Raw genomic sequence first — 72089 nt, forward strand, 5'->3', positions numbered from 1 at the left:
CTAACCTTCACCCCTTTATCTATCTATCTATCTATCTATCTATCTATCTATCTATCTATCTATCTATCTATCTATCTATCTATCTATCTATCTATCTATCTATCTATCTATCTATCTATCTATCTATCTATCTATCTATCTATCTATCTATCTATCTATCTATCTATCTATCTATCTATCTATCTATCTATCTATCTATCTATCTATCTATCTATCTATCTATCTATCTATCTATCTATCTATCTATCTATCCTTCATTATTATTTAACCCTTATTTTACCAGGTAAGTTGACTGAGAACATTACACATACGCAAAGTCAATCAAACCCAAAGAATATTTATAATTGGTTCAATCTTGCGTCATTATTGAAAATCCCCGGTCGGTCCTGTTTAGTGAATTAGCTTCATTACTCAATGAGTATCTCCGACTCTGAAATGGTAACATCCAGTCTTCTTTATCCCTGCTCTTCGTCTTCTCGGTTTACAGTACATTGTGCTTCATCCTCCTCAGGAAATTCTGTAGTTTGAGCCTCAGGCCACAATGCCTTGATGGAGACCTGGAGGACAGGAGAGTAGGGGGAAAGAAACAGAGTAGGCAGAGAGAGAAAGAGAGAGAGAGAGAGAGAGAGAGAGAGAGAGAGAGAGAGAGAGAGAGAGAAAGAGAGAGAGAGAAAGAGAGAGAGAGAGAGAGAGAGAGAGAGAGAGAGAGAGAGAATTACAGTTTAGTAATTGAACAGACTTCTGAACCTAAAAAGGAAGCTGTACAAGCTGCATAATACAATCATAATACGATCAAAGTAAAGAAACTGTCACCTAAAGTAAAACCATCACAGTACAACAATACAACTGATGAAGAGAGAAATCAAGACCAATAGATGTAGTGATACAGAAAGGGAGAGAGCAAAGAGAGAGAAAGGGAGAGATACGAGAGAGAGACAGAGAGAACAAGAGAGATACAGAGAGAGAGAGAGAGAGAGAGAGAGAGAACAAGAGATACGAGAGAAACAGCGAGAGAGAGAAAGAAAAAAAGCAGAGCGCTGCAAAGTGGAGAGTGATATCAGAGAGTGATAGCAGAGAGTGATAGCAGAGAGTGATTGCAGAGAGTGATAGCAGAGAGTGATAGCAGAGAGTGATAGCAGAGAGTGATAGCAGAGATTGATATCAGAGAGTGATAGCAGAGAGTGATAGCAGAGAGTGATAGCAGAGAGTGATAGCAGAGAGTGATAGCAGAGAGTGATATCAGAGAGTGATATCAGAGAGTGATATCAGAGAGTGATAGCAGAGAGTGATAGCAGAGAGTGATAGCAGAGAGTGATATCAGAGAGTGATAGCAGAGAGTGATATCAGAGAGTGATAGCAGAGAGTGATAGCAGAGAGTGATATCAGAGAGTGATAGCAGAGAGTGATAGCAGAGAGTGATAGCAGAGAGAGATATCAGAGAGTGATAGCAGAGAGAGATCGCAAAAGAGACAGAACAAAATGAGAGGAAGAACAGAGAGCAGAGGAAGATTTCTCCAGGTTTCTAAATCAGTCTATCAATCCATCCACCTTTGCCTGGGGTACTCACCATGTGTACGGTGTAGTGGTCTGTGTCTGTCTGTTAGCTTCCTTCCACTGTTCTTCCTCTTCCTCCTCCTCCTCTTCCTGTTGTGTGTCTAGTATCTGGTCCCAGATCTCAGTGTTAACCCACAGCGACCCCGGCAGGGTGAGGCTGGGCTCGGTGCAGGTGATCCAACGGCACAGTGGGCAGCAGACTGTCAGTAGGCCGCTCTGGTGCCTGGACATCGCCTGCAAGCACAGCCCACAGACTGTGTGCTTACAGTGGAGCATCCGAGGGATCTTCTCCCTACGAGAGTAGGATTGGAGGCAGACGCAGCACTCCATGTCCTCACTCATCAGACCCATGGCTGGATGGCTGGGGTGTGGATGGATGGATGGATGGATGGATATACGGCTGGAGCACGGAGGAACTCTAGACAGAGTCAGTGTCTGGGCAGGAAGACGTGGGGTTTAAACGCTGGTCTGAGGTCAGTGTTCCCCTTGTGGTTTATTAAGGTCCTGGTTTGGATTTGATGAGGATGAGCTGATCCTAAATCTGTGCTTTGGAGCGTAGGTCAGGAATCTGCAAAAGACATTAAGATGTTAAAATAAATTAAATTAGACTCAGTGACTTCATCACTGGCACTATGTTAACATATATAATGTAATAACATATCTTAAATCAACAGGCTGTCATGTTTTTCTGAAAAGACATGAAGAAAAAATATCTTTAAAATTATCACACACATTTATAACATCCATAGTTATCAGATATAGATAAACCTTTTCACTTTTATCATTATCAATGAGAGGCAATATTTTACTTACAGGTTCTGGAAGATTGTCAGCACAGCGACCAACTATCTAACGACAAAACTTTGTGTGTGAGAGAGAAGAGTGTGTGCTCTTATTTTAAGATTTGAGGGAGGAAACAAAATGCAGTTATTTTCCCAGAAAGGGCGGTTTCTCACCTCCTCTACTCTCAGGTGAGGCAGGAAAGTTCCATGGAAAGAGTTAAACACTTCCAGGTCACTTCTATACCATAGTAGGTCACGTCAGGAGAATTGCCAGGGCCGTGTATTGACATTTTGAGGGGGAGCATTTGTAGAACACTTTCTGTGGACTTGTAGAACCCTCTCTGTGGACTTGAAGAACCCTCTCTGTGGACTTGTAGAACCCTCTCTGTGTACTTGTAGAACCCTCTCTGTGGACTTGAAGAACCCTCTCTGTGGACTTGAAGAACCCTCTCTGTGGACTTGTAGAACCCTCTCTGTGGACTTGTAGAACCCTCTCTGTGGACTTGTAGAACCCTCTCTGTGGACTTGAAGAACCCTCTCTGTGGACTTGAAGAACCCTCTCTGTGGACTTGTAGAACCCTCTCTGTGGACTTGTAGAACCCTCTCTGTGGACTTGTAGAACCCTCTCTGTGGACTTGTAGAACCCTCTCTGTGGACTTGTAGAACCCTCTCTGTGGACTTGTAGAACCCTCTCTGTGTACGTGCCTGGTTATTGTAGTGTTTATGTACAGAATCAGTTCAATGGAAGCAGTTTCTCTTCTAGATAATAGTCACAGTTCAGTGGAAGAAGTTGTTGATCTTCTCCTATGACCCTTTAATGACTCACTTATCTTACAGTATATGGTATACCTGTATATTGTGGATGACGTTTATTATAGTTTATATGGATCCCAGGACTCCATGGAAATGTCAGGTGTTAATGAGTGAGTGGGCTGTCCAGTTGTTTTACCATAAAAATCTGATGAATTGATGGATGAATGAAACCCAAATCAGGAGAGTTTCAGGCTGCTGTGTTGTTATTGTTTTAAAGTCACGTGTTTCTACTAAAATCAGGTCACATGTTCAGTGGAAACCTTGTAAACAACCACTCTAAACGGTCAAATAGAAAACAGTCTCCCTGCTGAAACTTGTAAATAAACAGGCTTGACTTGTAATTGACAAATGATGACGGCTCTTCTTTAGGTTCACCTGGAAATTCCAGGTGATTCACGCCTGTCTATTCACAATGTCAGCTAAGTGCCAACCACTAACGCATAACAGACACAAACAAACAAATGTATTCCATGGACAAAACATACAATTTCACGTCGCATATTTAAGCATGGAATGTGTGTGTATCTCACTAATGAATTCCTATCATTAAAGGGCCAGAACAAGAGACTGAAAGAGCTTTGTCAAAGTCTTCTGCTAGCTTCTAATTGTTATTTTTCTGCTTTCTGAAGTAATGACTAAGCTGCACACTAAAACAACGTGAGCTAAATGACAGTAAATGATGAGTAATTCTGCTAGCCAGGGACGGTAACCAGCTCTACCATCAGCCCTGTTTTGTAACACAGGGACTTTGTCCCAAATGGAACCATATTCCCTATATAGTGCACTACTTTAAAGGCAAAGGCTCTGGTCAAAAGTAGTGCACTACATATGGAACAGGGTAGCATTTGGGACACAGCCAGGGACAATAGAGCTGCCTACTTCTCTGACAGACACCTCAAGGCTACAATTATCAAGAAAGGTTAAGAACAATAAACCAAAAAGGAGCCATAAAATATACATATCAAACACAAAGTTTATATATATACATATAGACTGTTGTCTCCTCATTATGGTCTATATAGACTGTTGTCTCCTCATTAGGGTCTATATAGACTGTTGTCCGCTCATTAGGGTCTATATAGACTGTTGTCCGCTCATTAGGGTCTATATAGACTGTTGTCTCCTCATTAGGGTCTATATAGACTGTTGTCTCCTCATTGGGGTCTATATAGACTGTTGTCCGCTCATTAGGGTCTATATAGACTGTTGTCTCCTCATTATGGTCTATATAGACTGTTGTCTCCTCATTGGGGTCTATATAGACTGTTGTCCGCTCATTAGGGTCTATATAGACTGTTTTCTCCTCATTAGGGTCTATATAGACTGTTGTCTCCTCATTAGGGTCTATATAGACTGTTGTCTCCTCATTAGGGTCTATATAGACTGTTGTCTCCTCATTAGGGTCAAAATAGACCATTACTCTCCTCATTAGGGTCTATATAGACTGTTGTCTCCTCATTAGTGTCTATATAGACTGTTTTCTCCTCATTAGGGTCTATATAGACTGTTGTCTCCTCATTAGGGTCAAAATAGACCATTACTTCCTCATTAAGGTCTATACAGACTGTTGTCCGCTCATTAGGGTCTATATAGACTGTTGTCTCCTCATTAGGGTCAAAATAGACCATTACTTCCTCATTAAGGTCTATATAGACTGTTGTCTCCTCATTAGGGTCTATATAGACTGTTGTCTCCTCATTAGGGTCTATGTAGACTGTTGTCTCCTCATTAGGGTCTATATAGACTGTTTTCTCCTCATTAGGGTCAAAATAGACTGTTGCGTTGTTGCTACACTAGTCAGCTAAGTCCATTGGAGATTTAAACATATTGGTCTCTAAATCCGTGTCTCAGCACAGTTAGGGAGACTCACGGAGCCGGCCTGAACTGCTTGGCTCATGGGTTGACTGACAACAAACACTACCCAAGACGCATCAACTCATATCGTCATCTGTCTGAAATGGCATGCTATTCCCTGTACAGTATTCTCTACTAGCCGGACCCTAGTCAAAAGTAGTATACTATATACTGTACTAGTCAGGCCCTGGTCAAAAGTAGTATACTATATACCGTACTAGCCGGTCCCTGGTCAAAAGTAGTATACTATATACTGTACTAGCTGGGCCCTGGTCAAAAGTAGTATACTATATACTGCACTAGCCGGTCCCTGGTCAAAAGTAGTATACAGTCGTGGCCAAAAGTTTTGAGAAAGACACAAATATTAATTTCTACAAAGTTTGCTGCTTCAGTGTTTTTAGATATTTTTGTCAGATGTTACTATGGAATGCTGAAGTATAATTACAAGCATTTCATAAGTGTCAAAGGCTTTTACTGACAATTACATGAAGTTGATGCAAAGAGTCAATATTTACAGTGTTGACCCTTCTTTTTCAAGACCTCTGCAATCCGCCCTGGCATGCTGTGAATTAACTTCTGGGCCACATCCTGACTGATGGCAGCCCATTCTTGCATAATCAATGCTTGGAGTTTGTCAGAGTTTGCGGGTTTTTGTTTGTCCACCTGCCTCTTGAGGATTGACCACAAATTCTCAATGGGATTAAGGTCTGGGGAGTTTCCTGGCCATGGACCCAAAATATCGATGTTTTGTTCCCGAGCCACTTAGTTATCACTTTTGCCTTATGGCTAGGTGCTCCATCATGCTGGAAAAGGCATTGTTCGTCACCAAACTGTTCCTGGATGGTTGGCAGAAGTTGCTCTCGGAGGATGTGTTGGTACTGTCATGACGTTGCCCTCTTTGGGTTTTCTATGCACCATTCCCCTACCTCTGTCTCCCACACCCAGGCTGCTGTGGTCAGAAGAGGTCGTAAATTCCTATGAGAAGATCCTGTCTCATGGCCCCAGTATAGAGAGAGAGTGATTTTTCATAGACCAAACAAAGGAATTCTTCTACCTCACAGAACTTGACAACCAAACAATATTCAGGTTCTGGAGAATGTATAAAAGATCGGAGAAGAATCCAGCAACGGACTGGTCCGTTTGGTGCAATTTTGTAAAACTCATGAGAGACAATACGGCCACATTACCATAATCATGTTTATAGAAGTCTCAGGTATGAGTTTTACATCTAAATGGTTGTATAAAATGAATGAATAAGGATGGAACTGTTTGTGAAATTGTGTAATGTGATTTTGGACTGTTTAATGAAGGAAACTCCAATTCCCTTTGGAGTCTTAACTAAATTCGAGGACCGCCCATGAGCACAGTTATGGTCTGGCGTCATGGGACAGGCCCTTCTCTGCTCTTCCGAATAAAACCCCCACCTTGGTTTTCTATCCCCAGACCGAGCTTACCTCAATTACGAGATGGCTAAAGGTTGGAGACCAGCTTACCTCGATAACGAGAGGGCCAAGGTTTGACCATGCATTTCTCTGGCTGAACTTTTAACCATACCACGTGGTTAAACTCTTAGACTATCGATACCGACAGAATAAGGACAAGTCTTTGATATTAACCTGTTAGGGCTAGGGGGCAGCATTGACACGGCTGGATAAAAAACATACCCGATTTAATCTGGTTACCACTCCTACTCAGTAACTAGAATATGCATATACTTATTACATATGGATAGAAAACACCCTAAATTTTCTAAAACTGTTTGAATGGTGTCTGTGAGTATAACAGAACTCAAATGGCAGGTCAAAACCTGAGAGATTCCTTTACAGGAAGTGGCCTGTCTGACCATTTGTTGAACTTCTTTTCCATCTCTATCATTTACTAAGGATCTCTGCTCTAACGTGACACTTCCCACGTCGTCCATAGGCGCTCAGAGCCCGGGAAAAAACAGAATGTCGTCATTCCAGCCCCAGGCTGAAACACATTATCGCCTTTCTCAAGTGGCCGATCAAGAGACACTAGCTTATGCGCGTGACCCCGACCGCCCCCGCCTTTGGGATTTTTTCCTCTGTTTGCCGAAAAGGAGATTCCCTGTCGGAATATTATCGCTTTTCTACGAGAAAAATGTCGTAAAAATTGATTTTAAACAGCGGTTGACATGCTTCGAAGTACGGTAATGGAATACTTAGAATTTTATTGTCACGAATTGCGCCAAGCGCGTGACACTTCTTTACTATTTCGGATAGTGTCTGGAACGCACGAACAAAACGCCGCTATTCGGATATAACGATGGATTATTTTGGACCAAACCAACATTTGTTATTGAAGTAGCTGTCCTGGGTGTGTATTCTGACGAAGACAACAAAAGGTAATGACATTTTTATAATAGTAAATATGATTATGGTGAGTGCTAAACTTGCCGGGTGTCTAAATAGCGAGCCCGTGATGCCTGGGCTATGTACTTAGAATATTGCAAAATGTGCTTTCACCAAAAAGCTATTTTAAAATCGGACATATCGAGTGCATAGAGGAGGTCTGTATCTATAATTCTTAAAATAATTGTTATGCTTTTTGTGAACGTTTATCGTGAGTAATTTAGTAAAATGTTAGCAAATTCCCCGGAAGTTTGCGGGGGGTATGCTAGTTCTGAACGTCACATGCTAATGTAAAAAGCTGGTTTTTGATATAAATATGAACTTGATTGAACAAAACATGCATGTATTGTATAACATAATGTCCTAGGGTTGTCATCTGATGAAGATCATCAAAGGTGAGTGCTGCATTTAGCTGTCTTCTGGGTTTTATATGCTGGCTTGAAAAATGTGTGTCTGATTATTTCTGGCTTGGTACTCTGCTGACATAATCTAATGTTTTGCTTTCGTTGTAAAGCCTTTTTGAAATCGGACAGTGTGGTTAGATTAAAGAGAGTCTTATCTTTAAATGGCTGTAAAATAGTCATATGTTTGAGAAATTGAAGTAATAGGATTTTTAAGGTTTTGAAAATCGCGCCACAGGATAGGCTGTTACGTAGGTGGGACGAATTCGTCCCACCTAGCCTAGAGAGGTTAATTACTAGTCTGCAGCTAGGAATACGTTATCATTGAACGCGAAGACCGACAACCGCCGAAAACAGCTATTCTATAATGACATGAATGTATGTCACTCTGAACTATCCATTCTAACCACGACAGAGAGAGAGAGAGGGCAGACAGACTCTCCAACAGAAACAAACTTTTCAACAGAGATCCAGACGACACACTGAGCATAAATATATATATTGATTGCAGTTTTTCCCGAATGAGTGAGCGTTCATGTGCAAAGATTTAGCATTTCAATTGTTATAATTATCAACTCTGTAGTGCCTTCTCAGTTGACCCCCCTTTTGCCTAACAAGCCGCCATGCCGGTTTAGCCCACTAGGGCACATTCCTCTATCATTTCTTGTAACGATATCTACTGTTTGTTATGCATTTCTGTGAATTACTTAGTTAGTAAATAAATGATTTTAAGACAAATGATGTATGGATGACTCATAGTGAAGACTGGGTTCATGCAGATAACCAACAATTTACGATGTTTGGAATGAGACTGATGTGAGGTAACTAATTCGTCATTAATCAGAAGACTAATAGATCAGATATTATAATATCTGAAAGTTGTATTAGGAAAATTATAACTTTTTAATCTGAATATTTTCCTTGGTGTCCCTACCTCCTAGTTAATTACAGTTACACAATTAATCAGTTTAATCGAGGAATAATAATTACAGAGTTATTTGTGTGACGTCCTGACCAGTAAAGGGGTCATTTGTAATTATAGTATGGTCAGGGCGTGGCAGGGGGTGTTTGTTTTGTGTATTTTGGGGTATTTTGGTTCTAGGGGATTTTGGTTCTAGTTTTCTATTTCTATGTTTCTTTTTCTATGTGTGGCCAAGTATGGCTTCCAATCAGAGGCAGGTGTCTTTCGTTGTCTCTGATTGGAAGCCATACTTAGGCAGCCTGTTTTTCCTGTGTTTTTGTGGGTGGTTGTTTTTCATATAGTCGTAGTACCTTACGCAACTGTCGTTTTGTCGTTTGTTAGTATTTTTGTTTAAGTGTTCACTTTAATCAAAATAAAGAAAGAAGATGAGCACTATACCCACTGCGCCTTGGTCTGTCCCTTACGACGTATGTGACAATTTGATAAATATGTCTTCACTTTTATTGATGCCAAAGACACGACAGTACCATTCTTTATTCATGGTTGTGTTGTTAGACAAAATTGTGAGTGAGCCCACTCCCTTGGCTGAGAAGCTACCCCACACATGAATGGTCTCAGGATGCTTTACTGTTAGCATGACACAGGACTGATGGTAGCGCTCACCTTGTCTTCTCCGGACAAGCTTTTTTCCAGATGCCCCAAACAATCGGAAAGGGGATTCATCAGAGAAAATGACTTTACTCCAGTCCTCAGCAGTCCAATCCCTGTACCTTTTGCAGAATATCTGTCTGTCCCTGATGTTTTTCCTGGAGAGAAGTGGCTTCTTTGCTGCCCTTCTTGACACCAGGCCATCCTCCAAAAGTCTTCACCTCACTGTGCGTGCAGATTCACTCACACCTGCCTGCTGCCATTCCTGAGCAAGCGCTGTACTGGAGGTGCCCCGATCCCACAGCTGAATCAACTTTAGGAGACGGTCCGCACTTGCTGGACTTTCTTGGGCGCCTTGAAGCCTTCTTCACAACAATTGAACCGCTCTCCTTGAAGTTCTTGATGATCCAATAAATGGTTGATTTTGGTGCAATCTTGTTGGCAGCAATTTCCTTGCCTGTGAAGACTTTTTTGTGCAAAGCAATGATGACGACACGTGTTTCCTTGCAGGTAACCATGATTGACAGAGGAAGAACAATGATTCCAAGCACCACCCTCCTTTTGATGCTTCCAGTCTGTTATTCAAACTCAATCAGCATGACAGACCGATCTCCAGCATCGTCCTCGTGGCAGGGCTGAAATGCAGTGGAAATGTTTTTTGGGGGATTCAGTTCATTTGAATGGCAAAGAGGGACTTTGCAATTCATCTGATCACTCTTCATAACATTCTGGAGTATATGGAAATTGCCATCATACAAATTGAAGCAGCAGAATTTGTGAAAATTAATATTTGTGTCATTCTCAAAGCTTTTGGCCACGATTGTACTATATACTGCACTAGCCGGGCCCTGGTCAAAAGTAGTATACTATTTACTGCACTAACCGGGCCCTGGTCAAAAGTAGTATACTATATACTGCACTAGCTGGACCCTGTTCAAAAGTAGTATACTATATACTGCACTAGCCGGGCCCTGGTCAAAAGTAGTATACTATATATTGCACTAGCCGGGCCCTGGTCAAAAGTAGTATACTATATACTGCACTAGCTGGGTCCTGGTCAAAAGTAGTATACTATATACTGCACTAGCCGGGTCCTGGTCAAAAGTAGTATACTATATACTGTACTAGACGGGAATTAACACCTCCAACTCTTTTAGGGGTCCATAAATAGTTGGATATCGGACAGTTACTTTCCTAATGTAATGATAATAATAAGCAATTTCACACTCTTAGACAGGGTTATTTTAAAGTAGATGTATTTATTTACCAATAAATATAATCCCAATATAAAAAAACATGCTCTTTAAACAGAACAGATAAATAAAACATGTAAAATGAGGATAAACAAATCCACCTTCCCTTATATGGGGGATTGGAAATGATGCAGACAATTACATTGATAAAAGCAACAATCAATCTGCAATATTAAAGCTGTTATAAAATGATGTAATAATAAATACTAAACATCCACTTCCCTTCACGCAGTAATACACCTTTTATCAAATGATTAAACATCTATTATAAACATTGTTCACAGTATATTGTATTGTACACAGCACACAGTCTCTAACCTTCACCCCTTTATCTATCTATCTATCTATCTATCTATCTATCTATCTATCTATCTATCTATCTATCTATCTATCTATCTATCTATCTATCTATCTATCTATCTATCTATCTATCTATCTATCTATCTATCTATCTATCTATCTATCTATCTATCTATCTATCTATCTATCTATCTATCTATCTATCTATCTATCTATCTATCTATCTATCTATCTATCTATCTATCTATCTATCTATCTATCCTTCATTATTATTTAACCCTTATTTTACCAGGTAAGTTGACTGAGAACATTACACATACCCAAAGTCAATCAAACCCAAAGAATATTAATAATTTGTTCAATCTTGCGTCATTATTGAAAATCCCCGGTCGGTCCTGTTTAGTGAATTAGCTTCATTACTCAATGAGTATCTCCTACTCTGAAATGGTAACATCCAGTCTTCTTTATCTCTGCTCTTCGTCTTCTCGGTTTACAGTACATTGTGCTTCATCCTCCTCAGGAAATTCTGTAGTTTGAGCCTCAGGCCACAATGCCTTGATGGAGACCTGGAGGACAGGAGAGTAGGGGGAAAGAAACAGAGTAGGCAGAGAGAGAAGAGAGAGAGAGAGAGAGAGAGAGAGAGAGAGAGAGAGAGAGAGAGAGAGAGAGAGAGAGAGAATTACAGTTTAGTAATTGAACAGACTTCTGAACCTAAAAAGGAAGCTGTACAAGCTGCATAATACAATCATAATACGATCAAAGTAAAGAAACTGTCACCTAAAGTAAAACCATCACAGTACAACAATACAACTGATGAAGAGAGAAATCAAGACCAATAGATGTAGTGATACAGAAAGGGAGAGAGCAAAGAGAGAGAAAGGGAGAGATACGAGAGAGAGACAGAGAGAACAAGAGAGATACGAGAGAGAGAGAGAGAGAGCGAGAGAGAGAGAACAAGAGATACGAGAGAAACAGCGAGAGAGAGAAAGAAAAAAAGCAGAGCGCTGCAAAGTGGAGAGTGATATCAGAGAGTGATAGCAGAGAGTGATTGCAGAGAGTGATAGCAGAGAGTGATATCAGAGAGTGATAGCAGAGAGTGATAGCAGAGAGTGATATCAGAGAGTGATATCAGAGAGTGATAGCAGAGAGTGATAGCAGAGAGTGATAGCAGAGAGTGATAGCAGAGAGTGATATCAGAGAGTGATATCAGAGAGTGATATCAGAGAGTGATAGCAGAGAGTGATAGCAGAAGTGATAGCAGAGAGTGATATCAGAGAGTGATAGCAGAGAGTGATATCAGAGAGTGATAGCAGAGAGTGATAGCAGAGAGTGATATCAGAGAGTGATAGCAGAGAGTGATAGCAGAGAGTGATAGCAGAGAGAGATATCAGAGAGTGATAGCAGAGAGAGATCGCAAAAGAGACAGAACAAAATGAGAGGAAGAACAGAGAGCAGAGGAAGATTTCTCCAGGTTTCTAAATCAGTCTATCAATCCATCCACCTTTGCCTGGGGTACTCACCATGTGTACGGTGTAGTGGTCTGTGTCTGTCTGTTAGCTTCCTTCCACTGTTCTTCCTCTTCCTCCTCCTCCTCTTCCTGTTGTGTGTCTAGTATCTGGTCCCAGATCTCAGTGTTAACCCACAGCGACCCCGGCAGGGTGAGGCTGGGCTCGGTGCAGGTGATCCAACGGCACAGTGGGCAGCAGACTGTCAGTAGGCCGCTCTGGTGCCTGGACATCGCCTGCAAGCACAGCCCACAGACTGTGTGCTTACAGTGGAGCATCCGAGGGATCTTCTCCCTACGAGAGTAGGATTGGAGGCAGACGCAGCACTCCATGTCCTCACTCATCAGACCCATGGCTGGATGGCTGGGGTGTGGATGGATGGATGGATGGATGGATATACGGCTGGAGCACAGAGGAACTCTAGACAGAGAGTCAGTGTCTGGGCAGGAAGACGTGGGGTTTAAACGCTGGTCTGAGGTCAGTGTTCCCCTTGTGGTTTATTAAGGTCCTGGTTTGGATTTGATGAGGATGAGCTGATCCTAAATCTGTGCTTTGGAGCGTAGGTCAGGAATCTGCAAAAGACATTAAGATGTTAAAATAAATTAAATTAGACTCAGTGACTTCATCACTGGCACTATGTTAACATATATAATGTAATAACATATCTTAAATCAACAGGCTGTCATGTTTTTCTGAAAAGACATGAAGAAAAAATATCTTTAAAAATATCACACACATTTATAACATCCATAGTTATCAGATATAGATAAACCTTTTCACTTTTATCATTATCAATGAGAGGCAATATTTTACTTACAGGTTCTGGAAGATTGTCAGCACAGCGAACCAACTATCTAACGACAAAACTTTGTGTGTGAGAGAGAAGAGTGTGTGCTCTTATTTTAAGCCTTGAGGGAGGAAACAAAATGCAGTTATTTTCCCAGAAAGGGCGGTTTCTCACCTCCTCTACTCTCAGGTGAGGCAGGAAAGTTCCATGGAAAGAGTTAAACACTTCCAGGTCACTTCTATACCATAGTAGGTCACGTCAGGAGAATTGCCAGGGCCGTGTATTGACATTTTGAGGGGGAGCATTTGTAGAACACTTTCTGTGGACTTGTAGAACCCTCTCTGTGGACTTGAAGAACCCTCTCTGTGGACTTGTAGAACCCTCTCTGTGGACTTGTAGAACCCTCTCTGTGGACTTGTAGAACCATCTCTGTGTACGTGCCTGGTTATTGTAGTGTTTATGTACAGAATCAGTTCAATGGAAGCAGTTTCTCTTCTAGATAAGAGAAAATTGTTTTAAAGTCACGTGTTTCTAATAAAATCAAGTCACAAGTTCAGTGGAAACCTTGTAAACAACCACTCTAAACGGTCAATTAGAAATCAGTCTCCCTGTTGAAACTTGTAAATAAACAGGATTGATTTTGAATTGATCATTTACTACGGCTCTACTTTTTGTTCACCTGGAAATTCCACGTAGTAATACATGCCTGTCTGTTGACAATGTCTATGTGTCAACCACGCACGCACAACAGACACACAAACAAATACATTTATTCCATGAACAAAACATACAATTTCACGTCACATATTTAAGCATGGAATGTGGGTGTATCTCACTAATGAATTCCTATCATTAAAGGGCCAGAACAAGAGACTGAAAGAGCTTTGTCAAAGTCTTCTGCTAGCTTCTAATTGTTATTTTTCTGCTTTCTGAAGTAATGACTAAGCTGCACACTAAAACAACGTGAGCTAAATGACAGTAAATGATGAGTAATTCTGCTAGCCAGGGACGGTAACCAGCTCTACCATCAGCCCTGTTTCGTAACACAGGGACTTTGTCCCAAATGGAACCCTATTCCCTATATAGTGCACTACTTTAAAGGCAAAGGCTCTGGTCAAAAGTAGTGCACTACATATGGAACAGGGTAGCATTTGGGACACAGCCAGGGACAATAGAGCTGCCTACTTCTCTGACAGACACCTCAAGGCTACAATTATCAAGAAAGGTTAAGAACAATAAACCAAAAAGGAGCCATAAAATATACATATCAAACACAAAGTCTATATATATACATATAGACTGTTGTCTCCTCATTATGGTCTATATAGACTGTTGTCTCCTCATTAGGGTCTATATAGACTGTTGTCTCCTCATTAGGGTCTATATAGACTGTTGTCTCCTCATTAGGGTCTATATAGACTGTTGTCTCCTCATTAGGGTCTATATAGACTGTTGTCTCCTCATTAGGGTCTATATAGACTGTTGTCTCCTCATTAGGGTCTATATAGACTGTTGTCTCCTCATTAGGGTCTATATAGACTGTTGTCTCCTCATTAGGGTCTATATAGACTGTTGTCTCCTCATTAGGGTCTATATAGACTGTTGTCTCCTCATTAGGGTCTATATAGACTGTTGTCTCCTCATTAGGGTCTATATAGACTGTTGTCTCCTCATTATGGTCTATATAGACTGTTGTCTCCTCATTGGGGTCTATATAGACTGTTGTCCGCTCATTAGGGTCTATATAGACTGTTGTCTCCTCATTAGGGTCTATATAGACTGTTGTCTCCTCATTAGGGTCTATATAGACTGTTTTCTCCTCATTAGGGTCTATATAGACTGTTGTCTCCTCATTAGGGTCTATATAGACTGTTGTCTCCTCATTAGGGTCTATATAGACTGTTGTCTCCTCATTAGGGTCTATATAGACTGTTGTCTCGCTCATTAGGGTCTATATAGACTGTTGTCTCCTCATTAGGGTCTATATAGACTGTTTTCTCCTCATTAGGGTCAAAATAGACTGTTGCGTTGTTGCTATACTAGTCAGCTAAGTCCATTGGAGATTTAAACATATTGGTCTCTAAATCCGTGTCTCAGCACAGTTAGGGAGACTCACGGAGCCGGCCTGAACTGCTTGGCTCATGGGTTGACTGACAACAAACACTACCCAAGACGCATCAACTCATATCGTCATCTGTCTGAAATGGCATTCTATTCCCTGTACAGTATTCTCTACTAGCCGGACCCTAGTCAAAAGTAGTATACTATATACTGTACTAGTCAGGCCCTGGTCAAAAGTAGTATACTATATACCGTACTAGCCGGTCCCTGGTCAAAAGTAGTATACTATATACTGTACTAGCTGGGCCCTGGTCAAAAGTAGTATACTATATACTGCACTAGCCGGTCCCTGGTCAAAAGTAGTATACAGTCGTGGCCAAAAGTTTTGAGAAAGACACAAATATTAATTTCTACAAAGTTTGCTGCTTCAGTGTTTTTAGATATTTTTGTCAGATGTTACTATGGAATGCTGAAGTATAATTACAAGCATTTCATAAGTGTCAAAGGCTTTTACTGACAATTACATGAAGTTGATGCAAAGAGTCAATATTTACAGTGTTGACCCTTCTTTTTCAAGACCTCTGCAATCCGCCCTGCCATGCTGTGAATTAACTTCTGGGCCACATCCTGACTGATGGCAGCCCATTCTTGCATAATCAATGCTTGGAGTTTGTCAGAGTTTGCGGGGTTTTGTTTGTCCACCTGCCTCTTGAGGATTGACCACAAATTCTCAATGGGATTAAGGTCTGGGGAGTTTCCTGGCCATGGACCCAAAATATCGATGTTTTGTTCCCGAGCCACTTAGTTATCACTTTTGCCTTATGGCTAGGTGCTCCATCATGCTGGAAAAGGCATTGTTCGTCACCAAACTGTTCCTGGATGGTTGGCAGAAGTTGCTCTCGGAGGATGTGTTGGTACTGTCATGACGTTGCCCTCTTTGGGTTTTCTATGCACCATTCCCCTACCTCTGTCTCCCACACCCAGGCTGCTGTGGTCAGAAGAGGTCGTAAATTCCTATGAGAAGATCCTGCCTCATAGCCCCAGTATAGAGAGAGAGTGAGTTTTCATAGACCAAACAAAGGAATTCTTCTACCTCACAGAACTTGACAACCAAACAATATTCAGGTTCTGGAGAATGTATAAAAGATCGGAGAAGAATCCAGCAACGGACTGGTCCGTTTGGTGCAATTTTGTAAAACTCATGAGAGACAATACGGCCACATTACCATAATCATGTTTATAGAAGTCTCAGGTATGAGTTTTACATCTAAATGGTTGTATAAAATGAATGAATAAGGATGGAACTGTTTGTGAAATTGTGTAATGTGATTTTGGACTGTTTAATGAAGGAAACTCCAATTCCCTTTGGAGTCTTAACCTGTTAGGGCTAGGGGGCAGTATTGACACGGCTGGATAAAAAAACATACCCGATTCAATCTGGTTACCACTCCTACCCAGTAACTAGAATATGCATATACTTATTACATATGGATAGAAAACACCCTACATTTTCTAAAACTGTTTGAATGGTGTCTGTGAGTATAACAGAACTCATTTGGCAGGCAAAACCCTGAGACATTTTCTGACAGGAAGTGGATACCTGATGTGTTGTATTGCCTTTAAACCTATCCCATTGAAAAACACAGGGGCTGAGGAATATTTTGGCACTTCCTATTGCTTCCACTAGATGTCACCAGCCTTTACAAAGTGTTTTGAGTCTTCTGGAGGGAGATCTGACCGAACAAGAGCCATGGAACGATGATGTCCCATTAGACACCTGGCGCGCGAGTTCATGTTGGGTACCCTCGTTCCAATACGTTATAAAAGAGTATGCATTCGTCCACCTTGAATATTATTCATGTTCTGGTTAAAAAAGGCCCTAATGATTTATGCTATACAACGTTTGACATGTTTGAACGAACGTAAATATATTTTTTCCCCTCGTTCATGACGAGAAGTCCGGCTGGCTTAGATCATGTGCTAACAAGACAGAGATTTTTGGACATAAATGATGAGCTTTTTTGAACAAAACTACATTCGTTATGGACCTGTGATACCTGGAAGTGACATCTGATGAAGAGAATCAAAGGTAATGGATTATTTACATAGTATTTTCGATTTTAGATCTCCCCAACATGACGTCTAGTCTGTATCGCAACGCGTATTTTTCTGGGCGCAGTGCTCAGATTATTGCAAAGTGTGATTTCCCAGTAAGGTTATTTTTAAATCTGGCAAGTTGATTGCGTTCAAGAGATGTAAATCTATAATTCTTTAAATGACAATGTAATATTTTACCAATGTTTTCTAATTTTAATTATTTAATTTGTGACGCTGACTTGACTGCCGGTTATTGGAGGGAAACGATTTCCTCAACATCAATGCCATAGTAAAACGCTGTTTTTGGATATAAATATGAACTTGATAGAACTAAAAATGCATGCATTGTCTAACATAATGTCCTAGGAGTGTCATCTGATGGAGATTGTAAAAGGTTAGTGCATCATTTTAGCTGGTTTTATGGTTTTGGTGACCCTGTCTTTCAATTGACAAAACATTACACACAACTCTTGTAAATGTACTGTCCTAACATACTCTAAATTTATGCTTTCGCCGTAAAACCTTTTTGAAATCGTAAAACGTGGTTAGATTAAGGAGATGTTTATCTTTCAAAGGGTGTAAAATAGTTGTATGTTTGAAAAATTTGAATTTTGACATTTATTTGGATTCAAATTTGCCGCTCTTGAAATGCACATGCTGTTGATGGAGTGCACCACGGGTGGCACGCTAGCGTCCCACCTAGCCCATAGAGGTTAACTAAATTCGAGGACCGCCCATGAGCACAGTTATGGTCTGGCGTCATGGGACAGGCCCTTCTCTGCTCTTCCGAATAAAACCCCCACCTTGGTTTTCTATCCCCAGACCGAGCTTACCTCAATTACGAGATGGCTAAAGGTTGGAGACCAGCTTACCTCGATAACGAGAGGGCCAAGGTTTGACCATGCATTTCTCTGGCTGAACTTTTAACCATACCACGTGGTTAAACTCTTAGACTATCGATACCGACAGAATAAGGACAAGTCTTTGATATTAATTACTAGTCTGCAGCTAGGAATTCGGTATCATTGAACGCGAAGACCGACAACCGCCGAAAACAGCTATTCTATAATGACATGAATGTATGTCACTCTGAACTATCCATTCTAACCACGACAGAGAGAGAGAGAGAGGGCAGACAGACTCTCCAACAGAAACAAACTTTTCAACAGAGATCCAGACGACACACTGAGCATAAATATATATATTGATTGCAGTTTTTCCCGAATGAGTGAGCGTTCATGTGCAAAGATTTAGCATTTCAATTGTTATAATTATCAACTCTGTAGTGCCTTCTCAGTTGACCCCCCTTTTGCCTAACAAGCCGCCATGCCGGTTTAGCCCACTAGGGCACATTCCTCTATCATTTCTTGTAACGATATCTACTGTTTGTTATGCATTTCTGTGAATTACTTAGTTAGTAAATAAATGATTTTAAGACAAATGATGTATGGATGACTCATAGTGAAGACTGGGTTCATGCAGATAACCAACAATTTACGATGTTTGGAATGAGACTGATGTGAGGTAACTAATTCGTCATTAATCAGAAGACTAATAGATCAGATATTATAATATCTGAAAGTTATATTAGGAAAATTATAACTTTTTAATCTGAATATTTTCCTTGGTGTCCCTACCTCCTAGTTAATTACAGTTACACAATTAATCAGTTTAATCGAGGAATAATAATTACAGAGTTATTTGTGTGACGTCCTGACCAGTAAAGGGGTCATTTGTAATTATAGTATGGTCAGGGCGTGGCAGGGGGTGTTTGTTTTGTGTATTTTGGGGTATTTTGGTTCTAGGGGATTTTGGTTCTAGTTTTCTATTTCTATGTTTCTTTTTCTATGTGTGGCCAAGTATGGCTTCCAATCAGAGGCAGGTGTCTTTCGTTGTCTCTGATTGGAAGCCATACTTAGGCAGCCTGTTTTTCCTGTGTTTTTGTGGGTGGTTGTTTTTCATATAGTCGTAGTACCTTACGCAACTGTCGTTTTGTCGTTTGTTAGTATTTTTGTTTAAGTGTTCACTTTAATCAAAATAAATAAAGAAGATGAGCACTATACCCACTGCGCCTTGGTCTGTCCCTTACGACGTATGTGACAATTTGATAAATATGTCTTCACTTTTATTGATGCCAAAGACACGACAGTACCATTCTTTATTCATGGTTGTGTTGTTCGACAAAATTGTGAGTGAGCCCACTCCCTTGGCTGAGAAGCTACCCCACACATGAATGGTCTCAGGATGCTTTACTGTTAGCATGACACAGGACTGATGGTAGCGCTCACCTTGTCTTCTCCGGACAAGCTTTTTTCCAGATGCCCCAAACAATCGGAAAGGGGATTCATCAGAGAAAATGACTTTACTCCAGTCCTCAGCAGTCCAATCCCTGTACCTTTTGCAGAATATCTGTCTGTCCCTGATGTTTTTCCTGGAGAGAAGTGGCTTCTTTGCTGCCCTTCTTGACACCAGGCCATCCTCCAAAAGTCTTCACCTCACTGTGCGTGCAGATTCACTCACACCTGCCTGCTGCCATTCCTGAGCAAGCGCTGTACTGGAGGTGCCCCGATCCCACAGCTGAATCAACTTTAGGAGACGGTCCGCACTTGCTGGACTTTCTTGGGCGCCTTGAAGCCTTCTTCACAACAATTGAACCGCTCTCCTGAAGTTCTTGATGATCCAATAAATGGTTGATTTAGGTGCAATCTTACTGGCAGCAATTTCCTTGCCTGTGAAGCCTTTTTTTGTGCAAAGCAATGATGACGACACGTGTTTCCTTGCAGGTAACCATGGTTGACAGAGGAAGAACAATGATTCCAAGCACCACCCTCCTTTTGATGCTTCCAGTCTGTTATTCAAACTCAATCAGCATGACAGACCGATCTCCAGCATCGTCCTCGTGGCAGGGCTGAAATGCAGTGGAAATGTTTTTTGGGGGATTCAGTTCATTTGAATGGCAAAGAGGGACTTTGCAATTCATCTGATCACTCTTCATAACATTCTGGAGTATATGGAAATTGCCATCATACAAATTGAGGCAGCAGAATTTGTGAAAATTAATATTTGTGTCATTCTCAAAACTTTTGGCCACGATTGTACTATATACTGCACTAGCCGGGCCCTGGTCAAAAGTAGTATACTATATATTGCACTAGCCGGGCCCTGGTCAAAAGTAGTATACTATATACTGCACTAGCTGGGTCCTGGTCAAAAGTAGTATACTATATACTGCACTAGCCGGGTCCTGGTCAAAAGTAGTATACTATATACTGTACTAGACGGGAATTAACACCTCCAACTCTTTTAGGGGTCCATAAATAGTTGGATATCGGACAGTTACTTTCCTAATGTAATGATAATAATAAGCAATTTCACACTCTTAGACAGGGTTATTTTAAAGTAGATGTATTTATTTACCAATAAATATAATCCCAATATAAAAAAACATGGTCTTTAAACAGAACAGATAAATAAAACATGTAAAATGAGGATAAACAAATCCACCTTCCTTTATATGGGGGATTGGAAATGATGCAGACAATTACATTGATAAAAGCAACAATCAATCTGCAATATTAAAGCAGTTATAAAATGATGTAATAATAAATACTAAACATCCACTTCCCTTCACGCAGTAATACACCTTTTATCAAATGATTAAACATCTATTATAAACATTGTTCACAGTATATTGTATTGTACACAGCACACAGTCTCTAACCTTCACCCCTTTATCTATCTATCTATCTATCTATCTATCTATCTATCTATCTATCTATCTATCTATCTATCTATCTATCTATCTATCTATCTATCTATCTATCTATCTATCTATCTATCTATCTATCTATCTATCTATCTATCTATCTATCTATCTATCTATCTATCTATCTATCTATCTATCTATCTATCTATCTATCTATCTATCTATCTATCTATCTATCCCCTATCCATCCTTCATTATTATTTAACCCTTATTTTACCAGGTAAGTTGACTGAGAACATTACACATACCCAAAGTCAATCAAACCCAAAGAATATTAATAATTTGTTCAATCTTGCGTCATTATTGAAAATCCCCGGTCGGTCCTGTTTAGTGAATTAGCTTCATTACTCAATGAGTATCTCCTACTCTGAAATGGTAACATCCAGTCTTCTTTATCTCTGCTCTTCGTCTTCTCGGTTTACAGTACATTGTGCTTCATCCTCCTCAGGAAATTCTGTAGTTTGAGCCTCAGGCCACAATGCCTTGATGGAGAACTGGAGGACAGGAGAGTAGGGGGAAAGAAACAGAGTAGGCAGAGAGAGAAAGAGAGAGAGAGAGAGAGAGAGAGAGAGAGAGAATTACAGTTTAGTAATTGAACAGACTTCTGAACCTAAAAAGGAAGCTGTACAAGCTGCATAATACAATCATAATACGATCAAAGTAAAGAAACTGTCACCTAAAGTAAAACCATCACAGTACAACAATACAACTGATGAAGAGAGAAATCAAGACCAATAGATGTAGTGATACAGAAAGGGAGAGAGCAAAGAGAGAGAAAGGGAGAGATACGAGAGAGAGACAGAGAGAACAAGAGAGATACAAGAGAGAGAGAGAGAGAGAGCGAGAGAGAGAGAACAAGAGATACGAGAGAAACAGCGAGAGAGAGAAAGAAAAAAAGCAGAGCGCTGCAAAGTGGAGAGTGATATCAGAGAGTGATAGCAGAGAGTGATAGCAGAGAGTGATAGCAGAGAGTGATAGCAGAGAGTGATATCAGAGAGTGATAGCAGAGAGTGATAGCAGAGAGTGATAGCAGAGAGTGATAGCAGAGAGTGATATCAGAGAGTGATATCAGAGAGTGATAGCAGAGAGTGATAGCAGAGAGTGATATCAGAGAGTGATAGCAGAGAGTGATAGCAGAGAGTGATATCAGAGAGTGATATCAGAGAGTGATAGCAGAGAGTGATAGCAGAGAGTGATAGCAGAGAGTGATAGCAGAGAGAGATCGCAGAGAGAGATAGCAGAGAGTGATATCAGAGAGTGATATCAGAGAGTGATAGCAGAGAGATGATAGCAGAGAGTGATAGCAGAGAGTGATAGCAGAGAGTGATAGCAGAGAGTGATAGCAGAGAGTGATAGCAGAGAGTGATATCAGAGAGTGATAGCAGAGAGTGATAGCAGAGAGTGATATCAGAGAGTGATAGCAGAGAGTGATAGCAGAGAGAGATCGCAAAAGAGACAGAACAAAATGAGAGGAAGAACAGAGAGCAGAGGAAGATTTCTCCAGGTTTCTAAATCAGTCTATCAATCCATCCACCTTTGCCTGGGGTACTCACCATGTGTACGGTGTAGTGGTCTGTGTCTGTCTGTTAGATTCCTTCCACTCTTCCTCCTCTTCCTCCTCCTCCTCTTCCTGTTGTGTGTCTAGTATCTGGTCCCAGATCTCAGTGTTAACCCACAGCGACCCCGGCAGGGTGAGGCTGGGCTCGGTGCAGGTGATCCAACGGCACAGTGGGCAGCAGACTGTCAGTAGGCCGCTCTGGTGCCTGCACATCGCCTGCAAGCACAGCCCACAGACTGTGTGCTTACAGTGGAGCATCCGAGGGATCTTCTCCCTACGAGAGTAGGATTGGAGGCAGACGCAGCACTCCATGTCCTCACTCATCAGACCCATGGCTGGATGGCTGGGGTGTGGATGGATGGATGGATGGATATACGGCTGGAGCACAGAGGAACTCTAGACAGAGAGTCAGTGTCTGGGCAGGAAGACGTGGGGTTTAAACGCTGGTCTGAGGTCAGTGTTCCCCTTGTGGTTTATTAAGGTCCTGGTTTGGATTTGATGAGGATGAGCTGATCCTAAATCTGTGCTTTGGAGCGTAGGTCAGGAATCTGCAAAAGACATTAAGATGTTAAAATAAATTAAATTAGACTCAGTGACTTCATCACTGGCACTATGTTAACATATATAATGTAATAACATATCTTAAATCAACAGGCTGTCATGTTTTTCTGAAAAGACATGAAGAAAAAATATCTTTAAAAATATCACACACATTTATAACATCCATAGTTATCAGATATAGATAAACCTTTTCACTTTTATCATTATCAATGAGAGGCAATATTTTACTTACAGGTTCTGGAAGATTGTCAGCACAGCGACCAACTATCTAACGACAAAACTTTGTGTGTGAGAGAGAATAGTGTGTGCTCTTATTTTAAGCCTTGAGGGAGGAAACAAAATGCAGTTATTTTCCCAGAAAGGGCGGTCTCTCACCTCCTCTACTCTCAGGTGAGGCAGGAAAGTTCCATGGAAAGAGTTAAACACTTCCAAGTCACTTCTATACCATAGTAGGTCACGTCAGGAGAATTGCCAGGGCCGTGTATTGACATTTTGAGGGGGAGCATTTGTAGAACCCTCTCTGTGGACTTGAAGAACCCTCTCTGTGGACTTGTAGAACCCTCTCTGTGGACTTGTAGAACCCTCTCTGTGGACTTGTAGAACCCTCTCTGTGGACTTGTAGAACCCTCTCTGTGTACGTGCCTGGTTATTGTAGTGTTTATGTACAGAATCAGTTCAATGGAAGCAGTTCCTCTTCTAGATAAGAGAAAATTGTTTTAAAGTCACGTGTTTCTAATAAAATCAAGTCACAAGTTCAGTGGAAACCTTGTAAACAACCACTCTAAACGGTCAATTAGAAATCAGTCTCCCTGTTGAAACTTGTAAATAAACAGGATTGATTTTGAATTGATCATTTACTACGGCTCTACTTTTTGTTCACCTGGAAATTCCACGTAGTAATACATGCCTGTCTGTTGACAATGTCTATGTGTCAACCACGCACGCACAACAGACACACAAACAAATACATTTATTCCATGGACAAAACATACAATTTCACATCGCATAATTAAGCATGGAATGTGGGTGTATCTCACTAATGAATTCCTATCATTAAAGGGCCAGAACAAGAGACTGAAAGAGCTTTGTCAAAGTCTTCTGCTAGCTTCTAATTGCTATTTTTCTGCTTTCTGAAGTAATGACTAAGCTGCACACTAAAACAACGTGAGCTAAATGACAGTAAATGATGAGTAATTCTGCTAGCCAGGGACGGTAACCAGCTCTACCATCAGCCCTGTTTTGTAACACAGGGACTTTGTCCCAAATGGAACCATATTCCCTATATAGTGCACTACTTTAAAGGCAAAGGCTCTGGTCAAAAGTAGTGCACTACATATGGAACAGGGTAGCATTTGGGACACAGCCAGGGACAATAGAGCTGCCTACTTCTCTGACAGACACCTCAAGGCTACAATTATCAAGAAAGGTTAAGAACAATAAACCAAAAAGAAGCCATAAAATATACATATCAAACACAAAGTCTATATATATACATATAGACTGTTGTCTCCTCATTATGGTCTATATAGACTGTTGTCCGCTCATTAGGGTCTATATAGACTGTTGTCTCCTCATTATGGTCTATATAGACTGTTGTCTCCTCATTATGGTCTATATAGACTGTTGTCCGCTCATTAGGGTCTATATAGACTGTTGTCTCCTCATTATGGTCTATATAGACTGTTGTCTCCTCATTAGGGTCTATATAGACTGTTGTCTCCTCATTGGGGTCTATATAGACTGTTGTCCGCTCATTAGGGTCTATATAGACTGTTGTCTCCTCATTATGGTCTATATAGACTGTTGTCTCCTCATTGGGGTCTATATAGACTGTTGTCCGCTCATTAGGGTCTATATAGACTGTTTTCTCCTCATTAGGGTCTATATAGACTGTTGTCTCCTCATTAGGGTCTATATAGACTGTTGTCTCCTCATTAGGGTCTATATAGACTGTTGTCTCCTCATTAGGGTCAAAATAGACCATTACTTCCTCATTAGGGTCTATATAGACTGTTGTCTCCTCATTAGGGTCTATATAGACTGTTTTCTCCTCATTAGGGTCTATATAGACTGTTGTCTCCTCATTAGGGTCAAAATAGACCATTACTTCCTCATTAAGGTCTATACAGACTGTTGTCCGCTCATTAGGGTCTATATAGACTGTTGTCTCCTCATTAGGGTCAAAATAGACCATTACTTCCTCATTAAGGTCTATATAGACTGTTGTCTCCTCATTAGGGTCTATATAGACTGTTGTCTCCTCATTAGGGTCTATGTAGACTGTTGTCTCCTCATTAGGGTCTATATAGACTGTTTTCTCCTCATTAGGGTCAAAATAGACTGTTGCGTTGTTGCTACACTAGTCAGCTAAGTCCATTGGAGATTTAAACATATTGGTCTCTAAATCCGTGTCTCAGCACAGTTAGGGAGACTCACGGAGCCGGCCTGAACTGCTTGGCTCATGGGTTGACTGACAACAAACACTACCCAAGACGCATCAACTCATATCGTCATCTGTCTGAAATGGCATGCTATTCCCTGTACAGTATTCTCTACTAGCCGGACCCTAGTCAAAAGTAGTATACTATATACTGTACTAGTCAGGCCCTGGTCAAAAGTAGTATACTATATACCGTACTAGCCGGTCCCTGGTCAAAAGTAGTATACTATATACTGTACTAGCTGGGCCCTGGTCAAAAGTAGTATACTATATACTGCACTAGCCGGTCCCTGGTCAAAAGTAGTATACAGTCGTGGCCAAAAGTTTTGAGAAAGACACAAATATTAATTTCTACAAAGTTTGCTGCTTCAGTGTTTTTAGATATTTTTGTCAGATGTTACTATGGAATGCTGAAGTATAATTACAAGCATTTCATAAGTGTCAAAGGCTTTTACTGACAATTACATGAAGTTGATGCAAAGAGTCAATATTTACAGTGTTGACCCTTCTTTTTCAAGACCTCTGCAATCCGCCCTGGCATGCTGTGAATTAACTTCTGGGCCACATCCTGACTGATGGCAGCCCATTCTTGCATAATCAATGCTTGGAGTTTGTCAGAGTTTGCGGGTTTTTGTTTGTCCACCTGCCTCTTGAGGATTGACCACAAATTCTCAATGGGATTAAGGTCTGGGGAGTTTCCTGGCCATGGACCCAAAATATCGATGTTTTGTTCCCGAGCCACTTAGTTATCACTTTTGCCTTATGGCTAGGTGCTCCATCATGCTGGAAAAGGCATTGTTCGTCACCAAACTGTTCCTGGATGGTTGGCAGAAGTTGCTCTCGGAGGATGTGTTGGTACTGTCATGACGTTGCCCTCTTTGGGTTTTCTATGCACCATTCCCCTACCTCTGTCTCCCACACCCAGGCTGCTGTGGTCAGAAGAGGTCGTAAATTCCTATGAGAAGATCCTGTCTCATGGCCCCAGTATAGAGAGAGAGTGATTTTTCATAGACCAAACAAAGGAATTCTTCTACCTCACAGAACTTGACAACCAAACAATATTCAGGTTCTGGAGAATGTATAAAAGATCGGAGAAGAATCCAGCAACGGACTGGTCCGTTTGGTGCAATTTTGTAAAACTCATGAGAGACAATACGGCCACATTACCATAATCATGTTTATAGAAGTCTCAGGTATGAGTTTTACATCTAAATGGTTGTATAAAATGAATGAATAAGGATGGAACTGTTTGTGAAATTGTGTAATGTGATTTTGGACTGTTTAATGAAGGAAACTCCAATTCCCTTTGGAGTCTTAACTAAATTCGAGGACCGCCCATGAGCACAGTTATGGTCTGGCGTCATGGGACAGGCCCTTCTCTGCTCTTCCGAATAAAACCCCCACCTTGGTTTTCTATCCCCAGACCGAGCTTACCTCAATTACGAGATGGCTAAAGGTTGGAGACCAGCTTACCTCGATAACGAGAGGGCCAAGGTTTGACCATGCATTTCTCTGGCTGAACTTTTAACCATACCACGTGGTTAAACTCTTAGACTATCGATACCGACAGAATAAGGACAAGTCTTTGATATTAACCTGTTAGGGCTAGGGGGCAGCATTGACACGGCTGGATAAAAAACATACCCGATTTAATCTGGTTACCACTCCTACTCAGTAACTAGAATATGCATATACTTATTACATATGGATAGAAAACACCCTAAATTTTCTAAAACTGTTTGAATGGTGTCTGTGAGTATAACAGAACTCAAATGGCAGGTCAAAACCTGAGAGATTCCTTTACAGGAAGTGGCCTGTCTGACCATTTGTTGAACTTCTTTTCCATCTCTATCATTTACTAAGGATCTCTGCTCTAACGTGACACTTCCCACGTCGTCCATAGGCGCTCAGAGCCCGGGAAAAAACAGAATGTCGTCATTCCAGCCCCAGGCTGAAACACATTATCGCCTTTCTCAAGTGGCCGATCAAGAGACACTAGCTTATGCGCGTGACCCCGACCGCCCCCGCCTTTGGGATTTTTTCCTCTGTTTGCCGAAAAGGAGATTCCCTGTCGGAATATTATCGCTTTTCTACGAGAAAAATGTCGTAAAAATTGATTTTAAACAGCGGTTGACATGCTTCGAAGTACGGTAATGGAATACTTAGAATTTTATTGTCACGAATTGCGCCAAGCGCGTGACACTTCTTTACTATTTCGGATAGTGTCTGGAACGCACGAACAAAACGCCGCTATTCGGATATAACGATGGATTATTTTGGACCAAACCAACATTTGTTATTGAAGTAGCTGTCCTGGGTGTGTATTCTGACGAAGACAACAAAAGGTAATGACATTTTTATAATAGTAAATATGATTATGGTGAGTGCTAAACTTGCCGGGTGTCTAAATAGCGAGCCCGTGATGCCTGGGCTATGTACTTAGAATATTGCAAAATGTGCTTTCACCAAAAAGCTATTTTAAAATCGGACATATCGAGTGCATAGAGGAGGTCTGTATCTATAATTCTTAAAATAATTGTTATGCTTTTTGTGAACGTTTATCGTGAGTAATTTAGTAAAATGTTAGCAAATTCCCCGGAAGTTTGCGGGGGGTATGCTAGTTCTGAACGTCACATGCTAATGTAAAAAGCTGGTTTTTGATATAAATATGAACTTGATTGAACAAAACATGCATGTATTGTATAACATAATGTCCTAGGGTTGTCATCTGATGAAGATCATCAAAGGTGAGTGCTGCATTTAGCTGTCTTCTGGGTTTTATATGCTGGCTTGAAAAATGTGTGTCTGATTATTTCTGGCTTGGTACTCTGCTGACATAATCTAATGTTTTGCTTTCGTTGTAAAGCCTTTTTGAAATCGGACAGTGTGGTTAGATTAAAGAGAGTCTTATCTTTAAATGGCTGTAAAATAGTCATATGTTTGAGAAATTGAAGTAATAGGATTTTTAAGGTTTTGAAAATCGCGCCACAGGATAGGCTGTTACGTAGGTGGGACGAATTCGTCCCACCTAGCCTAGAGAGGTTAATTACTAGTCTGCAGCTAGGAATACGTTATCATTGAACGCGAAGACCGACAACCGCCGAAAACAGCTATTCTATAATGACATGAATGTATGTCACTCTGAACTATCCATTCTAACCACGACAGAGAGAGAGAGAGGGCAGACAGACTCTCCAACAGAAACAAACTTTTCAACAGAGATCCAGACGACACACTGAGCATAAATATATATATTGATTGCAGTTTTTCCCGAATGAGTGAGCGTTCATGTGCAAAGATTTAGCATTTCAATTGTTATAATTATCAACTCTGTAGTGCCTTCTCAGTTGACCCCCCTTTTGCCTAACAAGCCGCCATGCCGGTTTAGCCCACTAGGGCACATTCCTCTATCATTTCTTGTAACGATATCTACTGTTTGTTATGCATTTCTGTGAATTACTTAGTTAGTAAATAAATGATTTTAAGACAAATGATGTATGGATGACTCATAGTGAAGACTGGGTTCATGCAGATAACCAACAATTTACGATGTTTGGAATGAGACTGATGTGAGGTAACTAATTCGTCATTAATCAGAAGACTAATAGATCAGATATTATAATATCTGAAAGTTGTATTAGGAAAATTATAACTTTTTAATCTGAATATTTTCCTTGGTGTCCCTACCTCCTAGTTAATTACAGTTACACAATTAATCAGTTTAATCGAGGAATAATAATTACAGAGTTATTTGTGTGACGTCCTGACCAGTAAAGGGGTCATTTGTAATTATAGTATGGTCAGGGCGTGGCAGGGGGTGTTTGTTTTGTGTATTTTGGGGTATTTTGGTTCTAGGGGATTTTGGTTCTAGTTTTCTATTTCTATGTTTCTTTTTCTATGTGTGGCCAAGTATGGCTTCCAATCAGAGGCAGGTGTCTTTCGTTGTCTCTGATTGGAAGCCATACTTAGGCAGCCTGTTTTTCCTGTGTTTTTGTGGGTGGTTGTTTTTCATATAGTCGTAGTACCTTACGCAAATGTCGTTTTGTCGCTGGTTAGTATTTTTGTTTAAGTGTTCACTTTAATCAAAATAAAGAAAGAAGATGAGCACTATACCCACTGCGCCTTGGTCTGTCCCTTACGACGTATGTGACAATTTGATAAATATGTCTTCACTTTTATTGATGCCAAAGACACGACAGTACCATTCTTTATTCATGGATGTGTTGTTAGACAAAATTGTGAGTGAGCCCACTCCCTTGGCTGAGAAGCTACCCCACACATGAATGGTCTCAGGATGCTTTACTGTTAGCATGACACAGGACTGATGGTAGCGCTCACCTTGTCTTCTCCGGACAAGCTTTTTTCCAGATGCCCCAAACAATCGGAAAGGGGATTCATCAGAGAAAATGACTTTACCCCAGTCCTCAGCAGTCCAATCCCTGTACCTTTTGCAGAATATCTGTCTGTCCCTGATGTTTTTCCTGGAGAGAAGTGGCTTCTTTGCTGCCCTTCTTGACACCAGGCCATCCTCCAAAAGTCTTCACCTCACTGTGCGTGCAGATTCACTCACACCTGCCTGCTGCCATTCCTGAGCAAGCGCTGTACTGGAGGTGCGATCCCACAGCTGAATCAACTTTAGGAGACGGTCCGCACTTGCTGGACTTTCTTGGGCGCCTTGAAGCCTTCTTCACAACAATTGAACCGCTCTCCTTGAAGTTCTTGATGATCCAATAAATGGTTGATTTTGGTGCAATCTTGTTGGCAGCAATTTCCTTGCCTGTGAAGACTTTTTTGTGCAAAGCAATGATGACGACACGTGTTTCCTTGCAGGTAACCATGATTGACAGAGGAAGAACAATGATTCCAAGCACCACCCTCCTTTTGATGCTTCCAGTCTGTTATTCAAACTCAATCAGCATGACAGACCGATCTCCAGCATCGTCCTCGTGGCAGGGCTGAAATGCAGTGGAAATGTTTTTTGGGGGATTCAGTTCATTTGAATGGCAAAGAGGGACTTTGCAATTCATCTGATCACTCTTCATAACATTCTGGAGTATATGGAAATTGCCATCATACAAATTGAAGCAGCAGAATTTGTGAAAATTAATATTTGTGTCATTCTCAAAGCTTTTGGCCACGATTGTACTATATACTGCACTAGCCGGGCCCTGGTCAAAAGTAGTATACTATTTACTGCACTAACCGGGCCCTGGTCAAAAGTAGTATACTATATACTGCACTAGCTGGACCCTGTTCAAAAGTAGTATACTATATACTGCACTAGCCGGGCCCTGGTCAAAAGTAGTATACTATATATTGCACTAGCCGGGCCCTGGTCAAAAGTAGTATACTATATACTGCACTAGCTGGGTCCTGGTCAAAAGTAGTATACTATATACTGCACTAGCCGGGTCCTGGTCAAAAGTAGTATACTATATACTGTACTAGACGGGAATTAACACCTCCAACTCTTTTAGGGGTCCATAAATAGTTGGATATCGGACAGTTACTTTCCTAATGTAATGATAATAATAAGCAATTTCACACTCTTAGACAGGGTTATTTTAAAGTAGATGTATTTATTTACCAATAAATATAATCCCAATATAAAAAAACATGCTCTTTAAACAGAACAGATAAATAAAACATGTAAAATGAGGATAAACAAATCCACCTTCCCTTATATGGGGGATTGGAAATGATGCAGACAATTACATTGATAAAAGCAACAATCAATCTGCAATATTAAAGCTGTTATAAAATGATGTAATAATAAATACTAAACATCCACTTCCCTTCACGCAGTAATACACCTTTTATCAAATGATTAAACATCTATTATAAACATTGTTCACAGTATATTGTATTGTACACAGCACACAGTCTCTAACCTTCACCCCTTTATCTATCTATCTATCTATCTATCTATCTATCTATCTATCTATCTATCTATCTATCTATCTATCTATCTATCTATCTATCTATCTATCTATCTATCTATCTATCCTTCATTATTATTTAACCCTTATTTTACCAGGTAAGTTGACTGAGAACATTACACATACGCAAAGTCAATCAAACCCAAAGAATATTTATAATTGGTTCAATCTTGCGTCATTATTGAAAATCCCCGGTCGGTCCTGTTTAGTGAATTAGCTTCATTACTCAATGAGTATCTCCGACTCTGAAATGGTAACATCCAGTCTTCTTTATCCCTGCTCTTCGTCTTCTCGGTTTACAGTACATTGTGCTTCATCCTCCTCAGGAAATTCTGTAGTTTGAGCCTCAGGCCACAATGCCTTGATGGAGACCTGGAGGACAGGAGAGTAGGGGGAAAGAAACAGAGTAGGCAGAGAGAGAAAGAGAGAGAGAGAGAGAGAGAGAGAGAGAGAGAGAGAGAGAGAGAGAGAGAGAGAGAGAGAGAGAGAGAAGAGAGAGAGAGAAAGAGAGAGAGAGAGAGAGAGAGAGAGAGAGAGAATTACAGTTTAGTAATTGAACAGACTTCTGAACCTAAAAAGGAAGCTGTACAAGCTGCATAATACAATCATAATACGATCAAAGTAAAGAAACTGTCACCTAAAGTAAAACCATCACAGTACAACAATACAACTGATGAAGAGAGAAATCAAGACCAATAGATGTAGTGATACAGAAAGGGAGAGAGCAAAGAGAGAGAAAGGGAGAGATACGAGAGAGAGACAGAGAGAACAAGAGAGATACAAGAGAAGAGGAGAGAGAGAGAGAGAGAGAACAAGAGATACGAGAGAAACAGCGAGAGAGAGAAAGAAAAAAAGCAGAGCGCTGCAAAGTGGAGAGTGATATCAGAGAGTGATAGCAGAGAGTGATTGCAGAGAGTGATAGCAGAGAGTGATAGCAGAGAGTGATAGCAGAGAGTGATAGCAGAGAGTGATATCAGAGAGTGATAGCAGAGAGTGATAGCAGAGAGTGATATCAGAGAGTGATATCAGAGAGTGATATCAGAGAGTGATAGCAGAGAGTGATAGCAGAGAGTGATATCAGAGAGTGATAGCAGAGAGTGATATCAGAGAGTGATAGCAGAGAGTGATAGCAGAGAGTGATAGCAGAGAGTGATAGCAGAGAGAGATATCAGAGAGTGATAGCAGAGAGAGATCGCAAAAGAGACAGAACAAAATGAGAGGAAGAACAGAGAGCAGAGGAAGATTTCTCCAGGTTTCTAAATCAGTCTATCAATCCATCCACCTTTGCCTGGGGTACTCACCATGTGTACGGTGTAGTGGTCTGTGTCTGTCTGTTAGCTTCCTTCCACTGTTCTTCCTCTTCCTCCTCCTCCTCTTCCTGTTGTGTGTCTAGTATCTGGTCCCAGATCTCAGTGTTAACCCACAGCGACCCCGGCAGGGTGAGGCTGGGCTCGGTGCAGGTGATCCAACGGCACAGTGGGCAGCAGACTGTCAGTAGGCCGCTCTGGTGCCTGGACATCGCCTGCAAGCACAGCCCACAGACTGTGTGCTTACAGTGGAGCATCCGAGGGATCTTCTCCCTACGAGAGTAGGATTGGAGGCAGACGCAGCACTCCATGTCCTCACTCATCAGACCCATGGCTGGATGGCTGGGGTGTGGATGGATGGATGGATGGATGGATATACGGCTGGAGCACGGAGGAACTCTAGACAGAGTCAGTGTCTGGGCAGGAAGACGTGGGGTTTAAACGCTGGTCTGAGGTCAGTGTTCCCCTTGTGGTTTATTAAGGTCCTGGTTTGGATTTGATGAGGATGAGCTGATCCTAAATCTGTGCTTTGGAGCGTAGGTCAGGAATCTGCAAAAGACATTAAGATGTTAAAATAAATTAAATTAGACTCAGTGACTTCATCACTGGCACTATGTTAACATATATAATGTAATAACATATCTTAAATCAACAGGCTGTCATGTTTTTCTGAAAAGACATGAAGAAAAAATATCTTTAAAATTATCACACACATTTATAACATCCATAGTTATCAGATATAGATAAACCTTTTCACTTTTATCATTATCAATGAGAGGCAATATTTTACTTACAGGTTCTGGAAGATTGTCAGCACAGCGACCAACTATCTAACGACAAAACTTTGTGTGTGAGAGAGAAGAGTGTGTGCTCTTATTTTAAGCCTTGAGGGAGGAAACAAAATGCAGTTATTTTCCCAGAAAGGGCGGTTTCTCACCTCCTCTACTCTCAGGTGAGGCAGGAAAGTTCCATGGAAAGAGTTAAACACTTCCAGGTCACTTCTATACCATAGTAGGTCACGTCAGGAGAATTGCCAGGGCCGTGTATTGACATTTTGAGGGGGAGCATTTGTAGAACACTTTCTGTGGACTTGTAGAACCCTCTCTGTGGACTTGTAGAACCCTCTCTGTGGACTTGAAGAACCCTCTCTGTGGAATTGTAGAACCCTCTCTGTGGACTTGAAGAACCCTCTCTGTGGACTTGAAGAACCCTCTCTGTGGACTTGAAGAACCCTCTCTGTGGACTTGTAGAACCCTCTCTGTGGACTTGTAGAACCCTCTCTGTGGACTTGTAGAACCCTCTCTGTGGACTTGAAGAACCCTCTCTGTGGACTTGTAGAACCCTCTCTGTGGACTTGAAGAACCCTCTCTGTGGACTTGTAGAACCCTCTCTGTGGACTTGTAGAACCCTCTCTGTGGACTTGTAGAACCCTCTCTGTGTACGTGCCTGGTTATTGTAGTGTTTATGTACAGAATCAGTTCAATGGAAGCAGTTTCTCTTCTAGATAATAGTCACAGTTCAGTGGAAGAAGTTGTTGATCTTCTCCTATGACCCTTTAATGACTCACTTATCTTACAGTATATGGTATACCTGTATATTGTGGATGACGTTTATTATAGTTTATATGGATCCCAGGACTCCATGGAAATGTCAGGTGTTAATGAGTGAGTGGGCTGTCCAGTTGTTTTACCATAAAAATCTGATGAATTGATGGATGAATGAAACCCAAATCAGGAGAGTTTCAGGCTGCTGTGTTGTTATTGTTTTAAAGTCACGTGTTTCTACTAAAATCAGGTCACATGTTCAGTGGAAACCTTGTAAACAACCACTCTAAACGGTCAAATAGAAAACAGTCTCCCTGCTGAAACTTGTAAATAAACAGGCTTGACTTGTAATTGACAAATGATGACGGCTCTTCTTTAGGTTCACCTGGAAATTCCAGGTGATTCACGCCTGTCTATTCACAATGTCAGCTAAGTGCCAACCACTAACGCATAACAGACACAAACAAACAAATGTATTCCATGGACAAAACATACAATTTCACGTCGCATATTTAAGCATGGAATGTGTGTGTATCTCACTAATGAATTCCTATCATTAAAGGGCCAGAACAAGAGACTGAAAGAGCTTTGTCAAAGTCTTCTGCTAGCTTCTAATTGTTATTTTTCTGCTTTCTGAAGTAATGACTAAGCTGCACACTAAAACAACGTGAGCTAAATGACAGTAAATGATGAGTAATTCTGCTAGCCAGGGACGGTAACCAGCTCTACCATCAGCCCTGTTTTGTAACACAGGGACTTTGTCCCAAATGGCAACCATATTCCCTATATAGTGCACTACTTTAAAGGAAAAGACTCTGGTCAAAAGTAGTGCACTACATATGGAACAGGGTAGCATTTGGGACACACCCAGGGACAATAGAGCTGCCTACTTCTCTGACAGACACCTCAAGGCTACAATTATCAAGAAAGGTTAAGAACAATAAACCAAAAAGGAGCCATAAAATATACATATCAAACACAAAGTTTATATATATACATATAGACTGTTGTCTCCTCATTATGGTCTATATAGACTGTTGTCTCCTCATTAGGGTCTATATAGACTGTTGTCTCCTCATTATGGTCTATATAGACTGTTGTCTCCTCATTAGGGTCTATATAGACTGTTGTCCGCTCATTAGGGTCTATATAGACTGTTGTCTCCTCATTAGGGTCTATATAGACTGTTGTCTCCTCATTAGGGTCAAAATAGACTGTTGTCTCCTCATTAGGGTCTATATAGACTGTTGTCTCCTCATTAGTGTCTATATAGACTGTTGTCTCCTCATTAGAGTCTATATAGACTGTTGTCTCCTCATTAGGGTCTATATAGACTGTTGTCTCCTCATTATGGTCTATATAGACTGTTGTCTCCTCATTAGGGTCTATATAGACTGTTGTCTCCTCATTAGGGTCAAAATAGACTGTTGTCTCCTCATTAGGGTCTATATAGACTGTTGTCTCCTCATTAGGGTCTATATAGACTGTTGTCTCCTCATTAGGGTCTATATAGACTGTTGTCTCCTCATTAGAGTCTATATAGACTGTTGTCTCCTCATTAGGGTCTATATAGACTGTTGTCTCCTCATTATGGTCTATATAGACTGTTGTCTCCTCATTAGGGTCTATATAGACTGTTGTCTCCTCATTAGGGTCAAAATAGACTGTTGTCTCCTCATTAGGGTCTATATAGACTGTTGTCTCCTCATTAGGGTCTATATAGACTGTTGTCTCCTCATTAGGGTCTATATAGACTGTTGTCTCCTCATTAGGGTCAATATAGACTTGTCTCCTCATTAGGGTCTATATAGACTGTTGTCCGCTCATTAGGGTCTATATAGACTGTTGTCTCCTCATTAGGGTCAATATAGACTGTTGTCTCCTCATTAGGGTCTATATAGACTGTTGTCTCCTCATTAGGGTCTATACAGACTGTTGTCTCCTCATTAGGGTCTATACAGACTGTTGTCTCCTCATTAGGGTCTATATAGACTGTTGTCTCCTCATTATGGTCTATATAGACTGTTGTCTCCTCATTAGGGTCTATATAGACTGTTTTCTCCTCATTAGGGTCTATATAGACTGTTGTCTCCTCATTAGGGTCTATATAGACTGTTGTCTCCTCATTAGGGTCTATATAGACTGTTGTCTCCTCATTAGGGTCTATATGATCCTCATTCACCAACCTACCCACTATGTCTACTAGGTCCATATTTCTCTATTTAAAATAATGTTTGAGTGGGTCAGTAGCATTGTAATGACAGGCAGACAGAGACAGGCAGACAGACAGACAGACAGACAGAGAAACAGGCAGATAGACACGGAGACAGACAGACAGCATGTCCTAAGGGTTAGTGTCTCAGTTCTTTGGGTCTTCCATTTGTATGCAACATTTCCTGTAATTGAATGAGTCATCATACAAACGGTCATACCAAAGCGTAATTTATTTGTTAACCTACAGCTCCCCTCCTCTTTTCCAACTATGCTGCAATACATTATTTTCCAACTAAGAGAGGAAATAAACACTAATGATTCATTAACGGGAGATATGTAGAAAGAGGAACTAAAACATTGTGAAACCGGTGTGTCAGGTGTGACTGGGGGTCAGGCTAGATAGGGTGGATGGCAGGGTGGATGGAGCACAGCCCTGATCAAATGTACTATATACTGTAGTATACTATATAAGGAATGGTATGTATGGAGGTCAGGCTAGATAGGGTGGATGGCAGGGTGGATGGAGCACAGCCCTGATCAAATGTAGTATTTACTGTAGTATACTATATAAGGAATGGTATGTATGGGGGTCAGGCTAGATAGGGTGGATGGAGCACAGCCCTGATCAAATGTACTATATACTGTAGTATACTATATAAGGAATGGTATGTATGGGGGTTAGGCTAGATAACAGGGTGGATGGAGCACAGCCCTGGTCAAATGTACTATTTACTGTAGTATACTATATAAGGAATGGTATGTATGGGGGTCAGGCTAGATAGGGTGGATGGCAGGGTGGATGGAGCACAGCCCTGATCAAATGTAGTATTTACTGCACTAGCCGGGCCCTGATAAAATGTACTATTTACTGTAGTATACTATATAAGGAATGGTATGTATGGGGGTTAGGCTAGATAACAGGGTGGATGGCAGGGTGGATGGAGCACAGCCCTGGTCAAATGTACTATATACTGTAGTATACTATATAAGGAATGGTATGTATGGGGGTTAGGCTAGATAACAGGGTGGATGGAGCACAGTCCTGATCAAATGTACTATATACTGCACTAGCCGGGCCCTGATAAAATGTACTATTTACTGTAGTATACTATATAAGGAATGGTATGTATGGGGGTTAGGCTAGATAGGGTGGATGGAGCACAGTCCTGATCAAATGTACTATATACTGTAGTATACTATATAAGGAATGGTATGTATGGGGGTTAGGCTAGATAACAGGGTGGATGGAGCACAGTCCTGATCAAATGTAGTATTTACTGCACTAGCCGGGCCCTGATAAAATGTAGTATACTATATACTGCACTAGCCAGGCCCTGGTCAAAAGTAGTATACTATTTACTGCACTAGCCGGGCCCTGATAAAATGTAGTATACTATATACTGCACTAGCCGGGCCCTGGTCAAAAGTAGTATACTATATACTGCACTAGCCGGGCCCTGATAAAATGTAGTATACTATATACTGCACTAGCCAGGCCCTGGTCAAAAGTAGTATACTATTTACTGCACTAGCCGGGCCCTGGTCAAAAGTACTATACTATATACTGCACTAGCCGGGCCCTGGTCAAAAGTAGTATACTATATACTGCACTAGCCGGGCCCTGGTCAAAAGTAGTATACTATATACTGCACTAGCCGGGCCCTGGTCAAAAGTAGTATACTATATACTGCACTAGCCGGGCCCTGGTCAAAAGTACTATACTATATACTGCACTAGCCGGGCCCTGGTCAAAAGTAGTATACTATTTACTGCACTAGCCGGGCCCTGGTCAAAAGTAGTATACTATATACTGCACTAGCCACGCCCTGGTCAAAAGTAGTATACTATATACTGCACTAGCCGGGCCCTGGTCAAAAGTAGTATACTATTTACTGCACTAGCCGGGCCCTGGTCAAAAGTAGTATACTATTACTGCACTAGCCGGGCCCTGGTCAAAAGTAGTATACTATTTACTGCACTAGCCGGGCCCTGGTCAAAAGTACTATACTATATACTGCACTAGCCGGGCCCTGGTCAAAAGTAGTATACTATATACTGCACTAGCCGGGCCCTGGTCAAAAGTAGTATACTATATAAGGAATGGTATGTATGGGGGTTAGGCTAGATAACAGGGTGGATGGAGCACAGCCCTGATCAAATGTACTATTTACTGTAGTATACTATATAAGGAATGGTATGTATGGGGGTTAGGCTAGATAACAGGGTGGATGGAGCATGGCAATGCTATCCTAAATGTGTTCTGAAACAGAAGAAGACACCCGGAAAAGAGCCGTCAGCCATTTTGGTAAGGGCCCTGGGGGGGGGGGGGTGACTACAACAGGTTTTATCGTGTTGTTATTGATAATACTCATATTGATGAGCCTAATTAAAATAAATAAATACAAAATGCCATATGAGTTTCAGTTGAACATTGGTTTGAGACTCAGAACAGCCAGCTGTCCCTGGGGACAGCAGACCGTCCCTGGGGACAGCAGACCGTCCCTGGCCGTCCCTGGGGACAGCAGACCGTCCCTGGGGACAGCAGACCGTCCCTGGGGACAGCAGACCGTCCCTGGGGACAGCAGACCGTCCCTGGCCGTCCCTGGGGACAGCAGACCGTCCTTGGGGGACACCTGGAGAGAGGATATCTTGGGGGTGGAGTCTGTTTGTCTTACAGGTGACACAGAAGGGGAACACTTAATCTTGTTCTCCCCGGCAACAGAGAGCTATCCATCTCCTCCTACATAAAACTGGAACAGGCAGAACAGAAACATGGTTCCAAATTCCACATGATTCTTTACAGGGATCAACCAACATGGCGGCACAACAGATAGAATTGATCTAGCACACAGACACCACGGCGGATTCAGAGAAATGATGTGGAGAAGAACAATGAATTAAGCCTACGGTCAACATGGCTGTCAAGCCACATTGCTATACAATGTTAACGTTGCTTTTCACAGAGAATCACCAATCTACCTTAACTTAAATGTCTATGCTTCCCTATACGACCCACGAGTCAAGCACTTCCACCTGGTCTCTGGGTCATAAGCACAGAGAGGATCATAAACCAACCCCGTTCCATTCATCCCCCCCCCCCCCCCGCATGTTTAAATCCTCTAATAGTCCTGTAACTGGCCCGAGGGTTAACTGTCCCCTTTTCTTCAGCTCTCTCCTCTCTCACTCCTGGGCGATGCTCCGCAGCACGTACTTCACCGTGTAGGCAAATGCAGCGAACCCCACAATCACAAACAGGTTAGCCAAGGCCCCGCCAAGCAGTCCGTGATTCCGATTGGGCTGCTGTAGGTCTGGGGCGAGCATTGCAGGGCCCAAGGGGGCATGGCCTCCGTTGAGGGCGGGGATTTCGTAGTTGCCGTGGTGAAAGTCGCCGTCGGGAACCACGTCTGGGAGGGGGAGGGGCTGTGGGCGGGTGCTCAACTCCTCCTGGGCCTTCTGCTTCTGCTTGATCTCCTGGAGAGAGGGAGTGAGGGGAGAGGGAGAGGGAGGGAAGAGAGAGAGAAGAGAGAGGGAGGGAGGGAAAAGAGAGGTGAGGGTTGGAAGAGAGAAATGGAGGGAGGGAGGGAAGAGAGGTAGGGAAGGAGGGAGGGAGGGAGGGAGGGAGGGAGGGAGGGAAGAGAGAGCGGAGAGGAGAAGAGAGAGAGGGAAGAGAGAGAGAGAGGGAAGAGAGAGAGGGAGAGGGAGGGAAGAGAGAGAGGGAGGGAAAATAGAGGTGAGGGTTGGAAGAGAGAAATGGAGGGAAGAGAGAGCGGAGAGGAGAAGGATAGGAGTCAGTCAGTAGATGAAGTAATGCTACTCACTAGTTTGTTTTGACATAGCATCTGTGTTTAGTAAATTATTTCAAGTCAGACTCACATCGACTGCATCAGGAAACAGTTCACAGAACACCTTGTCCTTCAGGTTGAAAGTCAAACTCTGGGCCGACAGCTGTCTTTTCTGGAGGAAATAAACAAAACAATAAAATAGCCAAAGGAGCAACAATCATTCAGAAAATAAGGCAAACCATGCCAACAACACAGTCATTTATCCTAACTACTATATGACTGACATTACATTCACATCTGCATTAGAACCTGATAAAATGTCAATAAACAGGATTCCAAGACCATGACCTTTGACCTTCCAACAAGACAACATCTCAGATCTCTCCAGAGACGTTCGATCAGGGTTCAGGTCCCGGGCTCTGACTTGTCCCGAAGCCACTCTTGCGTTGTCTTGGCTGTCTGCTTAGGGTCGTTGTCGTTGTTTTGAAGGTGAACCGTCGCCCCCAGTCTGAGGTCCGGAGCAGGTTTTCATCAAGGATCTCTCTGTACTTTGCTCGGGTCATCTTTCCTTTGATTCTGACTAGTCTCCCAGTCCCTGCTGCTGAAAACATCACCACAGCATGATGCTGCCACCACCATGCTTCACCGTAGGGATGGTGCCTGGTTTCCTCCAGACGTGACACTTGGTATTCAGGCCAAAGAGTTCAATCTTGATTTCATCAGACCAGAGAATCTTGTTTCTCATGGTCTGAGAGTCCTTTAGGTGCCTTTTGGCAAACTCCAAGCGGGCTGTCATGTGCCTTTTACTGAGGAGTGGCTTCCCTCTGGCCACTCTACCATAAAGGCCTGATTGGTGGAGTGCTGCAGAGATGGTTGTCCTTCAGGAAGGTTCTTCCATCTCCACAGAGGAACTCTGGAGCTCTGTCAGAGTGACCATCGGGTTCATGGTCACCTCCATGACCAAGGCCATTCTCTCTCGACTGCTCAGTTTGGCTAGGAAGAGTCTTGGTGGTTCAATCCCATTTAACAATGATGGAGGCCACTGTGTTTTTGGGGACCTTCAATGCTGCAGACATTTTTTGGTACCCTTCCCCAGATCTGTGCCTCGACACAATCCTGTCTCAGAGATCTATGGACAATTCCTTAGACTTCATGGCTTGGTTTTTGCTCTGACGTGCACTGTCAACTGTGGGACCTTTATATAGACAGGTGTGTGCCTTTCCAAATCATGTCCAATGAATTGAATTTACCACAGGTGGTCTCCAATCAAGTTGTAGAAACATCTCAAGGATGATCAATGGAAACAGGATGCACCTGAGCTAAATTTAGATTCTCATAGCAATACGTATGTAAATACAGTATTTCATTTTTTGTTAATAAATGTCCAAAAATGTCCAAAAATCTGTTTTCGCTTTGTCATGATGAGGTATTGTGTGTAGATTGATGAGGATGAGGATGAAGTCAATCATACTAAAGGTCAGTAATACCAACTCACAGTGTAGTCGGAGGTCTCGATACTGCCCAGAGTGGGGCCTTTCTCCACCATGAAGCTGAGCAGGCCTGTCAGGATGGTGGAGACGGACCAGGCTGGGTTCCACGTGTCCGGGTGGAAATCAGTGATGGACAGACATAACCTGGGGGAAGAGACAAATCGTCCTTTACACACTCAGCCAGGAGGGGGAAGGAAGAGACAGATCGTCCTTTACACACTCAGCCAGGAGGGGGAAGAGACAGACCGTCCTTTACACACTCAGCCAGGAGGGGGAAGGAAGAGACAGACCGTCCTTTACACACTCAGCCAGGAGGGGGAAGAGACAGACCGTCCTTTACACACTCAGCCAGGAGGGGGAAGAGACAAATCGTCCTTTACACACTCAGCCAGGAGGGGGAAGGAAGAGACAGATCGTCCTTTACACACTCAGCCAGGAGGGGGAAGGAAGAGACAAATCGTCCTTTACACACTCAGCCAGGAGGGGAAAGGAAGAGACAGATCGTCCTTTACACACTCAGCCAGGAGGGGAAAGGAAGAGACAGATCGTCCTTTACACACTCAGCCAGGAGGGGGAAGGAAGAGACAGATCGTCCTTTACACACTCAGCCAGGAGGGGGAAGAGACAGACCGTCCTTTACACACTCAGCCAGGAGGGGGAAGGAAGAGACAGACCGTCCTTTACACACTCAGCCAGGAGGGGGAAGAGACAGACCGTCCTTTACACACTCAGCCAGGAGGGGGAAGAGACAGACCGTCCTTTACACACTCAGCCAGGAGGGGGAAGGAAGAGACAGACCGTCCTTTACACACTCAGCCAGGAGGGGGAAGGAAGAGACAGACCGTCCTTTACACACTCAGCCAGGAGGGGGAAGGAAGAGACAGACCGTCCTTTACACACTCAGCCAGGAGGGGGAAGGAAGAGACAGACCGTCCTTTACACACTCAGCCAGGAGGGGGAAGAGACAGACCGTGACACACTCCGTCAGGAGGGGGAAGAGACATATCGTGACACACTCAGGAAAAGACAGCAGGAAATGGATGAAATGATTTAACAGAAGACAGTTCCATAGTTTGAACCCTGAGACTAAAATACACCCATTTATGATATGTACTTAGATCCATGGTGAAGTTTTAACGTCACGAGCACAAGTACAGTGAAATGCCTTTCTTTCAGCTCAAAACCCAACAATGGAGTAATGATTTAGAACTAAAAACAACAAGGTAGAAAAAAAAGTTTAAAAAAAGAAAAGAAGAACACAATAGAGTAATTACGTTACACTATATATACACACACAAAAGTATGTGGACACGACTTCAAATTAGTGGATTTGGCTACTTCAGTCACACCCGTTACTGACAGGTGTATAAAATTAAGCAAATTTCTGCCCTGCTAGAGTTGCCACCGGTCAACTGTAAGTGCTGTTAACGCCAAGGAGCAACAACGGCTCAGCAACGAAGTGGTAGGCCACACAAGCTCACAGAACGGGACCGCAGAGTGCTGAAGCTCGTAAAAAATGGTCTGTCCTCTGTTTCAACACTCCACTACCGAAGTTCCAAACTGCCTCTGGAAGCAACGTCAGCACAATAACTTTTCCTCGGGAGCTTCAAGAAATGTGTTTCCATGGCTGAGCAGCCGCACACAAGCCTAAGAACACCATGCTCAATGCCAAGCGTCTCCTGGAGTGGTGTAAAGCTCGGTGGCATTGGACTTTGGAGCAGTGGAAACGGGTTCTCTGGAGTGATGAATCAAGCTTCACCATCTGGTAGTCCGACGGACGAATCTGGGTTTGGCGGATGCCAGGAGAACGCTACCTGCCCCAATGAATAGTGCCAACTGTAAAGTTTGGTGGAGGAGGAATAATGGTCTAGGGCTGACATTCTAGACTATTCTGTGCTTCCAACTTTGTGGCAACAGTTTGGGGGAGGCCCTTTCCTGTTTCAGCATGACAAGGCCCCCCGTGCACAAAGCGACGTCCATACAGAAATTGTTTGTCGAGATCGGTGTGGAAGAACTTGACTGGCCTGCACAGAGCCCTGATCTCAACCCCATCTAGCATTCCTTTGGGTTGAATTGAAACGCCGACTGCGAGCCAGGCCTAATCGCCCAACATCAGTGCCCGGCCTCACTAATGCTCGTGGCTGAATGGAAGCAAGTCCCCCGCAGCAATGATCCAACATCTAGTGGAAAGCTTTCCCAGAAGAGTGGAGGCTGTTATAGCAGCAATGTTCCAACATCTAGTGGAAAGCCTTCCCAGAAGAGTGGGGGCTGTTATAGCAGCAATGTTCCAACATCTAGTGGAAAGCTTTCCCAGAAGAGTGGGGGCTGTTATAGCAGCAATGTTCCAACATCTAGTGGAAAGCCTTCCCAGAAGAGTGGAGGCTGTTATAGCAGCAATGTTCCAACATCTAGTGGAAAGCCTTCCCAGAAGAGTGGAGGCTGTTATAGCAGCAATGTTCCAACATCTAGTGGAAAGCCTTCCCAGAAGAGTGGAGGCTGTTATAGCAGCAATGTTCCAACATCTAGTGGAAAGCCTTCCCAGAAGAGTGGGGGCTGTTATAGCAGCAATGTTCCAACATCTAGTGGAAAGCCTTCCCAGAAGAGTGGAGGCTGTTATAGCAGCAATGTACCAACATCTAGTGGAAAGCCTTCCCAGAAGAGTGGAGGCTGTTATAGCAGCAATGTACCAACATCTAGTGGAAAGCTTTCCCAGAAGACTGGAGGCTGTTATAGCAGCAATGTTCCAACATCTAGTGGAAAGCCTTCCCAGAAGAGTGGAGGCTGTTATAGCAGCAATGTTCCAACATCTAGTGGAAAGCTTTCCCAGAAGAGTGGAGGCTGTTATAGCAGCAATGTTCCAACATCTAGTGGAAAGCCTTCCCAGAAGAGTGGAGGCTGTTATAGCAGCAATGTTCCTACATCTAGTGGAAAGCCTTCCCAGAAGAGTGGAGGCTGTTATAGCAGCAATGTTCCAACATCTAGTGGAAAGCCTTCCCAGAAGAGTGGAGGCTGTTATAGCAGCAATGTTCCAACATCTAGTGGAAAGCATTCCCAGAAGAGTGGAGGCTGTTATAGCAGCAATGTTCCAACATCTAGTGGAAAGCCTTCCCAGAAGAGTGGAGGCTGTTATAGCAGCAAAGGGGGGGTGGGACCAACACCATAGGAATGCCCATGATTTTGGAATGAGATGTTCGACGAGCAGGTGTCCACATACATTTGGTCACGTAGTGTATATAAAGGGTCAGTTCCAATACCATATTTACAAATGTGCAGGGATACTGGAGAGTTGGAGGTAGAGAGACTGCTTTCAAAAAGTATTCATATCCCTTGACATTTTTATGTGTTACAGTCTGAATTCCAAATTGATTAAATATAGTTTCTCACTCATCTACACACAATACCCCATAACAACAATTTGAAAACATGTTGTTTTTTTTATACATTTTTGAAAATGTATTGAAAATGAAATACAGAAATATCTCATTTACCTATGTATTCACATCCCTGAGTCAATACTTTGTAGAGGCACCTTCGGAAGGCGATTACAGCTTTGAGTCGTCTTGGGCATCGATCAGCTCTGTACATCTGGATTTGGGATTTTTCTCCCATTCTTACTTGCAGATTTTCTCAAACCCGAAAATAATAATTACAATTCCCTTGTCCCGACTGTCAATCGCCGTGCTCCAAAGCACCTCTCACTCACAGCAGGGTTCTCTTAGATATCTTAATTGTTATTAGCTAATGTCCGTCACGTGATTCGGTCCCTTTCACAGGCATCACAACTCCAACGTAGGCTACGAGAGACATCGGGAATGCAACGGCTCGCGTCCTTATTGAACTGTCCACATTGACTTTTCGTCAATAATCAGTAACGAACAGCATTAGCCTGTCAATCTACTCTCCTCCATAGTACAAAAGATGACCTCTGTGCTGTGTGTGTGTGTGTGTGTGTGTATACACATACATACATACATACATACACAACCGGTCAAAAGTTTTCGAACACCTACTCATATCTTCTGTATACCACCCCTACCTTGTCACAACACAACTGATTGGCTCAAACACATTAAGAAGGAAAGAAATTCCACAAATTAACTTTTAACGAGGCACACCTGTTAATTGAAATGCATTCCAGGTGACTACCTCATGAAGCTGGTTGAGAGAATGCCAAGAGTGTGCAAAGCTGTTATCAAGGCAAAGGGTGGCTACTTTGAAGAATCTCAAATATAAAATATATTTAGATTTGTTTAACACTTTTTTGGTTACTACATGATTCCATATGTGTTATTTCATAGTTTTGATGTCTTCACTATTATTCTACAATGTAGAAAATAGTAAAAAATTAAGAAAAACCCTCAAATGAGTAGGTGTGTCCAAACTTTTGACTGGTACTGTATATGCAATTCAAAGTCTCATTAAAAAGTTTATTTTACATTTTCAGGCGCCTCTCTCATGTCAACATCTGCAGCCAATACAAATAGGCTATATCACGTACAGTTTGACATGTACACTAGACTAATTATTTACTTACATTGACGGGTTCTGACTTATAAAATATCCTTATTCGTGTTACTGAGGGGAATGCAGAACGTTTACATTCTGTCAGTAACATGTTACTGTTAGACTTCCTATGGAAAGGAGAAGTTTCAGCTGTTGGGTTGTAATTTGAAAACACTTGTTACACCAGAAGATAATGGTTATCTGTAGGAGGAATGTATATGGTGGGGGGTGAATTAAGGTTGGATATGAGCCAGGGGCTTGGAACATTACTAAGTAAGGGAAAGGCAATCACATGGTTGTAGTCACTGATTAGGGTGGAATGGGGCCATAGGTCACATAAAGGGCACAGTTTATTAACTTAACTTCCTGCCTAGCATTAAATATCAAATCAAGCTTTATTTGTCACATGCGCCGAATACATCAAGTGTAGACTTTACTGTGAAATTCTGACTTTACAAGCCCTTAACCAACAGTGCAGTTCAACAAGAAGAAAATATTCACCAAGTAGACTAAAATAAAAAGTAATAATAAAAAGTAACACAATAAGAATAACAATAACGAGGCTAAATACAGGGGGTACCGGTACAGAGTCAATGTGGAGGCTATATACAGGGTATTACGGTACAGAGTCAATGTGGAGGCTAAATACAGGGTGTTACGGTACAGAGTCAATGTGGAGGCTATATACAGGGTATTACGGTACAGAGTCAATGTGGAGGCTATATACAGGGGGTACCGGTACAGAGTCAATGTGGAGACTATATACAGGGGGTACCGGTACAGAGTCAATGTGGAGGCTATATACAGGGGGTACCGGTACAGAGTCAATGTGGAGGCTATATACAGGGGGTACCGGTACAGAGTCAATGTGGAGACTATATACAGGGGGTACCGATACAGAGTCAATGTGGAGGCTATATACAGGGGGTACCGGTACAGAGTCAATGTGGAGGTTATATACAGGGGGCACCGGTACAGAGTCAATGTGGAGGTTATATACAGGGGGCACCGGTACAGAGTCAATGTGGAGGCTGTATACAGGGGGTACCGGTACCGAGTCAATGTGGAGGCTATATACAGGGGGTACCGGTACAGAGTCAATGTGGAGGCTAAATACAGGGGGGTACCGGTACAGAGTCAATGTGGAGGCTATATACAGGGGTACCGGTACAGAGTCAATGTGGAGGCTATATACAGGGGGTACCGGTACAGAGTCAATGTGGAGGCTATATACAGGGGGTACCGGTACAGAGTCAATGTGGAGGCTATATACAGGGGGTACCGGTACAGAGTCAATGTGGAGGCTATATACAGGGGGTACCGGTACAGAGTCAATGTGGAGGCTATATACAGGGGGTACCGGTACAGAGTCAATGTGGAGGCTATATACAGGGGGTACCGGTACAGAGTCAATGTGGAGGCTATATACAGGGGGTACCGGTACAGAGTCAATGTGGAGGCTATATACAGGGGGTACCGGTACAGAGTCAATGTGGAGGCTATATACAGGGGGTACCGGTACAGAGTCAATGTGGAGGCTATATACAGGGGGTACCGGTACAGAGTCAATGTGGAGGCTATATACAGGGGAGTACCGGTACAGAGTCAATGTGGAGGCTATATACAGGGGGTACCGGTACAGAGTCAATGTGGAGGCTATATACAGGGGGTACCGGTACAGAGTCAATGTGGAGGCTATATACAGGGGGTACCGGTACAGAGTCAATGTGGAGGCTATATACAGGGGGTACCGGTACAGAGTCAATGTGGAGGCTATATACAGGGGGTACCGGTACAGAGTCAATGTGGAGGCTATATACAGGGGGTACCGGTACAGAGTCAATGTGGAGGCTATATACAGGGGGTACCGGTACAGAGTCAATGTGGAGGCTATATACAGGGGGTACCGGTACAGAGTCAATGTGGAGGCTATATACAGGGGGCACCGGTACAGAGTCAATGTGGAGGCTATATACAGGGGGTACCGGTACAGAGTCAATGTGGAGGCTATATACAGGGGGTACCGGTACAGAGTCAATGTGGAGGCTATATACAGGGGGGTACCGGTACAGAGTCAATGTGGAGGCTATATACAGGGGGTACCGGTACAGAGTCAATGTGGAGGCTATATACAGGGGGTACCGGTACAGAGTCAATGTGGAGGCTATATACAGGGGGTACCGGTACAGAGTCAATGTGGAGGCTATATACAGGGGGTACCGGTACAGAGTCAATGTGGAGGCTATATACAGGGGGTACCGGTACAGAGTCAATGTGGAGGCTATATACAGGGGGTACCGGTACAGAGTCAATGTGGAGGCTATATACAGGGGGTACCGATACAGAGTCAATGTGGAGGCTATATACAGGGGGCACCGGTACAGAGTCAATGTGGAGGCTATATACAGGGGGTACCGGTACAGAGTCAATGTGGAGGCTATATACAGGGGGTACCGGTACAGAGTCAATGTGGAGGCTATATACAGGGGGTACCGGTACAGAGTCAATGTGGAGGCTATATACAGGGGGTACCGGTACAGAGTCAATGTGGAGGCTATATACAGGGGGTACCGGTACAGAGTCAATGTGGAGGCTATATACAGGGGGTACCGATACAGAGTCAGTGTGGAGGCTATATACAGGGGGCACCGGTACAGAGTCAATGTGGAGGCTATATACAGGGGGTACCAGTACAGAGTCAATGTGGAGGCTATATACAGGGGGTACCGGTACAGAGTCAATGTGGAGGCTATATACAGGGGGTACCGGTACAGAGTCAATGTGGAGGCTATATACAGGGGCTACCGATACAGAGTCAATGTGGAGGCTATATACAGGGGGTACCGGTACCGAGTCAATGTGGAGGCTATATACAGGGGGTACCGGTACAGAGTCAATGTGGAGGCTATATACAGGGGGTACCGGTACAGAGTCAATGTGGACGCTATATACAGGGGGTACCGGTACAGAGTCAATGTGGAGGCTATATACAGGGGGTACCGATACAGAGTCAATGTGGAGGCTATATACAGGGGGTACCGGTACAGAGTCAATGTGGAGGCTATATACAGGGGGCACCGATACAGAGTCAGTGTGGAGGCTATATACAGGGGGCACCGGTACAGAGTCAATGTGGAGGCTATATACAGGGGGTACCAGTACAGAGTCAATGTGGAGGCTATATACAGGGGGTACCGGTACAGAGTCAATGTGGAGGCTATATACAGGGGGTACCGGTACAGAGTCAATGTGGAGGCTATATACAGGGGGTACCGGTACAGAGTCAATGTGGAGGCTATATACAGGGGGTACCGGTACAGAGTCAATGTGGAGGCTATATACAGGGGGTACCGATACAGAGTCAGTGTGGAGGCTATATACAGGGGGCACCGGTACAGAGTCAATGTGGAGGCTATATACAGGGGGTACCAGTACAGAGTCAATGTGGAGGCTATATACAGGGGGTACCGGTACAGAGTCAATGTGGAGGCTATATACAGGGGGTACCGGTACAGAGTCAATGTGGAGGCTATATACAGGGGGTACCGGTACAGAGTCAATGTGGAGGCTATATACAGGGGGTACCGGTACAGAGTCAATGTGGAGGCTATATACAGGGGGTACCGGTACAGAGTCAATGTGGAGGCTATATACAGGGGGTACCGGTACAGAGTCAATGTGGAGGCTATATACAGGGGGTACCGGTACAGAGTCAATGTGGAGGCTATATACAGGGTGTTACCGGTACAGAGTCAATGTGGAGGCTATATACAGGGGGTACCGGTACAGAGTCAATGTGGAGGCTATATACAGGGGGTACCGGTACAGAGTCAATGTGGAGGCTATATACAGGGGGTACCGGTACAGAGTCAATGTGGAGGCTATATACAGGGTGTTACCGGTACAGAGTCAATGTGGAGGCTATATACAGGGGGGGACCGGTACAGAGTCAATGTGGAGGCTATATACAGGGGGTACCGGTACAGAGTCAATGTGGAGGCTATATACAGGGGGTACCGGTACAGAGTCAATGTGGAGGCTATATACAGGGGGTACCGGTACAGAGTCAATGTGGAGGCTATATACAGGGGGTACCGGTACAGAGTCAATGTGGAGGCTATATACAGGGGGTTACGGTACAGAGTCAATGTGGAGGCTATATACAGGGGGGGACCGGTACAGAGTCAATGTGGAGGCTATATACAGGGGGTACCGGTACAGAGTCAATGTGGAGGCTATATACAGGGGGTACCGGTACAGAGTCAATGTGGAGGCTATATATAGGGGGTACCGATACAGAATCAATGTGGAGACTATATACAGGGGGTACCGGTACAGAGTCAATGTGGAGGCTATATACAGGGTGTTACGGTACAGAGTCAATGTGGAGGCTATATACAGGGGGGGACCGGTACAGAGTCAATGTGGAGGCTATATACAGGGGGTACCGGTACAGAGTCAATGTGGAGGCTATATACAGGGGGTACCGGTACAGAGTCAATGTGGAGGCTATATACAGGGGGTACCGGTACAGAGTCAATGTGGAGGCTATATACAGGGGGTACCGGTACAGAGTCAATGTGGAGGCTATATACAGGGTGTTACCGGTACAGAGTCAATGTGGAGGCTATATACAGGGGGGGACCGGTACAGAGTCAATGTGGAGGCTATATACAGGGGGTACCGGTACAGAGTCAATGTGGAGGCTATATACAGGGGGTACCGGTACAGAGTCAATGTGGAGGCTATATACAGGGGGTACCGGTACAGAGTCAATGTGGAGACTATATACAGGGGGTACCGGTACAGAGTCAATGTGGAGGCTATATACAGGGTGTTACGGTACAGAGTCAATGTGGAGGCTATATACAGGGGGGGACCGGTACAGAGTCAATGTGGAGGCTATATACAGGGGGTACCGGTACAGAGTCAATGTGGAGGCTATATACAGGGGGTACCGGTACAGAGTCAATGTGGAGGCTATATATAGGGGGTACCGATACAGAGTCAATGTGGAGGCTATATACAGGGGGTACTGGTACAGAGTCAATGTGGAGGCTATATACAGGGGGGGACCGGTACAGAGTCAATGTGGAGGCTATATACAGGGGGTACCGGTACAGAGTCAATGTGGAGGCTATATACAGGGGGTACCGGTACAGAGTCAATGTGGAGGCTATATACAGGGGGGGACCGGTACAGAGTCAATGTGGAGGCTATATACAGGGGGTACCGGTACAGAGTCAATGTGGAGGCTATATACAGGGGGTACCGGTACAGAGTCAATGTGGAGGCTATATATAGGGGGTACCGGTACAGAGTCAATGTGGAGACTATATACAGGGGGTACCGGTACAGAGTCAATGTGGAGGCTATATACAGGGGGTACCGGTACAGAGTCAATGTGGAGGCTATATACAGGGGGTACCGGTACAGAGTCAATGTGGAGGCTATATACAGGGGGCACCGATACAGAGTCAATGTGGAGGCTATATACAGGGGGTACCGATACAGAGTCAATGTGGAGGCTATATACAGGGGCTACCGATACAGAGTCAATGTGGAGGCTACATACAGGGGGGTACCGGTACAGAGTCAATGTGGAGGCTATATACAGGGGGTTCCGGTACAGAGTCAGTGTGGAGGCTATATACAGGGGGGTACCGATACAGAGTCAATGTGGAGGCTATATACAGGGGCTACCGATACAGAGTCAATGTGGAGGCTATATACAGGGGGGTACCGGTACAGAGTCAATGTGGAGGCTATATACAGGGGGTTCCGGTACAGAGTCAGTGTGGAGGCTATATACAGGGGGTACCGGTCCCGAGTCAATGTGGAGGCTATATACAGGGGGTACCGGTACAGAGTCAATGTGGAGGCTATATACAGGGGGTACCGGTACAGAGTCAATGTGGAGGCTATATACAGGGGGTACCGGTACCGAGTCAATGTGGAGGCTATATACAGGGGGTACCGGTACAGAGTCAATGTGGAGGCTATATACAGGGGGTACCGGTACAGAGTCAATGTGGAGGCTATATACAGGGGGTACCGGTACAGAGTCAATGTGGAGGCTATATACAGGGGGTACCGGTACAGAGTCAATGTGGAGGCTATATACAGGGGGTACCAGTACTGAGTCAGTGTGCAGGGGTACAGGCTAGTTGTACATGTAGGTGGGGGTGAAGTGACTATGTATAGATAACAAACAGCGAGTAGCAGCAGCGTACGGGGGGGGGAGGGGGGGGGCAGCTGTAGAACCTTTTGAGGATCAGGGGGCCCATGCCAAATCTTTTCAGTCTCCTGAGGGAGAATAGGTTTTCTCGTGCCCTCTTTACGACTGTCTTGGTGTGCTTGGACCATGATAGTTTGTTGGTGATGTGGACACCAAGGAACTTAAAACTCTCGACCCGCTCCACTACAGCCCCGTCGATGTTAATAGGGGCGTGTTCGGCCCGCCTTATCCTGTAGTCCACGATCAGCTCCTTTGTCTTGCTCACATTGAGGGAGAGGTTCTTGTCCTGGCACCACACTGCCTGTTCTCTGACCACCTCCCTATAGGCCGTCTCATCGTTGTCGGTGCTCAGGCCTACCACTGTTGTGTCGTCAGCAAACTTAATGATGGTGTTGGAGTCGTGTTTGGCCATGCAGTCGTGGGTGAACAGGGAATACAACAGGGGACTAAGTACACACCCGAGGGCCCCAGTGTTAAGGATCAGGGTGGCAGACGTATGGTTGCCTACTCTTACCATCTGGGGGCAGCCCGTAAGGAAGTCCATGATCCAGTTGCAGAGGGAGATGTTCACTCCCAGGATCCTTAGCTTAGTGATAAGCTTCGTGGGCACTATGGTGTTGAACGCTGAGCTGTAGTCGATGAACAGCATTCTCACATAGATGTTCCTTTTGTCCAGGTGAGAAGGGCGGTGTGGAGTGCGATTGAGATTGCGTCATCTGTGTATCTGTTGGGGCGGTATGCGAATTGGAATGGTCTAGGGTGTCCGGGAGGATGCTGTTGATGTGAGCCATGACCAGCCTTTCAAAGCACTTCATGGCTACCGACGTGAGTGCCACGAGGCGGTAATCATTTAGGCAGGTTACCTTCGCTTCCTTGGGCACAGAGACTATGGTGGTCTGCTTGAAACATGTAGGTATTACAGACTCGGTCAGGGAGAGGTTGAAAATGTCAGTGAAGACACTTGACAGTTGGTCTGCGCATGCTTTGAGTACACGTCCTGGTAATCCATCTGGCCGAGCCGCTTTGTGAATGTTGACCTGTTTAACCTGTTGGGGCTAGGGGGCAGTATTTTCACGGCTGGATAAAAAAACGTACCCGATTTAATCTGGTTACTAATCCTACCCAGTAACTAGAATATGCATATACTTATTATATATGGATAGAAAACACCCTAAAGATTCTAAAACTGTTTGAATGGTGTCTGTGAGTATAACAGAACTCATTTGGCAGGCAAAACCCTGAGACATTTTCTGACAGGAAGTGGATACCTGATGTGTTGAATTACCTTTAAGCCTATGCCATTGAAACACACAGGGGCTGATTAATGTTTTGGCACTTCCTATTGCTTCCACTAGATGTCACCAGCCTTTACAAAGTGTTTTGAATCTTCTACTATGAGATCTGACCGAACAAGAGCCTTGGAACGGTGATGGCCGATTAGACTCTGGCGCGCAAGGTCATGTTGGGTACCCTCGTTCCAAAACGTTTTAAAAAGAGAATGCATTCGTCCACCTTGAATATTATTCATGTTCTGGTTAAAAAAGGCCCTAATGATTTATGCTATACAACGTTTGACATGTTTGAACGAACGTAAATTTATTTTTTCCCCTCGTTCATGACGAGAAGTCCGGCTGGCTTAGATCATGTGCTAACAACACGGATCTTTTTGGATATAAATGATGAGCTTTTTTGAACAAAACTACATTCGTTATGGACCTGTGATACCTGGAAGTGACATCTGATGAAGAGAATCAAAGGTAATGGATTATTTACATAGTATTTTCGATCTCTCCAACATGGCCGTTTGTCTGTATAGCAAAGCATATTTTTCTGGGCGCAGTGCTCAGATTATTGCAAAGTGTGATTTCCCAGTAAGGTTATTTTTAAATCTGGCAAGTTGATTGCATTCAAGAGATGTAAATCTATAATTCTTTAAATGACAATATAATATTTACCAATGTTTTCTAATTTTAATTATTTAATTTGTGGTGCTGACTTGACTGCCGGTTATCGGATGGAAACGATTTCCTCAACATCAATGCCATAGTAAAACGCTGTTTTTGGATATAAATATGAACTTGATAGAACTAAAAATGCATGCATTGTCTAACATAATGTCCTAGGAGTGTCATCTGATGGAGATTGTAAAAGGTTAGTGCATAATTTTAGCTGGTTTTATGGTTTTGGTGACCCTGTCTTTGAATTGACAAAACATTACACACAGCTATTGTCAATGTACTCTCCTAACATAATCTAACTTTATGCTTTCGCCGTAAAACCTTTTTGAAATCGGACAACGTGGTTAGATTAAGGAGATGTTTATCTTTCAAAGGGTGTAAGATAGTTGTATGTTTGAAAAATTTGAATTTTGACATTTATTTGGTTTCAAATTTGCCGCTCTTGAAATGCACCTGCTGTTGATAGGGTGCACCACGGGTGGCACGCTAGCGTCCCACCTAGCCCCAAGAGGTTAAAGTTCTTGTTCACATTGGCTACCGAGAGCATTATCACACAGTCATCCAGAACAGCTGGTGCTCTTGTGCATGCTTCAGTGTTGCTTGCCTTGAAGCGAGCATAAAAGGCATTTAGCTTGTCTGGTAGGCTCACGTCACTGAGCAGCTCGCTTCTGGGTTTCCCTTTCTAGTGCGTAATAGTTTTCAAGCCCTGCCACATCCGATAAGCGTCAGAGCAGGTGTAGTAGGATTCAATCTTAGTCCTGTATTGACGCTTTGCTTGTTTGATGGTTCATCTGAGGGCATAGCGGGATTTCTTATAAGCATCCGGATTACTCTCCCGCTCCTTGAAAGCGGCAGCTCTACCCTTTAGCTCGATGCGGATGATGCCTGTAATCCATGGCTTCTGGTTGGGATATGTACGTACAGTCACTGTGGTGATGACGTCATCAATGCACTTATTGATGAAGCTGATGACTGATGTGGTGTATTCCTCAATGTCAGTGGATGAATCCCGGAACATATTCCAGTCTGTGCTAGCAAAACAGTCCTGTAGCGTAGCATCCGCGTTACCTGACCAGTTCCGTATTGAGCGAGTCACTGGTACTTCCTGCTTTAGTTTTTGCTTGTAAGCAGGAATCAGGAGGATAGAATTGTGGTCAGATTTGCCAAATTGAGGGCGAGGGAGAGCTTTGTATTCATCTCTGTGTGTGGAGTAAAGGTGGTCTAGGATTTTTATTCCCCTGGTTGCACATATGATATGCTGGTAAAAATTTGGTAAAACTGATTTAAGTTTGCCTGCATTAAAGCCCCCGGCCACTAGGAGTGCTGCTTCTGGGTGAGCATATTCTTCTTTGCTTATTACATTATAGAGTTGGTTGAGAGCGGGCTTAGTGCCAGCTTCGCTTTGTGGTGGTAAATAGATGGCTATGAATAATACAGATGAGAACTCTCTTGGTAGATAGTGTGGTCTACAGCTTATCATAAGGTATTCTACCTCAGGCGAGCAATACCTCGAGACTTCTTTAAAATTATACATCGCGCACCAGCTGTTATTGACAAATAGAAACATACCCCCACCCCTAGTCTTACCAGAGGTAGAGTCTCTGTTCTGCCGGTGCATGGAAAATCCCGCCAGCTCTATATTGTCAGTTTCTTCGTTCTGCCACGTCTCGGTGAAACATAAGATGTTACAGTTTTTAATGTCCCGTTGGTAGGATAATCTTAATAGTAGGTCATCAATCTTATTTTCTAACGATTGCATGTCAGCAAGGAGAATGGAAGGCATTGGGAGTTTACTCGCTTGCCTCCGGCTTCTCAGAAGGATCCCCGATCTGCGTCCCCTTTTCTGGCGTCTTTTCTTCACGCAAAAGGCGTGGATCTGGGCCTGTTCCAATGAAAGCAGGATATCCTTCTCGTTGGACTCGTTAAAGGAAAAAGTTTCTTCCAGTCCACAGTGAGTAATCGCTTTTCTGATGTCCACACGTTCTTTTCGGTCATAAGAGATGGTAGCAGCAACATTATGTACACAATAAGTAAAAAAAATAAGTTACACAAAACGCAATTATTATTATTTTTTTTAAATAGCACAATTGGTTGGGAGAATGTAAAATGTCAGCCATGTTCTTCGGGCGCCATCTTGTCTTTCTAAAGATATTTTTGAGAAAAGGAGTGATGAGGAATTAAAATGGGTAGAGTAACAGTGGTCTAGGACTTTATCGCCCCCTAGTGGTGAAGGAAGTTGGGCATCACGTTTCTTAATGATGTGGAATTAAAATAGCCGGCAAACAGAACAGCAGACTCCGGGTGTAAGTTTTCCTGCTTGTTTATAGCCTCGTACAGTTGGTTAAATGCCATCTTGTTATTTTTTGTGTCCTGAGGTGGAATCACAGTCATGATAACAGATGTAAACTCCCACAGGAAGTAGAAGGGTCGGCATTAGACCATCAGGTATTCCCGAGACGGGTGAGCAATAGGTCGAGACTTCCACCCGCAGACACCATTTGTTGTTTGTTGATGAAGAGGGAAACCACTTCCCCCTCTCGATTTCACTGACTCCACTCAGTCCTGTCCGCTCGGTGAATGGAGAAAATCCATTGAGTTGCATAGCCATTGAGGGTATCTTGTCCAAAAACCATGTTTCAGAAAAGCAGAGAATATTCCAGTTACGAGTGTCACGTTGGTAGCCAATCAAAAGTCGGAGGTCATGCATCTTATTATCAAGTGACTGGCCAATAGAATGGAAGGTAGAGGTGGCTCTCCCTTCGCCTTAACCAGAACTCCTCCTCTCTTGTCTACGCAACGCCGGCGTTTCCTCTTGGATGCTCCGAAAATTGAGGAATTACATAAAGATCACTCGAAGCCGAAAGTGAGGTAAGTAACCGCCGATCTTGACATTCAAAAGTTATTGTCGGTTATAAATTATAGCGGATACATTTCATGAAAATAAAACACCAAAAGAATCAGAAAAAAAACTAAGTTGGGTTGGCGCTCATAAAACGGTGGCTATACAGTACGGCGCCATCTTCATAGTATCTTCTAGTACTGTACGTTCACATGCATTCTGGGTAATTTGATTCTTACCTTGTGTTACACTTAAATCTCCCGTTTGGTGTGATCATGTAGATGCTGGGTGGTTTAAAAGGGAAATCCCGAGGGAATATTAATTTGCCGTGATAATATCCCCCTGTGGAACAAAGGACCAAGACATTCAATCACTTAAAACGGACAATCTAGTATAAAACACAATATTGTCGAAAATGAATCCATCATTCTGAAAATCTAAGCAAATCAAAAAAGGAACATTCTGAACAATTTAGTCAGACACAGAATTAAAGGACAATAGTTAGTACGGGATAATTTAAAAGTGATATTATTCAGAGAACTGAGAACTTACGTAAAGTGAAATTATTTACCTTCGTATGGGGTCTTCTCAGGACCTCGAACAACATAGTGCCTGGAGATAAGAGGGAAGAAAAAGCACTTATTGCAAAACACAATTGAGTACTACCACTTTAAGAACACAACCATTACTGATTTAGTTAACAAATGTCTACTATTCATTCACACTATAAAGATCCTGTTAGAATTCAATACATGTTTTTCCACAGAGACCTCGGGTGCATCTCAATAGTCTAATGAAGTAGCTTCCTTGCATCCTCCTCCTTCTGGTCTCCTTTCCTTCATTTACACTGACTCAGAAGAACTGGGACAGGTAAAAAGTACATTCACAGCATGAAATCACCATCATCCAGTTTTCACCTTCTGTTTTCAGATCAGTGCAGATGAAGGAGAAAGGAGACAAGGTGAGGATTGAGGAAGCCACTCATCACTCCAAATGGCCCGTATTCAAAAATGGCCCGTACCCTTTAAGATCATAATGAATAAGATTACATGGACAGGAGGACCTGAACCTAGATCAGCGATCAGCACTCCTACTCTAATACCCTTTCAATATATATATATATATATATATATGAGAGAGAGAGAGAGAGAGAGAGAGAGAGAGAGAGAGAGAGAGAGAGAGAGAGAGAGGAGCAAGTGAGTGGAGAGAGAGAGAGGAGCAAGTGAGTGGAGGGAGAGAGAAAGTGAGAGTGGAGTGAGTGGAGAGAGGGAGAGAGAGAGAGAGAGAGAGAGAGAGAGAGAGAGAGAGAGAGAGAGAGAGAGAATCCTTACCATTCGAGGAATTTAAGGAATACCTAGGATAGGATAAAGTAATCCTTCTAACCCCCCCCCCTTAAAAGATTTAGATGCACTATTGTAAAGTGGTTGTTCCACTGGATATCATAAGGTGAATCCACCAATTTGTAAGTCGCTCTGGATAAGAGCGTCTGCTAAATGACTTAAATGTAAATGTAGAGAGAGAGAGAGAGAGAGAGAGAGAGAGAGAGAGAGAATCCTTACCATTCGAGGATATTAGATGGTAGGGGTTCAGCACAGATGTAAGGCACAGGGTCTTTCTTTATCCTGAGGTAGTCCTGTTTCAGTCTCTGGGTGGCTGTAGACGGTGCCCTTTTATTCCCGTTGCTGTTCATCTGAGATGACAGACAGACAGACAGACAGTTCGTTAGATAACAGGCACCACACATATTGTTAACTAGAAACTACAGTATATCACCCAATTATCTTTACAATCATAAGCCAGCAGTAATGTTTTTCTTTGTGTCAAGGACATAAAGATACTAACTCACACCCAATTAAGAGCGTGTGGTTTGACACCCAACCGATTATAACAAGCAGGTGTCAAAGTTCATGTTACGGATAATAAAATAAGCTAAACAAATGTCACTTATCAAATGTTGACACACACACACAGAGAGAGAGAGAGAGAGCTAGGCTGTCACATAGTTAACAGCATGACAGATGGGAGTTAAGAGGATTTATTTGGGAGCTACTGTAGCTTGGCATCATCAGTAGATGAATTTCATGTTACATGATATCAATCAGATAGTTAACGAAATTTAAGATCAATTGGCTAACGTTACTTAGCTAGCTACCAAGGAAAGTAAACAAACCAGGGGCTATCTAGCTGTATCTAATGTTAACTAGCTAGCTACACACACACGTCTCCATGGCTTGGTGGCTAACGTTAGCTCCGACGTGCTGTTCAAAACATAACAAAACCAGCTAACTTAGCTAGCAAGCTTGCCAGGATAGCTCGTTACGTGTTGGGTAACCGTAAAATAAACACCATTTCCAGTGTCTTTCAAATGACTCACGGGGGAAAAAAACCTTGATTATGGCCACCTATTAGTTAGTATACTTTGTGATACCTACACAGACGTATGCCAATGTACACAAGACTGTTATTTAGCTACGTATCTAGCTAGATATGTAACATTAGACAGCTAATAATGTTACCATTGCATCGACAAAATGAACAGCTAGCCTCTTCTCAACAAAAAAAACAACAATGATATATGTATAAACACCATAGAGAAAGCTTCCTCTTTAGAGAACCCGGTGAAGGTATTTCTTTTGTTGAAAGAAGTGGCGTTTCTGTTGACAAAATCCTAAATAAGTTGGTGGTAAAACAGTGAGGTTTCGGACGCTCCGCCCGTTTCGCGACGGTCTCCTAACTCTATGGTATTACAAGCGGTCCGCAAACAGACGCTAGAGGGGCATGACGCCACCTACTGTTTGGGGGGGAAACTGAGGTACTTTAATAAAAACCATGGAAACCATACCCATATTACCCCCCCAAAAAACTACAAAAAATAAAATAAATGTAGTCCTTTATTCTAATTCGAATGTCTACTCTGATCCCTACAGGCTCAATCAATATTCATACAATATTACAATATTCCCTGCAATTTGCCACAATAGCCTTTTTGGCCTCTGTCTAAAACTGTAATGGGACAGTCTCAGTGTTCACGCCGGAAATTTGCAAAAATTCCCACAACGTTAAATTTTACGCTCACAAGACCTAAAATTTGCTCAATGCTCCCAAATATTTGAGGGAAACATTACTTACAGGGCATTCCTGGAATTGTCATATACCCCAGCTTTACATGTTGTCGAAGGAGACTCTTCATCAAATAGCGATAGCACCGAAAGGCTTTCCTCTTTCCATTCATTCATTATTCAGTTCAATCGAAGTGCATCCACTACTCCTGGTACCTGTTGCTTTAGATTGTCAACCTCATGACACCCTTTTAATCATTACCCTGTTCAGAAAATCAAAGCTTTTCTACTTTATTCTACAAATAATTCCCTGAGACACAATGCACTTTTATTTTGTTCTTCTGACATACTATAAATCAACACCATACCACTCCTGGTCACTTTAATGGACTCCACCTTTCCCCCGTGCGTCCTCTCCCGAAAACACATCCTTATCCATGAAATGTACTCCAACAAGCAAATCAAATCAAAAGTTGATTTGTCACGTGCGCCGAATACAACAGGTGTAGACCTTACAGTGAAATGCTTACTTACAAGCTCCTAACCAACAGTGCAAAAAAAGGTATTAGGTGAACAATAGGTAGGTAAAGAAATAAAACAACAGTAAAAAGACAGGCTATATGCAGTAGAGAGGCTACAAAAGGAGCGAGGCTACATACAGACAACGGTTAGTCAGGCTGATTGAGGTAGTATGTACATGTAGACATGGTTAAAGTAACTAGTGACTATTCATATCTGATAAACAGAGAGTAGCAGTAGCGTAAAAGAGGGGTTGGGGGGTGGCGGGACACAATGCAGATAGCCCGGTTAGCCATTTGGTTACCTGTTCAGGAGTCTTATGGCTTGGGGGTAAAAACTGTTGAGAAGCCTTTTTGTCCAAGACTTGGCGCTCCGGTACCGCTTGCCATGTGGTAGTAGAGAGATCAGTAACGAGGCATTATTAGACCGAGGCCTATCTTCATTAATCAACTTCATCCTGTTCTGCTCCATTTTTCAATGATACAGTTTTCCCTTTATTTCCATGAACTTTACTCATACTACTCACATAGATCAGCCGGTAAGGATGATCTCGAGCGGCTAGATGTTCTTTACCATTCGGCCATCAGATTTGCCACCAATGCTCCTTATAGGACACATCACTGCACTCTATACTCCTCTGTAAACTGGTCATCTCTGTATACCCGTCGCAAGACCCACTGGTTGATGCTTATTTATTAAACCCTCTTAGGCCTCACTCCCTCCTATCTGAGATATCTACTGCAGCCCTCATCCTCCACATACAACACCCGTTCTGCCAGTCACATTCTGTTAAAGGTCCCCAAAGCACACACATCCCTGGGTCGCTCCTCTTTTCAGTTCGCTGCAGCTAGCGACTGGAACAAGCTGCAACAAACTACTCAAACTGGACAGTTTTATCTCAATCTCTTCATTCAGACTCAATTATGGACACTCTTACTGACAGTTGTGGCTGTTTTGTGTGATGTATTGATGTCTCTACCTTCTTACCCTTTGTGATGTTGTTTGTACCCAATAATGTTTTACCATGTTTTGTGCTGCTACCATGTTGCGTTGCTACCATGTTGCGTTGCTACCATGTTGCGTTGCTACCATGTTGCGTTGCTACCATGTTGCGCTGCTACCATGTTGCGTTGCTACCATGTTGCGTTGCTACCATGTTGCGTTGCTACCATGTTGCGTTGCTACCATGTTGCGTTGCCATGTGTTGCTGCCATGCTTCGTTGTGGTCTTAGGTCTCTCTTTATGTAGTGTTGTGTTGTCTCTCTTGTCGTGATGTATGTTTTGTCCTATTGTATGTTTTGTCCTATTTTGTCCTACACTACTGTTCAAAAGTTTGGGGCCACTTAGAAATGTCTTTGTTTTTTAAAGAAAAGCAAATTTTTTGGTCCATTTAAATAACATAAAATTGATCAGAAATACAGTGTAGACATTGTTAATGTTGTAAATGACTATTGTAGCTGGAAACGGCAGATTTTTTTATGGAGTATCTACATAGGCGTACAGAGGCCCATTATCAGCAAACATCACTCCTGTGTTCCAATGGCACGTTGTGTTAGCTAATCCAAGTTGATCATTTTAAAAGGCTAATTGATCATTAGAAAACCCTTTTACAATTATGTTAGCACAGCTGAAAACTGTTGTTCTGATTAAAGAAGCAATAAAACTGGCCTTCTTTAGACTAGTTGAGTATCTGGAGCATCAGCATTTGTGTGTTCGATTACAGGCTCAAAATGGCGAGAAACAAATAACTTTCTTCTGAAACTCATCAGTCTATTCTTGTTCTGAGAAATGAAGGCTATTCCATGCGAGAAATTGCCAAGAAACTGTGTACAACGCTGTGTACTACTCCCTTCACAGAACAGCTCAAACTGGCTCTAACCAGAATAGAAAGAGGAGTGGGAGGCCCCGGTGCACAACTGAGCAAGAGGACAAGTACATTAGACTGTCTAGTTTGAGAAACAGACGCCTCACAAGTCCTCAACTTGCAGCTTCATTAAATATTACCCGCAAAACACCAGTCTCAACGTCAACAGTGAAGAGGCGACTTCGAGATGCTGGCCTTCTAGGTAGGGTTCCTCTGTCCAGTGTCTGTGTTCTTTTGCCCATCTTAATCTTTTCTTTTTATTGCCCAGTCTGAGATATGGCTTTTTCTTTGCAACTCTGCCTAGAAGTCCAGCATCCCGGAGTCGCCTCTTCACCGTTGACAACTACTGAATTTAAAACGTGGGAAAGCCAAATAAAAAAATGGATAAGAAACTTTGATGAAGTTTTTCAAGTTCAAAAATCCTGGAAAAGATCGAACCTGAAAGGAGCCAGAGAACTGTCCGGAGGAGAGAAGTCAGGGGCAAACTGCTCCTGATGTCCATGCCTTAGCTAGCAGCGCTGCTAACCCCACCAGTTCAGCATCATCACCGGCGCCTCCACTAGCTAGTAGGTCTAGTAGGGCTAGTAGGGCTAGCGAGTTAGACTTGGCGGGAGATTACGTTCACAAGTCTGATTGGTCTTCAGTCATGTCTTTATGTTCACAAGTCTAATTGGTCTTCATGTTCACTAGTCTGATTGGTCTTCAGCCATGTTCACTAGTCTGATTGGTCTTTAGCCATGTTCACTAGTCTGATTGGTCTTTATGTTCACTAGTCTGATTGGTCTTCATGTTCACTAGTCTGATTGGTCTTTAGCCATGTTCACTAGTCTGATTGGTCTTTATACAACAACCTGCCCACTTGACCCTATCCCCTCCTCTCTTCTCCAGACCATTTCCGGAGACCTTCTCCCCTTCCTCACCTCGCTCATCAACTCATCCTTGACCGCTGGCTACGTCCCTTCCGTCTTCAAGAGAGCGAGAGTTGCACCCCTTCTGAAAAAACCTACACTTGATCCCTCCGATGTCAACAACTACAGACCAGTATCCCTTCTTTCTTTTCTCTCCAAAACTCTTGAACGTGCCGTCCTTGGCCAGCTCTCCTGCTATCTCTCTCAGAATGACCTTCTTGATCCCAATCAGTCAGGTTTCAAGACTGGGCATTCAACTGAGACTGCTCTTCTCTGTGTCACGGAGGCTCTCTGCACTGCTAAAGCTAACTCTCTCTCCTCTGCTCTCATCCTTCTAGACCTATCTGCTGCCTTTGATACTGTGAACCATCAGATCCTCCTCTCCACCCTCTCCGAGTTGGGCATCTCCGGCGCGGCCCACGCTTGGATTGCGTCCTACCTGACAGGTCGCTCCTACCAGGTGGCGTGGCGAGAATCTGTCTCCGCACCATGCGCTCTCACCATTGGTGACCCCAGGGCTCTGTTCTAGGCCCTCTCCTATTCTCGCTATACACCAAGTCACTTGGCTCTGTCATATCCTCACATGGTCTCTCCTATCATTGCTATGCAGACGACACACAATTAATCTTCTCCTTTCCCCCTTCTGATAACCAGGCGGCAAATCGCATCTCTGCATGTCTGTCAGACATATCAGTGTGGATGACGGATCACCAGCTCAAGCTGAACCTCGGCAAGACGGAGCTGCTCTTCCTCCCGGGGAAGGACTGCCCGTTCCATGATCTCGCCATCACGGTTGACAACTCCCTTGTGTCCTCCTCCCAGAGTGCTAAGAACCTTGGCGTGATCCTGGACAACACCCTGTCGTTCTCCACTAACATCAAGGCGGTGACCCGATCCTGTAGGTTCATGCTCTACAACATTCGCAGAGTACGACCCTGCCTCACACAGGAAGCGGCGCAGGTCCTAATCCAGGCACTTGTCATCTCCCGTCTGGATTACTGCAACTCGCTGTTGGCTGGGCTCCCTGCCTGTGCCATTAAACCCCTACAACTCATCCAGAACGCCGCAGCCCGTCTGGTGTTCAACCTTCCCAAGTTCTCTCACGTCACCCCGCTCCTCCGCTCTCTCCACTGGCTTCCAGTTGAAGCTCGCATCCGCTACAAGACCATGGTGATTGCCTACGGAGCTGTGAAGGGAATGGCACCTCCATACCTTCAGGCTCTGATCAGGCCCTACACCCAAACAAGGGCACTGCGTTCATCCACCTCTGGCCTGCTCGCCTCCCTACCTCTGAGGAAGCACAGTTCCCACTCAGCCCAGTCAAAACTGTTCGCTGCTCTGGCACCCCAATGGTGGAACAAGCTCCCTCACGACGCCAGGACAGCGGAGTCAATCACCACCTTCCGGAGACACCTGAAACCCCACCTCTTTAAGGAATACCTAGGATAGGATAAAGTAATCCTTCTAATCCCCCCCCCCCCCTTAAAAGATTTAGATGCACTATTGTAAAGTGGTTGTTCCACTGGATATCATAAGGTGAATGCACCAATTTGTAAGTCGCTCTGGATAAGAGCGTCTGCTAAATGACGTAAATGTAAATGTAATGTTTATGTTCACTAGTCTGATTGGTCTTTAGCCATGTTCACTAGTCTGATTGGTCTTCATGTTCACTAGTCTGATTGGTCTTTAGCCATGTTCACTAGTCTGATTGGTCTTCATGTTCACTAGTCTGATTGGTCTTTAGCCATGTTCACTAGTCTGATTGGTCTTTAGCCATGTTCACTAGTCTGATTGGTCTTTATGTTCACTAGTCTGATTGGTCTTTAGCCATGTTCACTAGTCTGATTGGTCTTCATGTTCACTAGTCTGATTGGTCTTTAGCCATGTTCACTAGTCTGATTGGTCTTCATGTTCACTAGTCTGATTGGTCTTCATGTTCACTAGTCTGATTGGTCTTTATGTTCACTAGTCTGATTGGTCTTCATGTTCACTAGTCTGATTGGTCTTCATGTTCACTAGTCTGATTGGTCTTTAGCCATGTTCACTAGTCTGATTGGTCTTTATGTTCACTAGTCTGATTGGTCTTCATGTTCACTAGTCTGATTGGTCTTCATGTTCACTAGTCTGATTGGTCTTCATGTTCACTAGTCTGATTGGTCTTCATGTTCACTAGTCTGATTGGTCTTCATGTTCACTAGTCTGATTGGTCTTTATGTTCACTAGTCTGATTGGTCTTCATGTTCACTAGTCTGATTGGTCTTCAGTCATGTCTTTATGTTATTTGTGAAAGTGTGCTATGTGGTGCAGTTGTGTGTGTCTGATGGCAGTGTATTCCAGACATGGGAAGCTGTCACAGAGAAAGCAGATTGACTAAAGGTGCTTTTCCTTAAGGGAACTATACTGTCACCTCTCATAGCGGACCTTGTGGATCTGCTGCCGTGGGTTTGGGTTTTCTGTTTAACTAAAGTGCTAAGTGTAGGGGGAGGAGCCAGGCCATTTAGGATCTGGAATACAAGACATGCGTCGGTGTATTGCACAAGATTTTCCCAACTCAGGAGCTCATGCTTTCTGAGTATGTAATAGTGATGATGGCTATTGGGCTGTTTGTAGACAGACTGAATGGGTTTTAATGTTGTCCAGCAAGCTTGGGTCCAACTAGACAAGCAGTATGTTAAGTGGGGGAGTATCATAGCGTCGAAGTATAGTTTTTCTACCTATGTAGTCAAACAATCTTATGAATTGGAAATTAGCTAGTTTGAATTAGGTTATTTGAGTTACCTTTTTTCACCTGCTTTTTAAAAGAGAGATTGGAATCAAGTATGATGCCAAGGTAGTTAAAATCGGATACCACCTGGATGGAGGCTCAGTTCAAGAACAAGCAAACATATAACCCCTGGCTTGTCATGCGAAATTCAAAGCTGGGCTGTACAATACGCAAAAAAAAGTCGGGAGCTTGGGCCCGGGAAAAGACTGGAGGGATGAAACTAGAAAAAAAGAGTGGGTGGAATGTACAGTAACTTCTTCTGCCTCCCAATGTAAAAACAAAAAGCAACAAACCAAGACCCATTTAGCAGCAGCAAGCTAAAGAGGATACCTTAACACAGGTTGAAGTTATCGCTCAAAACAAAATATATGGACAATACAGCCAGAGTCTTCCGAACAGCTTATATAGAGGCCAAACAGCTTCAGGCACGGGTTTTGAGCAAGAAATTGACTGTCAGGATTTAAATGGACTTGACATGGTGGAGAATTCTCCATTCCAATGTTGCTTGCTCCAACATACAGCAACATATTTCAGTCCGAAATGAAGCAAAAACTATTTGAAAGAATAGTACAGTAATCTCCCAGAATCAGGATAATGTTTGATGAGGCTACTACTGTGAATAAAAAGAGGGCCTTGATTGTGTACACCAGGCTGGCAGACATGGACTTACCAACAAACATGTTTTTTTGTTGATCTTGTGTATCTGGAGGATTTATCTGATGGGGGGGGGGGGACTGTATGTAAATCTGTTATCTGCAAATAGAGGGTGTGAAGTTCATTGAGGACTTGCTCTCCAAAACCCTCATTGTAATTACGTGTGGTGGTGCGTGCTGGGTGGTGCGTGCTGGGTCATGCTGGGACAGCGGAGGAGTAGCAACAAGGCTCGAGGCCCTCTTCCCTAATGTTACTGTTCGGCACACAGGCTAGCGCTCGCAGTAGGCCATGTGGTAAAAACGATGGGAGTTATCAATCATTTAAAAAAAATACTTAAAGTAGGTACATATATATATTTTTTTCCTTTACAAACTTCTGTACTGTGAAGTTAATCATGAATATGTGCTTCATATTATCACATAAGCAGGAGGCCTATATATTCTAATGTGTTCTGCTATAGCCTATAATGGAATGATTTAATTTGAAGTATATTCCGATATCAAATTACTATGATTGTTCTACTGCTATAATGATATCTGGAAAAGTATATGAAATGTGAGTCTTGTAAGCCCCACAGCTGAGGATGTGTGTATTCAAATGCATATGACCGGTGATCTGCAGTGACACACAATAAATGTTGCTGTATATTGATGTCTCGAAAATTACCTACTTGTAGAGCGCTGTCCATTTCAGCACCATAGGTAGAATGCTACTTGTAGAGCGCTGTCCATTTCAGCACCATAGGTAGAATGCTACTTGTAGAGCGCTGTCCATTTCAGCACCATAGGTAGAATGCTACTTGTAGAGCGCTGTCCATTTCAGCACCATAGGTAGAATGCTACTTGTAGAGCGCTGTCCATTTCAGCACCATAGGTAGAATGCTACTTGTAGAGCGCTGTCCATTTCAGCACCATAGGTAGAATGCTACTTGTAGAGCGCTGTCCATTTCAGCACCATAGGTAAAATTCTACTTGTAGAGCGCTGTCCATTTCAGCACAATAGGTAAAATTCTACTTGTAGAGCGCTGTCCATTTCAGCACCATAGGTAGAATGCTACTTGTAGAGCGCTGTCCATTTCAGCACCATAGGTAGAATGCTACTTGTAGAGCGCTGTCCATTTCAGCCTCATAGATGACCCCCCCCCCCCAACCCACCCTCTCACGCTTACTATACATTCCGTTACCTCAGAGCCCCCCAGAGTCTCACTATGTGTTCCGGGACCTCCCAAGTCCCGGTCGGGGCTACCCCCCCCCCCCCCCCCCGATTCACAAAAGTATTTTGTTTTCATGTTTTTTACTCCTTGTGTTTTGAGAATGTCAGATAGAGGTCCAAGCAGTGCAGTGGATCACACCGGGTAGTGATTTTAATTTCTATAAATATTCACATCATATTTAATGTTTGTGTGAATGACCATGGAGGACTGGGACCAGAAATCATCCCATTAATTTCCTCATAGAGGCATCATAGTGTATCCGTATAGGGAAATAGAAGCTCGCGAGATCAGGATGGTTGGTACGAGGCTACAACTGTATTGGGCTCTATGGCCCAGTCCACCGCATGCAGTGGGCTAACTCCCCTTCTTGTTTTCATTTAATTCGGTACTTTGTGTTGTCAGTATTTCTGGACTTGGCCACTAGGCTACTAAAGTTTGTAAAGCACTGTAGTACTGCAGGGAAGTGATAGAGCCATTCAGTTAAAGTAACTGAGCCATTTGTATCAATGTGTTTTACTCTGAACCTGTTTCCGTATGTGCAAACCTAAACATTGTAGCTTGTCCTATATAAGCACTGCTTGTTTTTTTTGTTTTATACCTGCCTCACAGTGTTTTCCTATATATTGGGCCTAGAACCTGTGGTAGAATCATGTTACAGTATTCTCCTCCTCCTCGTCCTCCTCCTCCTCGGTCTCCACCTCCTCCTCGGTCTCCTCGTCCTCCTCCTCCTCCTCCTCCTCCTCGGCCTCCAAACATCATATATCATTCCCTGGGTATGATCCTAGATATCATATATCCTTCACTGGGTATGATCCTAGACACCCTAAATGTGGAGTATGAAATCATTTTTACATAACTCATTTTTGCTATCGTTCTAAGGTAACTGGCCCCTCTAACAGTACAACTGGCCCCAGCTTGGCCCTCCCAGTTGAAATGGTCTAGAACCGCCACTGATGACATGGTTTGATTAGAAGTTCAGACTACAGCAGCAGATAGCCCACTCTGTTAAATTAACCCATTAAGGTTCCCAGAGTCCAGTGTTAGTAAAGTAAAGCTCAGTATTAGGATAGACAAAGAGACAGGTCTCAGGATATACAGTTGAAGTCTGAAGTTTACATACACTTAGGTTGAAGTCATTAAAACTCGTGTTTCAACCACTCCACAAATTGCTTGTTATTAACAAACTATAGTTTTGGCAAGTCGGTTAGGACATCTACTTTGTGCATGACACAAGTCATTTTCCCAACAATTGTTTACAGACAGATTATTTCACTTATAATTCACTGTATCACAATTCCAGTGGGTCAGAAGTTTACATACACTAAGTTGACTGTGCCTTTAAACAGCTTGGAAAATTCCAGAAAATTATGTCATGGCTTTAGAAGCTTCTGTTAGGTTAATTGACATAATTTGAGTCAATTGGAGGTGTACCTGTGGATGTATTTCAAGGCCTACCTTCAAACTGAGTGCCTCTTTACTTGACATCATGTGAAAATCAAAAGAAATCAGCCAAGACCTAAGAAAAAAAATTGTAGACCTCCACAAGTCTGGTTCATCCTTGTGAGCAATTTCCAAACACCTGAAGGTACCACGTTCATCTGTACAAACAATAGTACGCAAGTATAAACACCATGGGACCACGCAGCCGTCATACCGCTCAGGAATGAGACGCGTTCTGTCTCCTAGAGATGAACGTACTTTGGTGTGAAAAGTGCAAATCAATCCCAGAACAACAGCAAAGGACCTTGTGAAAATGCTGGAGGGAACATGTACAAAAGTATCTATATCCACAGTAAAACGAGTCCTATATTGACATAACCTGAAAGACTGCTCAGCAAGGAAGAAGCCACTGCTCCAAAACCGCAATAAAAAAGCCAGACTACGGTTTGCAACTACCCATGGGGACAAAGATCGTACTTTTTGGAGAAATGTCCTCTGGTCTGATGAAATAAAAATATAACTGTTTGGCCATAATGACCATTGTTATGTTTGGAGGAAAAAGGGGGAGGCTTGCAAGCCGAAGAACACCATCCCAACCGTGAAGCACGGGGGTGGCAGCATCATGTTGTGGGGGTGCTTTGCTGCAGGAGGGACTGGTGCACTTCACAAAATAGATGGTGTCATGAGATGGGAAAATTATGTGGATATATTGAAGCAACATCTCAAGACATCATTCAGGAAGTTAAAGCTTGGTCGCAAATGGGTCTTCCAAATGGACAATGACCCCAAGCATACTTCCAAAGTTGTGGCAAAATGGCTTAAGGACAACAAAGTCAAGGTATTGGAGTGGCCATCACAAAGCCCTGACCTCAATCCTATAGAACATTTGTGGGCAGAATTGAAAAGCGTGTGCGAGCAAGGAGGCCTACAAACCTGACTCAGTTACACCAGCTCTGTCAGGAGGAATGGGCCAAAATTCCCCCAACTTGTTGTGGGAAGCTTGTTGGAAGGCTACCCAAAACGCTTGACCCAAGTTAAACAATTTAAAGGCAATGCTACCAAATACTAATTGAGTGTATGTAAACTTCTAACCCACTGGGAATGTGATGAAAGAAATAAAAGCTGAAATAAATCATTCTCTCTACTATTATTCTGACATTTCACATTCTTAAAATAAAGTGGTGATACTAACTGACCTAAGAAAGGGAATTTTTATTTTGATTAAATGTCAGGAATTGTGAAAAACTGAGTTTAAATGTATTTGACTAAGGTGTATGTAAACTTCCGACTTCAACTGTAGTTGAATGTTGGCCAATTTCTACACTGGTCTGACTTTCATTTCAAATCTATTATAGAACCCAACTTTATCTTGCAGCTTTTGCAATTTTGATCACTCATCCAGCACTGTCAAACTGTCATGGAACGGAGAAATTACCTTTTTTATTACTTTTTGGACAAATCCCCAAGTCAACTTGCTGGACCAATCAATGCCTATCACTGAAGCTGGAGTGAGGAACGCTGGGATAGATAGAGTGGTGAACATCTTGGCCAAGTGGCCTGAGGGTTGATCCCAATCTGCCCTGTCTGGTGTGCATCCCCTCTGCCCACCAGGAATACAGGCTTCCCATTAGCTCAGAAGCATCCTATTGGCTCAGAAGCATTCTATTGGCTCAGAAGCATCCTATTGGCTCAGAAGCATTCTATTGGCTCAGAAGCATCCTATTGGCTCAGAAGCTGACATAAATAGGCTACAATGACCACCTATGTTCCGGAGCTCGAAGTGGTTCTCAGAATTCGATTCCAAGTTACTTACAATAGAGTCAACAATGTGTCAAACCATTCATCTCCCCTATGGCCACAGAAGGAGAGTTGTATGGCATTGAAGCTCGTCTGGAGGGTTGTTAACACACTGTCCAAAGAAGGGCCAGAAGTATACAGAATGGTGTCGTCTGCGTAGAGGTGGATCAGAGACTCACCAGCAGCAAGAGCAACATCATTGATGTAAACAGAGAAAAGAGTTGGCCCAAGAATTGAACCCTGTGGCACCCCCATAGAGACTACCAGAGGCCCAGACAACAGGCCATCCTGTTGTGTTGTGTTGAGAGTATTTTGTGAAGTATAACTATATACTAAGTGTAGAAACTACACCTGTTTGTTCTTATTGAGTTTTGGAGATAAAC

The 72089-nt window shown here is 43.1% G+C and overlaps 3 protein-coding genes across 5 annotated transcripts in view; all 3 read right to left on the bottom strand.

Annotated features, from left to right (window-relative positions):
• The window catches only part of LOC123739207 (E3 ubiquitin-protein ligase RNF186-like), a 2768-nt gene extending 327 nt beyond the window's left edge, over positions 1–2441 (bottom strand). Inside the window, exons 1-3 of the mRNA XM_045713681.2 lie at positions 2368–2441; positions 1568–2122; positions 1–557 (exon numbers count right to left, since the gene is read on the bottom strand). The exon at positions 1–557 is cut by the window's left edge and continues 327 nt beyond it. Of these exons, the coding sequence (XP_045569637.1) occupies positions 482–557; positions 1568–1905 (414 nt within the window). The 5' untranslated portion in view covers positions 1906–2122; positions 2368–2441 and the 3' untranslated portion in view covers positions 1–481. The remainder of the gene's footprint in view (positions 558–1567; positions 2123–2367) is intronic.
• Positions 2442–31233: 28792 nt separating this feature from the next.
• LOC106601492 (E3 ubiquitin-protein ligase RNF186) lies at positions 31234–36768 on the bottom strand. The gene is made up of 3 exons (XM_045691968.2): positions 33715–36768; positions 32915–33469; positions 31234–31985 (listed from the first exon to the last, which is right to left on the bottom strand). Exons 2-3 carry the CDS (start codon positions 33250–33252, stop codon positions 31910–31912), a joined length of 414 nt encoding a protein of 137 aa, XP_045547924.1. The 5' UTR covers positions 33253–33469; positions 33715–36768; the 3' UTR covers positions 31234–31909.
• A 122-nt stretch (positions 36769–36890) lies between these two features.
• LOC106566228 (ubiquitin-conjugating enzyme E2 J2) lies at positions 36891–60241 on the bottom strand. Of its 3 annotated transcripts, none has more exons than XM_014134104.3 (7): positions 60076–60241; positions 59048–59178; positions 58060–58100; positions 57728–57830; positions 41956–42094; positions 40552–40632; positions 36891–40149 (listed from the first exon to the last, which is right to left on the bottom strand). In XM_014134104.3, the coding sequence occupies exons 1-7, from the start codon at positions 60076–60078 to the stop codon at positions 39859–39861; spliced, it is 789 nt and encodes a 262-aa protein (XP_013989579.2). In that variant the 5' UTR covers positions 60079–60241; the 3' UTR covers positions 36891–39858. The 3 variants fall into 3 exon arrangements, with proteins under 3 accessions (XP_013989579.2, XP_045547923.1, XP_013989580.2); XM_045691967.2 differs by having other exon boundaries at positions 58041–58100; positions 60076–60240; XM_014134105.3 differs by having other exon boundaries at positions 60005–60240.
• Between the last annotated feature and the right edge of the window lie 11848 nt (positions 60242–72089).

The sequence above is a fragment of the Salmo salar genome, chromosome 12 (assembly GCF_965601325.2).
Source record: "Salmo salar chromosome 12, fSalSal1, whole genome shotgun sequence".
Classification (NCBI taxonomy): domain Eukaryota; kingdom Metazoa; phylum Chordata; class Actinopteri; order Salmoniformes; family Salmonidae; genus Salmo; species Salmo salar.

Coding starts and splice junctions, on each gene's coding strand:
- LOC106601492 (XM_045691968.2), bottom strand. CDS start 33,252: ATGGGTCTGATGAGTGAGGACATGGAGTGCTGCGTCTGCCTCCAATCC. Junction 31,986..32,914: donor ACCACTACACCGTACACATG/GTGAGTACCCCA, acceptor CCTGTCCTCCAG/GTCTCCATCAAGGCATTGTG.
- LOC106566228 (XM_014134104.3), bottom strand. Junction 58,101..59,047: donor CCATCTAATATCCTCGAATG/GTAAGGATTCTC, acceptor TCTTATCTCCAG/GCACTATGTTGTTCGAGGTC. Junction 57,831..58,059: donor TGAGAAGACCCCATACGAAG/GTAAATAATTTC, acceptor TTTGTTCCACAG/GGGGATATTATCACGGCAAA.